Source organism: Xenopus tropicalis, chromosome 8 (genome assembly GCF_000004195.4).
Source record: "Xenopus tropicalis strain Nigerian chromosome 8, UCB_Xtro_10.0, whole genome shotgun sequence".
Classification (NCBI taxonomy): Eukaryota; Metazoa; Chordata; class Amphibia; order Anura; family Pipidae; genus Xenopus; species Xenopus tropicalis.
This window is the reverse complement of record NC_030684.2, coordinates 70141596-70213684: the sequence shown is the minus strand read 5'-3', so window position 1 is coordinate 70213684 and position 72089 is coordinate 70141596. Positions and strand designations below refer to the sequence as shown.

The 72089-nt window shown below is 39.3% G+C and overlaps 2 protein-coding genes across 6 annotated transcripts; one reads left to right on the top strand and one right to left on the bottom strand.

Annotated features, from left to right (window-relative positions):
• Window positions 1-14262: 14262 nt before the first annotated feature.
• On the bottom strand, window positions 14263-19935 carry ap2s1 (adaptor related protein complex 2 subunit sigma 1). The gene is given in 5 exon segments (NM_001016325.2): window positions 14263-14663; window positions 14775-14834; window positions 15410-15523; window positions 19443-19592; window positions 19910-19935. Coding segments are annotated over 5 exon segments (429 nt in total). The 5' UTR covers window positions 19913-19935; the 3' UTR covers window positions 14263-14561.
• A 10051-nt stretch (window positions 19936-29986) lies between these two features.
• Window positions 29987-69891, top strand: arhgap35 (Rho GTPase activating protein 35). 5 transcript variants are annotated; one of them, XM_031891234.1, is made up of 7 exons: window positions 29987-30334; window positions 45864-49763; window positions 59705-59855; window positions 60875-60952; window positions 62844-62975; window positions 66169-66274; window positions 67583-69891. In XM_031891234.1, exons 2-7 carry the CDS (start codon window positions 46122-46124, stop codon window positions 67890-67892), a joined length of 4419 nt encoding a protein of 1472 aa, XP_031747094.1. In that variant the 5' UTR covers window positions 29987-30334; window positions 45864-46121; the 3' UTR covers window positions 67893-69891. The 5 variants fall into 5 exon arrangements, with proteins under 5 accessions (XP_031747094.1, XP_002932643.1, XP_004917008.1 ...); XM_002932597.5 differs by lacking the exon at window positions 29987-30334 and adding an exon at window positions 34472-34763 and having other exon boundaries at window positions 59705-59849; XM_004916951.4 differs by lacking the exon at window positions 29987-30334 and adding an exon at window positions 34472-34763.
• Window positions 69892-72089: the final 2198 nt, after the last annotated feature.

The window sequence follows — 72089 nt, the reverse complement described above, 5'->3', positions numbered from 1 at the left end:
CAGCTTTACCACGGTGGGTGGGGGGGGGGGAAACAAAATGCAGATGATTTTAAGGCGAGGAAAGATTTGCTGTCATAATAAAGCTTACTATTTAGTTGTTATTATAAACATGTTTGAACCTACCCTTTTGGATGTGAGACAGACTAACCAAGCTGGAAAAGAAAAAAGTGGTTAAATGTTAACGCTATATGTCTCTATATATTGCTGACAGTTCGTCTGCACTGTCATTTTACTTCTCTAAAGCATCACAGGGCTAGCAAAGGTTTTAGACAAGCAGAACAAAACTTACTCTGGTACAGGTATGGGACCTGTTATCCAGAATGTTTAGGACCTGAGGTTTTCTGGAAAATGGATCTATCTGTAATTTTACTTAAAAATAATTAAAACTTTTAAAAAACCCAATAGGATTGTTTTGCCTCCAGTAAGGATTAATTATGTCTTAAAGTGATACTGACACCTGAAAGTAAATCTTTTTTTACATCTATCATAACATAGTCTTTGCAAGAACTTTATAATTTTGCCATAAAAATATTTGCCTGATGCATTTACATTAAGGGGCTGATTTACTAAGACACAAATTCCGACCGAATTGGAAAAATTCCGATTGGAAAACGAACATTTTGCGACTTTTTCGTATTTTTTGCGATTTTTTTCGGCGCCTTTACGACTTTTTCGTTACCAATACGATTTGCGCGAAAAAACGCGAGTTTTTCGTAGCCATTCCGAAAGTTGCGATTTTTTCGTAGCGTTAAAACTTGCGCGAAAAGTTGCGATTTTTTCGTAGTGTTAAAACTTGTGCGAAACGTCGCGCCTTTTAAGTTTTAACGCTACGAAAGAAGCGCAACTTTTCGCGCAAGTTTTAACGCTACGAAAAAATCGCAACTTTCGGAATGGCTACGAAAAACTCGCGTTTTTTCTCAAAAATCGTATTGGTAACGAAAAAGTCGCGATAATTTTCCGAAAAAATCGCAAAATACCGATCATTACGAAAAAAACGCATTCGGCCCGCTCGTGGGTTAGTAAATGTGCCCCTAAGTGTCTGATCCCCTGTGTTACTCTATGAGGGGGGGCCATATTTGTCTGTTAGCATTAGAAGCTATAACTGACAGGCTGAGAAGGGACAGTCAGGTTGGCAAAACAATCAGGTTTAGGAACTTCAAGTAACAATTACTTACAAAAGCAAACCTGTCAGTGAAAAACCATCAACACGACCTATAGGGAACTTTTTATGTATATTCATATTTTGAAAAGTTTTTGTCAGGATCAGCCGGGATTCGAACACCACTTGGGGTGTTCCTGACGGCATACATTTGCCTCTATAGCCACTGGAGGCATTTTGGGCTCTGTCTGTTTCTTCTCTTGTCTCCTACTTTCTGTCTGCTCCCTTTCCTCCGCCCACCTCATTAACCTCATGTGTTTCCCATCTCCTAATCTTCACCCTTTATAAGCCTTTCCCTGACCATTGCCCCTTGCTTGGTCATTAATTGTTTCTCGTGACCCTGCCTCCGTGTTCCCTGTTCCTGTGTCTATTCTTGTTCTTGCTGGTTCCAAGCTCCGGTTCCGTGTCCTGATCCTGCCTTCTGCCTTGTTCCTGAGCCCTTCCTAGTTCTGCCTTGATTTCCCGGTTTTGACCTTGGCCTGTCCTTGACTTCGCTTGACTGCCGCTTGCCCTGACCTTTTGCCTGTTTGGATTCTGCCTCTGCCTGCCGTGTTATATATGCAGTGTGTATTTCCATTGTGTGCACTGTTACGTCATTAGTATTAAAGTTCTTCATTATCTTCATGGCCTCTGACACCAGTTCTGTGATCTATGGTTACACTCCGGGTTACCCAGTCTTTAGGCTCCCACCTTCCTGGTACTCCATGGCGTCTCCTCAGGGAGATCGTGACAGTTTTTTTGTGTCAGTATCACTTTAAGGTGGCCATACACGTACCAATTACAACGGTTTAGGAGGCACGAGGATGCTTTATCGAAAGGAGATAACATCTATAAAACCTTTTCTTTCTCCTTTAACCTGCCCGATTGATGAGACGACTGATATCCGCTGCCTTTGAGATATCGGTAGTCTTGTCGAGCCGCAGCTTTAGTTGGGATCAAGTACAAGGTAATGTTTAAGATAATTTAATTATCTTACAGAGGAAAAGAAAACAATTTTTAAAAATGTGAATTATGTGATTAAAAAAGAGTCTATTGAAGATGGCTGTTCTGTAATTGTAAGCTTTCTGGATAAAGGTACAAAACTTTTCTTCTACAATACCCTCTGTAAAATCAGCAAACTGCTTTTGCATGTAAATATGAGTGGCAGCTTATTCCTTGTAAACCATAAGTAGTTACAAAGCCCCATACAAATAAGTTAGCAGGGCTTTCTCACAGAGGAGTTACAATCATTAGGACACTGGCCACCTGGACCCCGTGGGTGGTAGGTCTTGCCAACCATTCAGGCCCCTATGGAAATGATGGATTTGAAATTTAGGGGCACCCCTAAACATGGGGCCCCTGATTGTGGGCTTGTATTCACCCAAGGGCTATCTAGAACTTACAAGGATGGACAAAAATATTTAGCACAAGAAGCACACATGGAAGTTGAAGAAGTCAAATGGATGGGGAATGTAACTGCACATTTTTGCTAGTGTAACCAAGAGTGGAAGGTGCTCATCCACACTACACATAAAATGCATGACATTTGTGAAAGCATAAGATGTTTAGCTCTAGGGCCAGCCTTCAACCTGAATAGTGACTGTTGGACAACTCTGCTACGGTAGTGGAATAACCAAGTACCATGATAATGTCCCTTCATTTAAAACTACAGCAGAATCAATATCATGCATTAACATAAGCTTAGATAATGACATTCAACCAATTGCAGCCATTCCTTATTATTAGTTATGTTCAGCTTGTGAATATTAGGTCAGTGACATTGGAGTTTCCTTGTCCTTGCTTCCTTAGTGTTTTTTGTTTGGAAGCAGTGAAAAGCATGTGATTCCCATAGGAAGTATGGGATGAGCATTCCAGTCAATTACAGGCAGGGTGCAAAGTAACACAGTGATATTTTGGATGGAGGAAAAATCATCAGGAAATTGTTACCCTTGATCTGTGTACTAGAGTACTATAACCAAGTGTATGAGAACAAAAAACTAGTGATGAATGAATCTGTCTAGTTTTGTGAAGATTCAAATTGCAGAAAATAACATGCGTGTCAAAAAAAATTATGAAAAACAATTTTTTTTCAGCGGCAAATTTTTGCACCCCTTGCGTGAAACAATTTGAGTGCGGAAATTTGTGCAAAACCATGCCAATGGTGAAAAATTTTGCTCATCACTACAAATAACTGCATTTTCTTTGAACTAAGAGTTTTATAGTAAAGCAGTTGCAAATCTTTCTGTATTATCACATAGTTTTTGTTACTAAGCTTTTTATAGTTACATGCACATACACCTTTAATGAATCATATGCATATTGTTGCTAATGGGCAATTTATATTCATTTTTCAGATACAGAGCAAGGGTGGAGCAGGGAGAGAATACGCACAAAACATAATTTATTGGTATGTTCCCATTCAATATCCAACCCCAGTTCCTAATTTATTCATTGTGATGCTGATGCAGTGGTTCCTTATGTTTTGACCAGTAAATTGGTGCCCACCAGTGCCAGGCCTGAGTAAGGAAAACTACTATCATATGTTTCTTGTAAGTGCTAATATTCTTACAAGACATCTTTTCCCCCAAACTGTCAGTTATTTGGAAAATGCTCTTATAATATGGGCCAAGAAACATGAGATCTCAGTCTACATAGAGATCAAGCAACAGAATTACTGAGCACTAAATTAACTCAGGCAGGTCATTTCCAAAACAGATAGGTTAAACATTTGCTAAATGTTGCTCGCAGGCAAAAGGACAAACTGTTCTTTCAGCAGATGAATATGTATTTCCTAGTAAGAGAACGGCAAAAATATTATGTAACACTTTAAAAGTCATATTGGGTTTTCATGGGCAGCAAAGAATAAACAGTTATATAATTATATGCTAAGAAAGCTTATTCAGGGAAACTATGATCATTCTGGCTAAACAAGCCCCAATCCAAAACCATAAACAGGACAGTGAGCAAAGAAAAAACTTATCTTGAAAGTCAAATGCAACATTAATCAAATTCAGTTGTAGTAGAACAATGTGATAAAGTAAATGGGTCTGATATTTGCTGATGTAAAAGCCCAAGCTGCTGAGTACATAGTTAATTAACATTTAATGAAATTCTCAGGTGGAATTGCCAGACAGATATGTGGATAGAAACTTTCCATACAGATCACAATGTATAATGGCAGCAGCCCAAGATCAAGAAACTGCCATCTCATAGATTAGGTACTGGAGAAATCCAGTATTTCTGTATCAAATGATTGAGGAAGTTAGTAATCTCCTTGTCTGTAGCTGTGAAGGTGGTCATATGCAGAGTCAGGCAAGTGGTCTGTTTGTTTCTTTATCAAAACAAAAACTGTAGTACCGTGTTAGCCAGTGTCAAAAAAAACAAAAACAAAACATACAAGAGTATTGTAGAAATGATACCTATATTGGCTAACAATAAAAATACATTGCAAGCTTTCGGAGCTCTAAGGCCCCTTATTCAGGTATTTTGCTCCAACCTGCTCTCATGTAAAAGCCTCGAAGAAGGAAAGTGTTTGGCTGTATCTTATAACTTAATGGTTTTTCTTTATTGCACAGGGTCTAAATACCAAACACAAGCATACCTTGGTAGGTATTGGTATGATGTCAGAAAATTGTCAGTGATATCATGAGATGATTGCTAATTGTAATCATTTTAAAAATTGGGTCATCCAAAGGGTGTATCTGGTTTAATTCAAACCACACCTTATGTATAAAGATTTTCTTTCATTTATGTTACCTTAAACCAGATATTTCCAGCCTGCATTGCTTGAGCTGTTATTGTACTACAGCTCCCAGCAGCCCCATTATGTGTTGCTGGTAGGAGGTGGACTAGTAGTACAACAGCTACAGGGCCATGCATTGAATGTGGACAAGTAACACTGGTCTGTACATATACGTATTGGCCACATACACAACAGTTTTAGATACATAAGAATAATTTCTACTTATAAACAGCACATTTTCCATTTAGGCAGTTATGGTGCTCAAAGATTTTATCTTAAATTTGTCTTGTACAACAATGGAGCTATTGTTGTATTCCTATCAGAACTGTAATAGTTAAATACATTTTTATGTGCAGTGCCAAGGATTATGCATGGTTCTCACTAAATAGAACAGGGAAGGGTGTGTTTCTCAAACATTTACCTTTTTTAGATGGTGTCTCTTATTACAGCATTGTATAATCAGTACACAGGCAGAAACAGAGTGACTCTACCAGGGGTTTATTATATGGCTATGATTGGACTGAATGATCGGCTCTAAGGATGTTAACTGAAGACCTTAAACACTGATCAATGGTCTGAGACAACTAAAATGACAAACTGCTTCCTCTGGAAGGGCACGGGTTAGTTAGCCTCTACAAGCCCAGAAAGACTAGGTTATAAGTCAAGGCCTCTAGCACTCAAGAAGGGAATTGGAGCTTATACAATGTGGCTAGTGCAGTGCAATTAGGGCCCAGACAATTAAGGGGGCACTCTGGGTTTAGGGCTCAGATCAATGAGATGAATTAAGGACCCTCTGTTGTCTTGTTCTACTATTAAAGTGATACTGACAGCCGATTAATTTTTTTTTACACCTGCTGTTATGTTTTAATTTGTAACAGCTTTAGATTCCTTATAAACTAAATCTGCAAAGTTTTTTCACTTCATAATTATGGTAGCATGAATTACAGACCCACGCAGCAGCCATGTTTGTTCCCCTCTTCTGGGTTTTAATTTAAATGCCTCCCAAGTGAATAAATATGCCCAATCACAAATCTGCAACGCCCATTGTGCTTTCAGCCGGTGTGTGACAAGCTCAGCTCCGTTGTCTGTGTGTAATGGGGAGGGGGGAGGGAGAGCCCCTAGAAGCAGGCAGGCATGGGAAAGCTATTTAAATTCTTCGTGCAAAGAGCAGAAAGGGGGGGCAGCCCTTTGAAGCAGGCAGGCAAGCAGGCAATTGAAAGATTAAGCTTGTCTGCTATCTAATTCACAATGCAGGGAGGGAGGGGAACTCTTTGAAGCAAACGGCAAGCTGAATCCTCCCAGTTTATGACGTAGTCCTTTTGACAGATTGAGATGCTGCAGTTGGGTTGCCAGACAGTCAGGTTCAGGATCTTCAGTAGGATTTATGTAGAGAAACAGGACTTTTAGTAAAAACAGTCAGCATGACCTATAGGTAGGTTTGGAAGTAGGTTCATATTTTTAAAAGAAATTTTTTGGTGTCAGTATCACTTTAATACAGATTAGACAGTGTTAACCAACCGAAGAGCTGCAAGACAGATGTGGCCCTTCAAGAAATCTCTATGACCCGGACTGTCCTGTTGATCCATAGACTTGAATGACATTATCATTATCAGAACATTAAGTATAAGAGAAATTTTGGCCACTATGTAGAAACCTAGACAATGACATGCTGTCCAGCCCTGGTTGCTCTGTATGAGGCAAGCACAAGGGGAGGCCCTGAAGTAAAGACAATATCACACACTTATGTATATTACTTCAGATATTGAGGGCAGTTGAACTTGACTTGTATTTAATTGTTATTACTGTGTATGGGCAAAATGCCCACTAAAAAAGTAAAAACATGGCAGGGTGCATTTCAGTAAGTCAAGGTGACTCTAATTGTTATGACCCAATTTAAATGCAAAAAGACAAACAAACATAACTGTTAGTAAAACTGCCAAGTTGGGCAAAGTGTTGGTGGCTAAAAAAGGACTAAATAAGGCATACAAAGAGACACTCAGTGTGGTGCAATAGTTGCAGACACAAATTGACACTAGGTTGTGCATGCAACACTCAAGACAAACCAGGAAGCAGCACAGGTTTACAAGTCGCATCTATTTGTAAATGGAGTATAAGTGGCCATAATGACACAATGAGAATTAATTTGTTCTGGATGTTTTCATCTTTTTGTCTCTGCATATAGTTAATCTAAATAAAATTAATTGGGTACCATGTGTTCTGTGTATACAAGATCCATCAACATGGATTGCACCATTTCTGTATAAAAGGTTCTCTGGTGTATGGATTATTAGAAACAGATTGTGGTGTTTTTAAGACTGTAAGTATATTATTACATGCAATGGATAATTTATGATGAAATGCTGTATGGTATAGTTTTTGTTTTGTATCAGGTAACAATGTATTGTATAGTATCTGCCCCACTGCCTTGGCATGTCATTTGAATACTGAGAAAAGGCATGTGTCAGTGCAGGCAGTACATGTTTGAGTTTAGGAAACAAGTAAATGATAGAAGAGGCTAACCATGGGTAGCTTACAAAAAGAAGCTCAGATTGGCACACAGGAACAAGAAGCAACAAGAATGTGTGCTTGTTTGGGCAATGAATCACAGAAAATATCATCAGGGCACAATTCCTATAACACTTCCAGTCCAGACATAAAACATTCTTAACGCATTTTTCTGTCTGGCCATTAGGAGTGGTTCAGTTTGACCCTCTGTCCCAGTATTTAACTGTATTTTCAGGTATGGTTAACTCTTCCTGCCTATACCCTTTTGCCACAATGAAAGCAGTGTGCATGCTCCCCATTGATGGCTAAGGTATAATATAGGAGACTCTGTATATTGGTGTATTATTACGATATTATTCCACAACTTTGTCTTTGAACATTTAATGTTTTGGAATATGTCTTTGTGACATATTCATTGCTAGGTACAGTGTCCTGTGGAAAGCAAACAAGCAGCTGGTAGAAAATGCACACACGCTCTTGCTTTGACCCCACACCTGAAAATCTACACTGAACCTCCCTCAAGACATAGGCAATGGCTGAAAGGTACTAGAAGTGATGTAATAGTCCCTAGGAGGAATCATGTTGCAGAGAACTAATAAGAGATTTCCAGAAATAGAAGTCATCTCTTTCCAGGTCCCTTGTTTTTTTACAGGAGATCAGTGTTCCAATGATATTTTTTTTCTACATTAGTTTGAAATGACTTTTTATAAAATAATCCCAGTATATATGCAAATACCCATTCTACTGTACAGCGCTGCATACATAAGTAGTGCTTTATAACTAAAGATATACATACATACATCACTATATACACTACATGCTATATCTACATCAGTATATCTTACTTTCTTATATGGGAAATCCTTGGATGTGCTTGCTTCTCTTATTAATCCCTTTCTGACATACTTTTCAGTATACTGACTGACATACTTATATTAATCAGGGCAAATGATGACAAACATGTAATGGTAGACTTCACAGATTTCAGCCAGTCCCTAAACTGAATATTTTTAAAATACTCTCCAAGACTAACATGTGCCATACTGTGTTGGAATTTTATTAAGCACTAATATTGGTGGGCTCAGCTCAGAGTAATTGGTGTCCTTTGGTTGGTACTATATATCAAGGTGCAGCATTTTCCAAGAAACACTTCCTAGTCGCTGCATGCAAGGTAGGGTTTCTAGCAAAAGGCACTTCATGAAACTTTAACACTCGGTATAAATGAAAGTAATTTGTCTTTGGTTTAATGATTGTCATACATTGATATACATTTGATTAGTACTGTAAAGAAGGGGTTACCAAAGTCATTCATCAGACCCCCCCACAAGAGGCATTGTTTTCATCTTTACTTGAGCACAGGTGGATCAGCCATTGTGACAGGTGCACTTGTGCTATTGATAGGACCATCGGCCCCCAGGCAGGGAGATCTCTGAAACATTCTTCTGCTGGGAGATCTGGGAAATAACTTTGCTCAGCTACTCAAACCCCTTAATAACATGGAAAAACTGTAGGCTACAGCCGACTGTCCAGCCAATACAAACAAAATATTTTTGGGCAAGCAACAGCCCTTGTTCTTATAGATGTGTTGATAGTCATAAATGACAACTGACCTCTAATTTGACATTCATGTATATTCTGTGTACGATGATCCATGCCCTGTACTTTACAGTTTATTTAGGGTAAATAACAGATGCTAAAATATGAATTAATAATATCCAAATACAATTCAGTACAATCAAGATTTCTGTTTTGAACAACATTATAATATTAATTGGCTATAAACGAGTATGTGACTCATTTGTTAAATCACCACCCCTCATAAACTCCCTTCCACTGTAGCATTAACTTCAAATAATATTGTAGGGACGGCAGGGTGGCTCAGTGGCTAGCCCATCTGCCTTGTAGCACTGGGGTCTTGAGTTTGACTTTGATTTGGGCACTATCTGCAAGGAGTTTGTATGTTCTCGCCATGCCTGTGTGGGTTTCCTTTGAGTACTCTGGTTTCTCCCCACTCTTCAAAAACATACAGGCAGGTTAATTGGCTTCTGATGTGATGTGCAGTGATGTGAATGATAAAAAATCTCTGTTAAGTACTGCGAAAAATGTGTTGTGCTAAAACTCTATATATATAAAGGAGATAAATACATTATAAAATTGTCCCTTTCTCCAGGCATCTAGTAATAACAAACAATCCTGATTGCACACAAAGGCCTGCAACTGTTGCTTATATTACATCAGCTGTCACTGACCCACTAAACATCACAGTTATTTCTAAGCAAAGATATCCGCATTTTCCTTAAGTAACTTCCCACAAATGACACATATGGCACATCCTGGAAAGCAATGCTCTTTACACAGAACATTCTCTTCTCTGGCAGTGTAAACCCCCCCCCCCCTTCAAGGAACTGTTCAACCCGCCCCTTCCCACTGCATCTTTCAGCTCCTAGTAAAAGCTGCGACAGTAGAGACAGCTGATGTAACATAAGCTACAGTTGCAGGAGATGCAGAATGTGAGCAGGAAATGCAGCGATGCCCCCAATAATGTGGGGGGTGTGGTTGGGCATTCATATCCTGGATCCGCCTTCTGCTTGATGTAAAACACAGATGGTGATGAATGACTTCCAAATGTCACCGCCAGCGTCACCCACTCCCTCCTCCCCACCATGCAAAGCTGGCAGCACAGAGCAGCTGGGAAGGAACTGGGTGTTATTGGCATGGATGACAAATATTAGGAGGAGAGATGTCCTAATATGTACAACATAACGGTAGAGTTTTACAGACAAGGGAGGGTATAAATAACAAGATGAACTTGTAGTGAGAAACAGTAGCAGAATTTACTTGGCCTCACAACAAAATTATTTTTGGGCTTCACTAATGCTAAGAAATAAAAAACTGCTTTTGAGTCAGTGCCCCACTGGTCCCTCCAGCTATTGCAGGGTTTGCTTCATCTATATTTACCCTGCTAAAAAAAGACACATATGCCTCATTTTATACAGGAATGGCAGAAATGGCTGCCTTGTAAGAAAAAATGAAATGACAGGTCTGCGTGTGCTTCCAGGAAGAGCAGTCTTTCATGTTCCAGTCATACCTGGCCTTTCATATCTCTGACGTGAACCCTTTCTAATATAAACCAGATAACTGTAACTTGGGCCATTTCTTACGTCATACATCACATAGCCACTTAACCAGAAATCCTTTAAATCTTATATAAATATTTTTATGCACTTACTGACAGTGAGACAAATACAAAGTTAGAGGGAAAGGTTAAAATGCATTATAAAGTTCAGCTACTGCAAATCCATCTCCACATTGGTCCAAGGGAAAGGCAAACAACATCTCCAGCAGGCCAGTTACTTACATCTCTTAGTGGTAAGTTCATTCTGCCCCCCACCCCTGGACCACAGTTAGAGGAAAGCTGCCATGACAATGTTGGCAGGCTGGAAGCCCTTATAAGGGTAAAAAACCCAGAGTAAGCTGGTGAGCCAAAACTTTGAAAATTATTCCTTGGTGCTCTAAGACACTGATCAGTAACTACACAGAACATCTTGATTTATTTATATTTACTGCAGTAAAAATTGGCATAGGGACTAGTCTGATCCCCTAGGGGGAAAAAGTGAACTGGCTGTTGCATAATGTTAAAAAATGTGTTTGGCATCTATAAACCTAGTGTCCTCCATTCATTCTACCAGTGAATGTACTGTATAGACTGGCAGTTTAGTCATTTGTTTGGGACTGTAGCAATTAAAAGTAAATGCACTGGCAGATGCACTTCTTACCCACTTAGTGGGTCACTGTGAGACACTGCTGACACAGATAGCTAGAGATCTGTGTTACACTTTCTGGCACCATGTTTCTTATAGTTGGAAACAGACCCAGACTGGCAAATGCCAGAGGGGCTGCTGTGAAATGCCATAGCCAGTCAATATTTAGTGGGCCTGTGGGAAACTATTTGGGCATCTTTCCACTTAACATTGCAGGGCCTATTTTAAATCTCAGTGCAGACATAGTTGTAATCTATCTATCTATCTATCAAACTATGGATGGAAGCCATCCTAGGCAGTCACATAAGTGGGACAATAGTCTTTTTGCCAAGTTAATGCCTTACAGTTCCTTTTTTGTTTAAAGTATAATAATAGCCCTAAGTGTTTCAATTTGGCAGAGAAAGAAATGTGGAAACATGCTTTGCAATGTCATGCAGCCTTTCACAAATCATTTACTCCTATAAGTATATATGCACATATTTACATAGGTACACACAAGCATGCTTTTCACTCATGCTTCTCTGTTCTGTACACTATAGCACCATTTTCTATCTGCATCCTCGCCCACTGACCTGAACTCAAGGCTAAGCAAATTTATTGTACATTTCAAATGGTGCAAAAGTCAATTTCAGTGTAGTTTTTCTGAATCTACACTATTGCCTTAGCAAGAAAACTTAGATAACCTCTTCCAGGAAGAGATTATCTGCTGGCTTTGCAGGATTATGCAGTCATAGCACCACCTACAGGTCACAGAGACAAATAAATGAGGCTGATCTCGTTGGCATACGTATTTTTTTGCATAGTAAAAAAGAAAAAAAACAATATTGATTATTTCGTGTTTTTAAAGTTTCTGTTATTTTAAGACACATGCTTCATAAATCCTGCTTTCTAGCTTTGCTACTACTGTCTAATTTTAGTCAATATACAGTAGAACTATCATACTGAAAGAAACATTATGGGACAAATTAATAACTTTTTAATCAAAACAATTTTGGAAGGATCCATCTATCCCCAGGGACTTAGGTGTGACATTGGTCTAGTCTAAAAAGGACAGGCATGTAACACAGGGCCAAATGCCAGGTAGTAACATGGAAATTCTTGCATTTTAGACACATTTTTTTCATGTGTTTGACACATGTTTAAGACTATTATATTTTGTCTGGTTGTACTCGGGAGCTTTCAGTGTTGCAGTTTGTGTTTTATTGCCTTTTTTAGACATAACTTGCTGCATTCTCTTGCACATGACCCACGTTCAAAACTCAAAAGAAAAAAAGGTTGTGTTTGGATCTCTCAAAAACTCACTTTGCTGCATTTAAAAAAACACATATAAATGCAATATCTGTGTTTTTTTTGCGCTCCGCATGGGTTTGCAAATGCTTAAAAAAATGCCTGTGTGTAAGAGCCCTTATGCTGTAATATGGAATACAGGGAATTTTCAAGAACTGTCACATTTCCCAGAAAAAGCAGTAATAACAAGTCTATGATCCCTTTCTACTGGAAAAAACATTTTCCCAGGAGATAAACACCCAAAGGACCCACCCCTTAAGTACATTATTATAGGGAGCCAAAATGTAAAAACAAAAGTCCAATAAAATCCTGTGTATGAAAGTTCATCCAATAATTTGTTTCTCCATCCATTTGGTACACTGACCCTGTTGTATGGAGTGTCACAATAAATTCACACTTTCAAGGTTTTTATATACGTAAGTGTATAAGAGGCTTGTTGTTCCTATAGGGTTCACTTATGTACATGTTAGTCTGGTGGTAGTGCATAAAGTAACTTCAAATAAGGCCTTATTGCTTAGGATTTGTTTCAGAGAAATGCAAGCCATCTAAAGTACATGTGGGGTTTTGCTCATGAGGATTTTTTTGGGAAAATTTACTGTGGTAATCGTGATCCCCTTGAAGTTCAGAGGCCGCCTGTCCTACTCCCTGGTGCTCCGAGGGGAGCAATTCCTGAACAAGCATATATATGTAAGGGTTAAACCACCCTTGACCCCTATCTAAATGTTAAGCATTGGAGGGGCAGCCCATAAATCTCCTGCAAGCAGAACAGACAGCTGTCAAGGGGGATTGCAAAAAAGACAGAGATGAGAAAACTGCAGAAACGATTGCGTGTTTCAAAGCAGCTTAAAATGTTAAACAGACATACATTACAAAGATTTAATTTACTGCAAAGAACATATTTATGTATTTTAAATGACTTTACATCCCCTTTAAGTCATTTGTGTCAATTTGGCATTCCATGACCTGTAAAAAAGCATTCAGTCTTTTTATGATCATCAAATTCCAGTATCCTTAGAGAAGGGAGCTGGTTTCCCTTAGCAGATACCCTATTAGTGATGAATTCATTTTGATAATGTTTATTTATTATGAAATGGAAACTACTCCGCTTCACTGAAAGAAATCTCTTTTAGTTAGTAATAGCTTCTTATCAGTATCTGCACTTTAATTTTCAAACACAAAAACTGTCCAAAGATATCAGCTTCTAACAAATTGGTTTTATTAATATTAGTGGTTGTTTATTTCAGTGGTCAATGGACAAAAAAAAATGCACAGCTGAGCCACAAAAAGTGTCATGCTGCCTTCACCAGCTGTATGCACCCCACAATAACTATTAGCAGAACTCCATTATGTGCTGCTTCTGTGAAGATTTCAATCCATACTGGCAAGTACAACTTTAAGGGGAGTATGGGATTTGCACCATGGATTGTTCTACTTTGCACAGGATCTTGGTATACACCAGGTTAACTTGTGTTTTGTTGAGATTCCACTGAGTTCTGTAAATCATTAGCACTAGGTGTGTTAGCACATTTAGGCAGCACACAACCCATATGTTACTGGGGAAGCACCATTACATTTCCCGGTGCTGCACATTCTGACTGTGCTGGTGCATGACACCAGTGGAGGGGGGGGCACATGAAATGTTACCAAATCAGGAGAATGTAAACTTAACTGCACAGAGCTGCTGTTAATTTACAGTACACACAAGGTGTTTAAGTTCCTCCTTAACAAAGTACTTTAACTATATTCTCTCCCTTCACTTGGGGCCAGTTTATCTGCAACCAGCTCACTACAGCACATCATCCCTTCTCCAATTCTCTCCCACAGCATCATTATACACAGAATATTTTATTGTTTTCACATTAAAAGTTAAAAAACTTCATTTGTTTGAGAAGAGAAAACAAAAGAGACAGGGGCAGGTAGGATATAGAGTTATGGATTAGAGGCAGTAATGGGTCACATAATAATGAATAAATTGAAACAGAATACAGAGGTAATTAGTGAGGGCAATGCAAGAAGGTTTAGCTCCTGCTTGGAATGTTATTCAAGACTGAAAGGGGAAGACATATATATATTTATATATACACAAGATGCTGGAGAGTTTAGGTGGATGGCAGCTCAGAAGTCACTCTCACTCCAGGGACTGGAGCATCAGCAGCTGCTTCAAAACTTTTGTCTGACTTGTTTCTCTAATTTCACCAGCCAAAAACATTTCATCCACCACTGTGTACACCTAAAATGAAAAAGCAAAAGTTTAATAGAAAGAAACAAAAGGCATTGGAGAGAGAAGCAACTGATAGGAAAAGGGTGAGATTTACTAATGAATGTGAAAGAGCAGTCTTACCTTGTAGAAATTGAACACCAGATCTAATTCACATACATTATGGAAGTACTCATTTAACACCTAAAGTAAAAAAAAAAAGCAAATTAGACATATATATTAGTGAATATATTTATATTTGTATCATTTATAAAGCACATTGTTTATTTACCCATTTCTAAAAAAGTGTTTTTAAATCAATAATTAAGCAATAATGGCATGAGTAACAGCACTTCATTGGTCTGCCAAAGTGAATACTTGTACAGTTATTGAAAGCATATTTAGATGTTCACACAAGACTGTGTAGACTCTGTTAGGCTTACGCTGGGTCCTCATTAAAAACTGGAGTTGTGAAAACACCCTGCCCCTCATATTAGTAATATCACTATTTGTAGAAACTGTAGACTGGGTTTGAAACTGGAAGGGTCAGGGAGATAAAGGGTGAGAGGGTTATACTGACATAACAATGAATAATTTGGGATTAGAAAAAGCTAATTAGAAAAGGCATACCTCTTTTAGAATAATCTTTTTTAATCTCAAATATTTAATTGTTCTGTCAGTATAACCCTCTCACCCTTGATCTCTCCAACCCTCCAAGTTTCTTTATTTCCATTTCATTTTGTTTTAGCTCACTGTCCATGTTTATACCATCTACTTACCTCTACAAAGTTGTGGATGGCTTCCAGATAAGCCAGGTTATTATCTGTCACGTCCACGCATATACAGAAATACAGCCCAGCATAACGGCGGTATATGATCTTAAAGTTCCTAAACTAAAAAAAAAGGTATGACAGGATGCTTTTTGGATACAGCATAGGAACAGGAAATGGAAGAATTTGCAAGAAGGTTTTGTATAGTTGTTTATGTTAACTATAGCTGAGTTAGTTTAAATGCCATTTATTAAGAGGCAGAGAATCATCCCCTATACTGGCAGCTTTTCCCTGTGTCAGTATGCTTTCCAGAGCCAAAATCCGCTCCATAAGCCTGCACACAGGCACAGGAAAAGGCTGCCAGCGTAGGGCCTGATCCTTGGACTATGTTTATTCGCAGGCCAAGAATCAGCCCCATCTGGTATTAGCCTTACTGAATACTGGGTCCAAAAGGGTGCTTTTGTAAACATAGTATGAAGCCAATCAACATCCCTTCTTTCCTCTCCACCGACGTATTGCTGCTGGGGAAACATACACAGTGCAAAGTTGCCTGTATTGTGTATGTTTGCATGTTAGCCGAGAGGAAAGAAGGGATGTTTTGTTACCAGTTGCAGCCGATATTAATCGTGGGCTACAAAATTCCCCATCTGTCACTGCCCTTGGGCAGTACACAAGATGATTAGTGGCCCGCGATAAATCTCCTCCATTGCGGGCGACTAATCTATGAATGCTTTACAGTACAGGTATAGGACCCATTATCCAGAATGCTTGGGACCAAGGGTATTCCGGATAAGGGGTCTTTCCATAATTTAGATCTCTATACCTTAAGGGCTCTGGCACACGGGGAGATTTCAGCACATTTCGGGTGCTGAAAAACTAGGCTTATACTCGAGTATATACATTAAGTCGCTGGTGGGATGGCACACGCTGCGCAGGTGATTTCGGCAAATCGCGAAGTTGCCTCACGAGGCATTTTTGGCAATTTGCTGAAATCGCCTGCGCAGCGTGTGCCATCCCACCGGCGATTTACATTTTCACCAGTGGGATGCTAGTTTGGGGAGATTAGTCGCCCGCGACAAATCTCCCTTGTCACGGGCGACTAATCTCCCCGAACTAGCATCCCATTAGCACTAATCTCCCCGTGTGCCAGAGCCCTTAGTCTGCTAAAAATCAATAAACCATTAATTAAACCCAATAGGATTGTTTTGAATCCAATAAAGATTATTTATATCTTAGTTGGGATGAATTACAAGGTACTGTTTTATTACTACAGATAAAAAGGAAATCAGTTTTAAAATTCTGAATTATTTGATTAAAATGGAGTCTATGGAGACAGGCTTTCCGTAATTCGGAGCTTTCTGGATAATGGGTTTCCGGATAAGGGATCCCATACCTGTACTAAACTTCATAAAATCGAGTATGTTTTCCTACTGGCAGCTTACTTTAATGCCAGCGTAAAGCAGTCACATGAGATAAGTTGCCCACAGTAGGGAAGATTTATAGCAGGCGACTAGGGCACAGAGTAGACAGTTTTCAGCCAAGAAGGCTGAAACCATATTGGCTTGAAACATTGCTACTCTATACCCTAAAACTGATAAATAAAGGCAAATTATCAACTGAAGTGCTGTCATCCAGATTTCCAAGAGGCACTTTTGTAGCTGGCGACCTAGAACTGGTGCCCAAATTGCACCAAAATACCCGCACAACAGGACTTATTTAAGCGGGATAAACCCTGCTGATTTTAAATAGTAGCAAACCATATAACGTTTCATTATATATGGTTTGCTACTATTAAGAATCAGCAGGGTTTATCCCACTAAAAGATATTTCATAAAATACCAGCACAACAGGACTTATTTAACTGGAGAACAGATCTGTTAATTGTCTAAAGTTCTGTTCCAACTATCAGCAACTTACTACAAACTAAAAAGAAGGAATGAAGGAAAAATAAAGGCAGTATGTAATATCAGTATATTTTCTAGTTGGATACCACTTCAAGTTAAGCAGCTCAGGATATTTCCTTTTTTGCTTTCTTTCAAATATGCTCATTAATCATCTTGAAGCCAACTCAGAAAGAAGCATTGCAGTGCTTGCAGATTTCACAAAACTGTACACTAAAACTGATCCATAACAGAAGTTTCCATTTTACAAAGATATTTATATTAACTAGGAGACTGGAAGGATAAACAACAGATGTTAAATACTATTTTATTTTATAGACTGTTGAGCATTGGGAGGAATAATAAAATATGCACTAACATGCACAAAGTGTGTTGATGAATGGTGAATGATCTGTGGGGTTTTTATATAAGGACTTTTCACTGGAAGCCATCAGGCTTGATGCAGCCTTCCAATACATTTCTTTGCCTCTCAACCTGCCTATGTGATATAATTATAACATAAATTAACTCACAAACATGCTATAGAGCAGGTAATTGTATGGATCTGTTAATCCAGGGATTTTAATGATTGTAAGGGTGCATGACATTCAACTTAATAGTGTATTGGGTGTAGAAAGGGACTTATGTAGTCTGGGAAAGGAATATGACCCTCCAAGCTCTCAGACCATATACTTCTTAAAGTAGCTGGGGCAGCAGCAGCTACAACCAATGCTTCTATCCCTGTCTCACAATCCACTCTTCTTGTTTTCTAGCAAACAAACAATCTCTCATGTGCTGGACTACTAAACACAGCAAATTCCCATATTTGAAATATATGAAAACTGCAACTTTTTGGAACTGCTGCACAAAAAAATAGCGTAAAAAATCTGAAACCGCTAAAGTTTTGAAGCAAAAAAAAGGATGCTCCAGGGAAGCAGAGGGACATCTGCCACTGACTTCTATATGATTTTATTATTTTATTATTATTTTGAGGTAAGGTTTATTACACACGAACGTAGGTTCTGAGCAAAAGATAGTCAAAACAACAGAACAGCACTGAGTTTATATAGACTTTGTCACATTGTAGCATATGTCATAAGAAACGTATGAGCATCATCAGTTTTACCAGTGTACGTGCATAGAAATATCTGTTCACAGAACAGAAAACAAGATGTTTGCCAAATAGGTGGTTCTGTCTTCAAGGCTATAGTTGACGTAACTAAGGCTAGCTTGAGAACAGAACCCATCTAAATCGGGCGGGGGGGGGCGGGGCTGTGGGTGAATTTGCACACACAGAATTTATTCTTTATCAATCTCGACAAGTTTTAGCTGCCTAATTGTCATATTTGGATTTTTAGCTTTCTTGATGCAAAGTAAATCTTAAAACATTAGCAACTTTATTTCTGTGCTAAAAAATCCGAATCAGGGGCAAAAAAATGTGACCGTTTGTAAATGGCCCCCTTAAAGGGGACACAAAGGATAAATGGGAAAACCCTAATTTTGTAGGCAATTATGAGTAATATACGGTGCTGGTTTCACTTTGTGCTAAAAATTAATCCTATCTGTAACAATGGCCCCTTTATTGGAGCTCCCTATAGATCCTATCACTTCTCTGTCCGAGTTTGAAATGGAGAGTGGGCGTGTCCTAACGGTCCCTGCCAGATGCACAGTAGGAGGGGGAGAGCCAATCACAGCCCTGCAGTCACACAAGCAAAGACAGGCTTCAGTTCCCTATCAGGTCAGCCTAGCTGCTGATTGGTTCCTATCCTACAGTGCAATGTATGGAGGGTCACCAGCTCATCCAGAGAATGCAGCCAGCAGGAAGTGGAACAGATGGGCGGGGCTAGTGGGGTTTTTGTGGAATTTCTTAATAAATCAGTCAGAAACACAAGTTTTTAAAGCACATTCCTTCTATATCTAGAGGAGTATAATTCACTGGTACATTCATAATTTTTATAGGATGTCTCCTTTAAAGTTGCAGCTAATAATAATAGAAGGCTAAGGATTCAATAAGTAGGGTTTACATTAAAGATGACTGTTTTCCAGTCTATATATATATATATTGTATAAAAGCACAAGCATGTCCTGAAAAAGATCCATTCTTGGCAGGGGAACATGGGTTTGGAAGAAAGCCCTCATGGGTTACAGGACCCAGTACTTACCTCCACAAAATTGGTGTGCTTGGCATCCCTGACAGTGACCACAGCATGGACCTCCTCAATCAGTTTCTGCTTTTCGTCATCATCAAACTGCATGTACCATTTGGCCAGGCGGGTCTTCCCGGCACGGTTCTGGATCAGAATAAAGCGGATCTGGGGCGGGGGTAAGAAAGAACGTTTTATACAAATAGAATAAGTGGGAAATACTGGGTACAGTGTCTCTGACTGAGCATAAGCTTACTAAGCTGTATAATATCATAGCCCTGTACGCCAAACAGCCTTTATAGCGGCTAAAGCCTCCATTTGCTTAATGGGCATTCGGTTGACAGGAGCCAATAATACCTACATTAGTACCTGCCGTATTATTATATACATGTATTATACACACATACAACCTTCCAATTCTTGTTAACAGTGTACAACATATATACATACATTTACATTTAAGCACATATATGCAATAGTCTTACCATGACTGTGATCACTCCCTTCTTTTCCTTCGTTTCCTGTCAGGAGCTCCGGATTTCCGGAGGAACTACAACTTCCAGCATTCACCGCGTTACAGACAGGATATTGCGTTCCGCGAGAGAAAGCATATGTCAATGAAACAGAGGTCGCCTGTGAATGCTTCCCAGAATGCAACGGAACGTTATATTGATATGATATATTCTGGGACCTGAATATCCTATTTACTGGATATTAAACCCAAACAATCGCATTTTAGGATGTGTTATATTACTATATAAAAACGCATGGGTAATGACACAATATTTAATATACCTTCGTACCACTTAGGGGGATCTGCATGCATACACTGGTGTAATGGAAAGTTGAAAGACGTCTCCCCCCACTGGTCATAATGAAAAAATGCAATTGTAAGCAACTTTCCAAAATATATTAATTTTAATGTTATTTGTAAATGTAATTGCTTTTGGAACCAGTATATGTCCCGCTGTTTTATTCTGTACACTCCTGCCTCAGAGTCTGACTTCTTCTGAAACAATGTAGCAGATATGGAATGCATTGTGTATATATGTACTGGACCCAATAACAAAGTATTTTTAGGGCTCCTAAAACTTTAAGAGAAATTTCTCAATAATTAGGCCGCTACACTCTTGGACCCCCCTTCAGTGACAAGGTCTGCTTCTACTATGCCTAAGTACCTGACTGACTTCTGTTCTTGTTTCACTAGAAAGGAATAAACAAATACTGACTTTTGCAAATAACTTTAAAACGATTTTACATTTTCAGATAATGTATATTGTGCAGTGGCTGAGAATTACAGCTTGTTTCATAATGCAAACAGTTTTTGGGTGGAGAACCCCTTTAGGCGTATGATAGCATTTAGTTTGTTATCTGTATCTTTCAGTTGGCAAGCAGCTCTATACACAAACTGCATTCAATTCAATGTTTAATCATTTAGTTTCCAAACAAGTATTTATAGCAAGTAACTCAGAGTTCTGAGTACATGTTCCACACTGCTTACAGAATAATACACAATAATTTTTGTGCAGGCACTTACAGGATGGTAGAGAACATATGCCACTCCATGCTATTTAGCAGTGACCATTGTGTGATCATATTGGATGAAATTTGTTTATTTTGGAGAAATGTTTTTAAGTTATTAGCAATTCCTGACCTCAGCAAGTCTGAGAAGTCATTAGCCAACAAGAAATCATAATTTATAATGGGTCAGATCCTACACTAATAAAATGAATATTTAGACCAAAAAGCAGTAATGAGTGGCAAGTTGTATGGGAGATCCTAAGATCAATACTACCAATTGCAGTGTTTTTACTGGCATGCCTGGTTTAAATGCAATTCAAAAAGCCTTTTGCCTACAGTAGTGATATTTGTAGTGAACACAATGGGTATTTCTGGGACTGCAGTGTATTGCTCCCACGTCTGCTGCTAATATTATTCTCATAGTACATTTCCTGCAGTGGTATGACTGGCACATCTTTCAGTAGCTGGCCCACACAAGTGATCCAGAATCAGTGGCTAGGTAGATGTTGCAGAACAACAACTCTCAGCGTAGAGTGTAGGTTGTGAGGAATTGGTAGGAGTTCAGCAATAGCTGGAGAGCCACACATAAAGTTTTGTACTCTGACATTTTAGCATCAACAATGAATATGCCTCTCCCATAGGTGAATACACTACCACAGTCCACTACCTACACTGATGCTGGTTTTTCAAACTGCTTTTATGCTACCTTGGCATTTTCAGGGAGTCACATATAGTATATACATTCTTTGGTAGGTTTCAGTGTTTCCCAGCTAACAAAAAAAAAAATAGTCATTACAAAAGAGAGCTAGTGACATTAATTCAGATAAGACAGATGAGATCAATTGCAAGAGATATTTTATAAAGGTTTATTGTTTAATGAGGTTTTTCTTCAAATGTATTTGTTATAGGGAGTCACATCTTTCTTCTTCTGAATTTGGTGTAGAAGCAGTTATGCATTTCAGATTTTTTTTTGGCTGCATGTATCATCATCTCTCAGTATCTAATTTCTCTAATTGTCTTGGATCTGTCATCATATTCCAAAGGAATAAGCATTAAATATTTGCTGCTTTATTTATGATCCAAACCAAAATATGAAAACCTGTTTTGATGACCAGTTTATTAGCCAGAGTACTGTTTCACCAGTTTATACTAATGTGATTTGTTTGTGTATTTACACAGGGGGAATGCACTTCTCTATGCAATGGAATTCATAGATTTAACTTTTTTTCCATAGAGCTGCAATGAAACAGTGCCAGAAGATGATTTGTGCTTTACAGAAAATGCTGTACATTGATTTTTTAAATGGAGTATCGTCAGATGAAGCCTAAAAGTTTATATAGTGCTTTCAATGAGAGGTTGAGACAAGAGTCAAGTAAATCCTGCACTCTCCCATGCAACATTATCTCACTTTCCCAAAGTTCCTCAATATCCAATGCAGTCATCCTAAACCTTGAGGCTGGTGGCAATGCTCCCTCTAAGCTGTGTGTTTGTGCACGCACACACAAAGTTTGACACCCGTTCCCACAAGAAATTGTCGTGCACACAAGGAATTCTGCATTAAAACACATAATTTTGTACTGTGCTAAAAAGTGCACACCAAAGAAATTTTTGGTGCACACAGCCAAGAAGAAATTAGAGGGAACATTGGCTGGGCCTCACATGCCATTCTTTAAACCCCCACGTGGAATGCTGTGGAATGATGTTTTGGAACATCTACTTGCATGCCTGGGGTTTATTTTTGCATTGCTCCATCTAAACGGTTGTACTGGCACAGTCATTAGTAAATCGAAAAATACATTATGGCATTTTTTTTAGCCCCCTGGAAAATGCAGTTTTACCTTATTTGCGCAACACTGCACCTTTCTGTGTCTTCAATTCATGGTCAGTAAATATCAAAATTGTTTCATCCCATTGACCACACTCCTCAAAAGCATTTATTTCTGCTTTTCATAGTATTTTGTCAATGGAAATAAAGGTGTTTTGAACAGTATTTCTGACAAGTGACAGCAAGGAAAGAAGCAGAGGAGTGTCCTTGTTGGTCATTAATTAAAATCATAAAGCTGACCGTAAGAAGGTAAATATGCACACATTACTATTTGAATGGTAAATTATCCCAGATACACCATGTAGGCGGGGCTGGATTACCTGCTGTCTAATGTTATGGGCCTAGTGCCGGAAATAGAGAATTTAAATGAATGGTATGGATAGAGCTCCATGCCATCTCTTGGCTGTGCATCTCCTGCATTTCTCTACTGCAGCATCTGTCCCACTCCCAGACTATTTGCATGTGTCAGAGGTGGAGGGAGGCAGGGCACTCACTTGCTGTAAAGTGGCTTCCTTGAAGTAAGATGGTAGGTGGGGGCCCCAAAAGCACTATCCTGTCTAGGGCACCATTTATTCTAATATGACTCTGCATGTAGGGCTGGTAATTTTAAACAACAATTTTAGAATACCATGACTGTTTTAAATACAAAATGACAGCATTGCATGACATTAAAGTATATGGGTATACAAACCTAGCAGTAAGACAGGGTAGCACTATAAAGAGGGTTGTGGTATAAAGACAGAGGACAGTATTTTTAGGTCTGGAATTCTGACACCATTGGCTAAGTGAATGCTACCTTCAGGCCCGGGCCTAGGGCGGCACAACTTTAGGGGCATGCCACACATACACATTGCTCACATACGCACTGGATACAGTACACATTGTGTCCTGTCATCAGTGCTCCGTAGGTGCGCTAAATCAACGCGCATGCACCACACAGAGGGGGTGGGTAATGAGGGTGGCCTCCAGGCGGCTTCATTTCAAATCCAGTGCTGCTACCTTGTCAAAATAATGCATTTTTAAACTTAACACTACTGGCTGGGAACTGAATAGATAAAAATCATTTTATAAATGTGAAAAATCATGTCACTGGCATAACAGCAAAATATTATACTTGTATAAAGACAGCAGTGCTCTGCTATCCATGTGCCACAGGCTGACATTGCAAAGCATCCTCACTGCTGCCTTAGTAAAGTGAATTCTGCCTGTGGTTGCTTTCCTGCTGGATATGCAACTGGTATTGCTGCACATCCAATCAGCTGCACATCAAGTGAAAGAGGGAATGGATAATGACCACATCTGGGTAGTTAGTTGAAAGTTCTGGCTATAGTGTGGGTGGACTGGAACTGTAAGACAAAGAGAAAGGATCATTAGGAACATTCGGCACATGGAGGGGAGATAAGGAAGTAGAGATATTAGTATGTGGCAAGAGTAGGGGAAGAAGAAGAGCATGGCACAAGGCATGAAAAGCATTCAGAAATAGACTGCAGACACCTACGCCAATTCTACAAAACAGGCAGTGCACAAACTGAAAAAAATAGCTGCATTGGGCCAATTTTTTGCATTTTGCACACTGACCTAGAATGATTCTTAAAGTGTGCAAAGTGCAACTGTAATCCGCAATGAGGCAAAGGTTTATATGGTAAGTAAAAATAAGTTATATAGGCTTCCTATACAGTAGTAACAGTAATAGGATATAAACTATAGTACTTACATTTTGTACAAAATTACTTATGATTCTAATTATTATCAATATAATGATTATCAGACTTTTTTTTTTAATTCAGGCAAGTTTATTGAGAAGATTTAACAGCAGTTTCAGCATATATACATCACATTTATGAGGCAGAGTTATACAATGTAGTAAGGTTTTAGTATATGACATGTTTTGCAGTAACAAAAGTTGCAACAGCATTTGAAAATACATTGTAACCTTTTCTTTTGTATGCATTTTCCTTTCCCTTGTCATTTCTGACCGTTTCCCTCAGGATGTTGGCACATAGTACAGTTTACAAACATATTATTTTAAAATGCTTTAAGAAAATACCGCCTGTAGCTCTCTTAAGTGGATTTTTCTAGCCATTTTTCCCATATTTTTTTGTGTTTTTTGGGAGCTCCTCTAGTTTTATATATTAGACTTTCCAATGTCCATAGGTGTTTGACTTCAGAGAGCCAATGTGAATATTTGGGGGGTGTTGAGTCTTTCCATTTCCTTGTTATTGCTTTTTTTGCTAAAAAATAACATTTTCTGGTGAATACACTAAGATGTTGTTTGAGTAGTTCTTTGAGTCCTATGCCTTGCAGACACACCTGGGGGGTTCTTGGGAGTTTCACCTCTAAGATCAGGTCCAGCTTATTCAAAACCTTGGTCCAATATTTACCCAGGACAGATGCATTAGTGTGGCGTTTTCTACATGGCATCTAGGCCATTCCAATGTTGTATTTGGGAATATTTGATGCAGCTTAGCTGGAGTGTAATATGCTCTATGTACAAAATATAGTTGTATCTCAGACTTACATTTACAACAAATAACACTAATGTAAAAAAAAGTGAAAACATCTGTCTGCTAACCCAAAGTCATCAGGCTTAAATGCACTGCAGAGCACCAGAACTCTGCCACAGGTAAAGACAGGTCCATGCCCTTATTTTAATCAAGGATGTGTACATTTACTGAAAGCCTTATTTACTACCTCAAGTGCAGACACATTAAAATGGACTCAAGGTTGTGCCTGTATTAAAACTCTTCATTAAAGGCACTGCATACAAACTAACTTGTTGCACTGAGCACTGATGAGTCTGTTCTGCCATTTTGGCTGATTGTGGGCAAGTAAGCTTATAGACTATGGGGAACCCTGGAGCTACCACCACCTGGATGTGTCTACACATCAAGTTGCACAAGTAGGCACCAGACATGCAGAGTGAATCAGACGCTAATGCTGTTTATAATGCATGTGCTGAAAGTGATATAAACACACTTTGAAAATGTTAGCTGCAAATTGAACACAGTTTTCAACAACTGTACATGCACAATATCAGTGCACACAACTTTGGAGGGCTACCATATGCCAGACTGGAACTAAGCTCTTATTATCATGAGCAGATATATGGTGACGCACTTGGTGCATTCATTCTGGGGCACTTAGAAAATGATTTGTCAGTGGATATTCCATACAGTGCCACATGCAACACTGTCACATAAAAGTCATACAATTTTAGTATAAGTAGTCTGCATAGTGGAAGTACACTGCCCTCTAGAGAGCTAACTCAAAAAGTTACAGTGTATATTAGGAATGCAGGTGTGCCTGCCTTTTTGTCACCTTCTCCCTGCACTGTATTTGAGTGTGTTTAACCCATAAATAATTGGTTATTTCATATGTATTTGTAAACATCAGCATAAACCAACCAAGAAAGGGAACACATAACTACAATTCTTGTGCACATTGCACATTTTCTTATGGATGCTGTATATAGTATATGACCTTTTCTTCCAAAGGAACAATTTTTTCAGAGCTCTTCATCAATGGGGGTTTCCATGCAAAACATGTTCCGTTGTGGGGAAAGGTGGGCACCATATAGAGAGAGCAACCCAGGGTCCAAACCAGGCTCTGACTAGAAATCTGTGCATTCTGGCAAATGCCAGAGGGGGGCTGCTGTAAGATGCCATAGACAGTCCCTATTTATTGGCTCATTGGGGCTGTGTGGGCCTCTGTGTACTTAAAATGCCAGGGCCTATTCTGAATCCCAGTCCAGACCTGGTTCAAGCTACTACTAATCCATCTCTGGCATTAGTATTAATTACTGACACAAGGACCTTTTTCACAGCTGACATTGTGTTTTTCTTACTATATGTGGCGTTAAAAGGACAGACATTTCACCTGTAGAATAGATTTTTAAAACCTACTGGATTTTTTTCAACAGGTTTAAATCTCCAAGTGTTTGTATTTTAAATAAAATTCATCAATGAAATACAATTAATAAAAATAACTGTGATTTACTGAATACATATATATACAAATTAATTAAAAGAGCTGGATGGGCTATATACACCAGGTTGTGGGAAACCTAATAGCTCAGACACACCAGGTTCAAACAAGACAGGACATACTTTGTCTTAAAATAAGGGACAATTTCAGACTGCCAAGTCCCTTTCTTGGGAACAATTAATAACTAGGTACGCTCAATAGACAAATTCAAATGGGTTTTCTTTTAGGCAAGGTTGGATTGTTATGGCTGCCAATCACTGAGAATGGCTGATCTCATTAATAATAAAGGCAGTATGTAGTATATTTGTGACCAGCAGTGCAGTATTGTTGTCTCTTACCCATATGTAAAATGTTCGCAATGTATATTACTTTATTACATAGCATCATTGAATTCAACTTTGTTCCACTGCCATGGTCCATATACAGGTTACATTCCGGAGCTCAAAGACCTATGCACATAGTTTAAACGTTCAGGGAACTGTGCAACAATAAAAAAACATGGCACTTTCTGCCCATGTTTTACACTTTGCACCTTGCCCTGCACATTCTGAGCCTTGATGGACACATGATGTTCCAAAAGCTAGCAAGAATATTTTTAATTAATCATTGCAGATCTTGTTTTTTCAACATTATTCTAATTTTCTATACAATATACCTTGTTTTCTGAACTAAATTAAACCCTAAATTTATATTTAGGGTTGATCCAGATCAAAACTGCCTGCTTGGTTTTCTAAATTAGGAAATACTCATTGATTGACAAGGAGAGCAGCCAACTGCCGGTCGCCATTTCAAAGTTGTGCTCGCTGATGTCACAAGCCCCACCCCTAGTGTCACTTGTTCCGCCCCCTGACATCACTGCCCCCTTTCCTGCTGCTTTAAGGTGGCAGCCCTACACATACCTGACCAGAAAGGCAGAGTTGTGCTTTAATCTAATTATTCTAATTACTATTATAGGGCCCCCAAGATTAGATTGTTACTCTGTACACCCTTGTTTGTTAAATTATTGTAATATCTCTGTTTGTTAAATTTTAATGTAAAGTACTGCGTAATTTGCTGGTGCTATAAATAAATGATGATAATGCAAACCAACATTTGTATAATTCACATTAACCGTGAGTGTTATTTTTTGGGTTACTGCAGTTAGAGGACACTTATTTATGGTGACAGATTCTTTTTGTAGGCTATCTTTGATAATAGCATAGTATTGTACCATGTTACCCATAGATCAAAACTACATAGCTTTAATCGCTGACATAGAAGATTAGAAAATACAAATATATGTGTCTAATAAGGCTCCAGCTGCAGGCATGGTATAATACATTAATGATCGTTAAATTTATACAAACTAGCAGCCACAGGGTAAAAACAAGGTTCTAAATCTGACATATATGATACTCTTTGGAGATATATATGGGTAAAAGCTATTCACATATAGAAATGACCCATGCAAACAGGGCCTGAAAATGCACATTGCTTCAATTATTACTATAATCACTGAAATTCTTTTATAAGACATTTGTCTTTTTGTTGTGTCTAAACCAGTACTGTCCAGCTGTTTTAATTGCCTTGGAACAGTTATACCCAGGGGTGATTCAACACTTTCTGAGACCTTCAGAATGCCACCTTCTCTTACCCCTCCCATTTACTTTTTTTAGTGTTGGAGCAGGTTGATGAGGGGCCATATCGCGCTACTGTAGAAAGCTCAATTGCACTCTCTGAAATAGAATCCCATTTTTTTGCCGTCCCTGGAAACCAAATTAACAATGCCACCTGAGGCAAGGTGGCAGGTGTGGCACTGGTTATGCCAACACTACATATTCAGCAGCAGGATTCTATTTCAGTGATTATGTAACAATATTCCTTTTAGCTTTTGGGAGCAATAACAATTCTTTAGAAGACACTTCTCCAGTATGCCTTTCCCCTTCAAACGCAATCACAAGTGTCATATAATTTTGCTGTGAGTAATATTATCAAAAAAAAAACTTAGCCTTATATACAGAAAGAAATACCATAGAATGTGGAACATTTCTGCCCTACTTCTTTAGTTAGGCTTTAGTTCTCCTTTAAAACATAGATTCATAGATTAGATAGATAGATTCTAATAGAATCCAAGATGGGGAGCTCCTGTGCCTGTTATTAAAACCTCCCGATGCCGCAGCAATGTAAATAATAGAAACCATGGGGATTATTAAGTGCAGTGCTACTGTTTACTTGCAAACATTTTGCATTTCTTATTTATACATTCAAAAATGTTGTATCCGGTTAAACCATTGTCTGTTATGGGCAAACACAGAAAAATGGGCAATGACAGAGTGGGCCTAAATATGGATTTTCAGGCATAGCCACATGAGGCAATTTCCTTAAAATAACTTTTACCTCCTTTTAGCTCTAGGCTAGAATAAAGTTTGGTGTCCTTTTACATAACAGGATTTTACCATGTTTAACCCAAGTAGTTAGGGAACAGCAGTACAATGCGAATATAAGCAGGCCCCAGAAAGTGCATGTATTTGTTTTGTTTTTATTCAATACATTTATAACATTTGTAATATCATTAAATATTGCAATATGCAAATAACACAAACATGGGACAATAAACAATGGATTATGTGGGCACAAATGTTTCATGATTCTTACTTTGTTTTAAAATAAATAACAACATTGTTTATTGTTTTAAGGAAAATAATACCTGTATATCCTTTTCCCCTTCATGACAATGTAACTATAATGGCGAGGTCACAGCAATTATTTGGCCCAGAGGTATTCTATGGACATTTAATTCCACCATCTCTTACACCCCTTAGCACAAAAAGTGGCTTGCATTAATTAACAAGAAAAACACATAATACATGATAACAGCAACTAACCAGAATAACAGCAATTATAAATACTTTATATACTGGCCCTTGGTATTTGCTGATATTTAAAACGCTGTGGATCTAAACTTAATTCCAGGGGAAATATACCCCGGTGCTCCCATTATCTTAGAAATCTTATCTGAGCCTGAGTTATAGGTTAGCAGTTCTGACTAATGAGCCCAGAAGTACAGCTCTTCTGTGACTCAAAGGTTTTTTACCCCCTAACTGGCATATGATCAGAACTGGCACATGTACAACTGGAATCTTACTGTCCGGCAAGAACAGAGCTTCAGCTATGTACTTAGCTCAGCGATAGGGAAAGCGTAAGACAGGCATGCATGAGGGTATGGGGGTGTGGTTACCCCATGTTCATAAAAAGGTACTGTAACTACAGCAAATATTGACAGAGTGCTTTCCTTTCGTTGTCTTTCAATAGTAAGACTAGTTGCAACATAAGCCGTTCTTAAAATAATGGGCAAAAAAGAGGAAGAATGAAAATGAAACCAGTAAGGAGACAAAGCACTGCTAGTGCATATGTGAAAAGAACCTCTTATCAGAACTACAGAGATATTTGATATTCTGAGTTATTTAGACACATATGGGAGTTAAACTACATGACAGATTATCCAAGTTATTCATATTGCCTTAGGGAACCAGAAAATCCTCATTCACCCTCCTATGATATGATCTGTGACGTTGATCTGGATGAACAAGTTTTAACAAAGGTAAGTGTTTTCAAAACATGTTTGTATATGCCGTGAGAGAGGTAGTAAAGGGGAATATATACTGTGTTCATAGGTAGGATTTATCTTGTGAAATAATAATACATTTAGGTATAAATGTAGTATTAATCACAGGGAAATGCCTTCTTTTGCATTTCCCACAATTATGCCGAATGCCAGCAAGTAATATAATTTACTTGCAGCAATCCAAATATAAGCAAAGGGGATGGCATTTTCTAGAGATTTGTTGACAAATCTCCCTGTGTGCCATAGCCCTTAGCTTCTTTAGCAGTGCTATAGTTGGTACACTCCTTTTAATCCCCTCTTTCTTAGTAACACAGTAATTTAGGTTGAAAAAAACAACATGTCCATTAGGTTAGACTTTTGATCAAAATGAAACCCGCGTAACTGCTAGCTGATTGAAGAAAGCGAAGACATAACATTTTATTAAGATATTGGGGAAACCTTGTGAAGGGCCTTGACTGTCATGATCACTAATTTCCAGTTTAATGTGTACCTCCCTAAACCACTATATTAAAATAATGGCAACAGGTTATTTGTTATAAGTAGCAGATTCTATATTTAAAACAGTGGGTCTAACTAGAAGTTACAGGATCCCCTCATCATAATCATTGTCAGGCCCCTAAACTTTAGGTATAAGACATTTTACTTAACATATATTGAAACAGTCAGTGCCCTACTAGTCCTCCTATATCTCCTCCCCCTTCCAACAGTCTTCTCTATACTTACTCCCCTAGTCTAGTTTTGGTGCCTCCAATTGCTGCCAGTAAAAAAAAAGGGTTCTACCTGACAAGTAAAGATGACTTGCAACATCTGCTAGACAGCTGGAACTTTCCATAAATCCAACTATATTCTTCTCCAAAAAAGTAAAAATCTCAAATAAGTTATTAAACTCTTTTATCTTCAAAAAGAATGAATGAGTTAATAAACAAGACAAACTTTAACATTATGTCCCAGAAAACATGCAATAACACTATGACCCAGAATACAAACCTCCCTGGAGGCCTTCACCCCGGCTGCAATGATGATGTTAAAACAGAAAAGGTAAACACAGAAACAGATAACCTGCATGGAACCAGAGAAGCTCATATCTTGTCTTTTTTTTAAACAAATACTGGTTCAAATGTAACTAACTACATTTAATTTTTATATAAGGAGATATTGCTTTAGGACAGAATCATAAAGAAATACTTTTCCATGGAGATTAATGGGATACCATCACTTTAAGTGAAGCACTTTAAATGTTATCCTTCCTTAAATATTAAAATAATTGTAAAATATTCAAATATTAATATACCACCAAAATGCCTCAAATTATGAATTTTGCCATTTGAAAGGGTTGTCTTTGTCTAGGCAGTACACTAGCTGTCTGTAAACACAGCAGGTAGATGTCTATCTTCATGCTCATCACAGGTCACACTGCAACCTTCAGGCCCTTGGCAAACAAGTTATTTTGTCCACCACTGTCTTCAGACAGAGAATTGTGATGGACAAAACACCACCCTTCGGCAGATTGTCAGCCTGCGTATAAGCGCAGACTATCTGCCAAGTGGGCCCTTTTTACCTTTTGTATAGGTTATAAGTTGTTTTGAATGTTAATTTGTATGTTCAATGTATATGCCCATTTATTGTACAGCACTGAAGTATATGTTGGCAACAATACAACACTTACAATATTATTATGTTCTTATGCTAATATAAATCATAACCAAACAAGTAGATTCCCTGGCAAGAGGACAACATATGAAGGGCTGCGGGCAGAAATCACTACGCTGCTCATTTGTAGAGGGAAAGACCACCCAGACCAATGGTGTGGGAACGTAGATGAGGCAAAGCAAGTTGGTAACCGAGGGGCACATATCAAATAAGGGTCACGTATTTTTCATCTGTACTCTGAAAGTTTGCAGGGCCCCAGCTTGGACCGCAGCAGAAAGTTCCGGGGCCCCAAAAGGGCGTCAGTGAAGACCATAAAGGGCTGGTCCCTGCTGTACCGTAAGAGTCAGATTCTGCATCTAGCGGTCTCACACTGGTTCCTGCCTAACTTGTACGTTACAACATCCCTTTCACAGGGGTCGCCTAAGACCATCTGAAAACACATATTTCAGATGGTCTAAGGAATAATTTTATGGTTGTGGGTCACCACAACATGAGGAACTGTATTAAAGAGTTGCGGCATTAGGAAGGTTGAGAACCACTGCTATATGACATAATCTTAATACAATTTTACAATTAGTATATGGCAGATAACAAAGCAGGTTGTGTTTATATAAAGTAATGAGGTAACAAAAGGTGACCATGCTTTTTGTAGATGCTGAAGTGTGTTAAGGGTACACCTGTGCACAATATCAAATAGGGCAATCCAACTGGAGACCTGCAGGGTGTACCTGCCTCTCAGGTTGTTCAGAAGCTCTATAGACTTTTCTATATGATGTAATGATCTTAATACAATTTTACTCCCTGAAAAAGCTAGGCAACACTGTACTAAAAAGGCAAGAATTGCTTACACTTATCTGGGCTCTGTTGTTCTTATCTGAACCGATGAGCTGATCATCCCAAGTAGTGTTAGGCCATACAAACGTGGCCACCAGATTGCATTAATCCAATTGCAAGAGGAATAATCAGATTTAAAATCAAAAGATAAAGAAGAAGCAACCTCTCCTGCCATAGGCCTCACAAGAAGCAACTTTGGGAATATGACATTTTCATATTTTTTTGCCATAGCAGTCACTCTGCCCCAGTGTAGCATTGAAACATGTTACATTAATCAGACCTCCACCAATGTGTTCCAAACTTCTGTCAGTTTCATTTTTTAAAAGCAAGGAATTGTCAATTTGAGACTTGGTTAGAGTGGAGCTGACTCCTACAATATTATATTAATTTACACTGTGTAGATTAAAAAGCGTGACAGCCTTTTTATTGCTACCCAAATGTTTATCTTTCTAAAAAAGATTGGCAATGTACAATAAACTCCATTAACCAGTTAACTGAGCACAGGAGGATTTTAAGCCAGTAAAAACACTAGTGCTAGTAACAAAGAAGCTCACTAGTTTCAGATGCCCCCATTAAAGGGCCATGTGTTCCTTAAGATATGGAACATGTTAGTATAACATACAGGGCTGATGAAACTTGCCCACATGATTGTTTGGAACTGCTATATGTGGGTGCTATAGTACTTGTCAGAATAAAGAAAGTGTTGATGACCAGTTATGGCTTACCCTTTTGTCATTCTTTAACGGTCACAAAAAAAAACAGTCTCTGGATGTTGGCGATTTTAAATATCTAGGACAGTAAATGTGTTTGGCCAGAATCTCGCCCTAATTTAGCTTCAAGTAATAATCGCTGAGAGGAAACAAGGCACAGGCTCAGCTTTTCTCTGCCTGCAGCATGCACTCACATCCTCTCAGCTGTTCCTATGCACTAGCAGGCATAGTGTTGGCTTTCCTGCAAACACATTGAATGGACTTTGGTGCAAAAAAGGCATAGTTTAGTGTTTCCTTTTCATTATCTGCTCAGTGTGTCTGCACACAGGCCAACGCTATGCCTGTTACTGTACAAGAACAGCTGAGCAGATGGGGGTAAAATGCAGACAAAGAAAAGCTGAGCCTGGCTTTGTGCCCTCAGCCTTATAAAGCTTCTCACCCTAACTGGGCTTCAGACTGGTTCCCCAGCTTAGGCCCCTGGGGGACACCAGCCCTCAGTTTGAGAACCACTGCCTCATGTATCGGTATTATTTGATATACAACAGCGCAATTGTCCAGACAGCTAGTAGGAATGCCACAACTACCTCTTGTTCTGTGCGGTAACTCGGATGTCAAAGGATGGCGTGCAAAGATAATTGCTAATTTGCAGAAAACTAGTTGCCCAAAGCAACCAGTGCGCTATCATCCTTCATCCTAAGAAAGTACATATAGGATGCATGATTCTTTACTAAGAAAGCAAGTTAGTGCCTGTCAGCGAATAACCACCCATCGCCTTCTTCGGCTTTTGTTTGACTTTTCTCTGCTGCCAATTCTAATAAAGTTTGACGGAATGACGTCAAGGACAAAACTCGTCATCTCTACTTCCGGCTACCTCTTTCCCATTGTCACAAGAGCAATAGGGAGTAGTAAGATGGTAGACTTCCGGGGGCGCTCCCCGCGCGTTCCCGCTAGCCTTTCTCCTTTGCTAGTGTCCGCGCCCGCGCGCCCGCCGGAAGGAAGGAGCCGCCATTACAGGAGACACCCGTGTCACCCGGATACACCCGGAAACAGCGACTGGGGCCTCAATAATATCGCTGTCAACTGCATACACCCGGAAACATCGACCAGCTGCTATAGTCTCCGAGTTATCCGACTACCTCTTCAAACCGCGCTTGCGGCCTCATCTAGAGCCAGTCACCTGAATACACCCGCAGAAACGGACAGATAGCCTGGTATGAACGTAAAGGAGAGGTGTCACTCATATAACCCTGTACTTGGCAGCTACATGAGCAGTATGTATGTGTATATGTAGGCGCACGTCTGGCGTTATATAAACATGCAGTGTCTGCTGCAGTGCATACAATGTGATCCCACCTTATGTCTCTCTCAGTATCAATGAGAGGATTGTCTCGCCCGCGGCCCTCCAGCTGTAGGACTACAACTTCCAGTGTTCCAGCCAACGCCTTGAGGATACTGTAGAGCTGTGCTGGAATCTTTAGAGCCATGCAGCTGGAGGGCCATCCCTTTGCTATGGTTATGTACATCCTATCCATGGATTGTACCAGTAATGCAGGAGGTACCACGGTTTCTCATTATATTAGATTAATGACAGCAGTTCTTACAATTATTACAATTTGTTGAATTTATACATGCTCTTAGGGTTTTTGTTCTTTATTTGATCTGCTGAATGCTTATAGGTTTATTTTCTGCAGGACTATAACTCACTGTATGAAAATATCACTGCTGGGACCCATATAGGTTTTCACAGATGTTTTTGAATTGATATGTCTGGGCTGTCAAATTTCCTGCACTAAGGGGTGTTACACTACCCAGAACCTCCCTGGCTTCTGCATGAAGCTAATCAGCTTTCATTAGTGTTTTTTACTAACTCTGTATATAATATAAAACACTAAGGAATACAGCACAGTTGGCCTTACAGCTAAGGAATGTGGAGAGGTCTGACAGGTATAACTGAAATGTCAGAGACTTCAGAGTAATACAACACAAATTCTGCAGCCTCAGTTCTTTTGTATTGACAAAACTTTTGACTAAAATGGCAAGAGGAAATGTAGTCTCCTGACCACTGTAGACAAGAATTTTGCATGGAAAAAAAATGTTGTCATTATTTTGACCCTTCCACTTCTCTGTGCACACTTTTTTTTTTTTTTTTTTAAATGATGTTCCAGCCTACAAGAAATTAGAGAGAACAGAGATAAGAGGGCATACATACAATTCCATATGGAAGGCATGTGACATATACATTAAGCTGCATGGTTGTTTGTCATTAAGCATAAAGTCTGATGGGACTGTTAGAGCAGTATAAGCAAACTGGATTTATATTGGGTTGCTGGAATCTCAATTTCTCACACCTCACTTAACACACCTGTGTATGTTTTCTAGTTAATTCAATTCTAATGGCTCTTGCACACAGGCATTTTTTGTGCATTTGACACCTGCATATTTCAAATGCAGGATTGAGCGCACCTAAACACACCCGCTAATTGGTTCCATTATATTCTGCCCTGTTGTACTCATGAACGCCTAGAGTCGCATGTAATTTCATTTGCATTTTTTTAGATGCAACAAGCTGCATTTTCTTGCACTTGATGTAGGTTCCAAGAGAATAGAATAAAGGTTGCGTTTGGAACTGGTAAAAACGCACTTATGCAATTGAAAAGAAGCATATAAACGCAATAGATGTGTTTTTACCTATTCAGCGTGTATTTTTACATGCTGCATAAAAAACAGGCCATGTGTGCAGCCTTAAGTTAGCAATACACAGACTTCCTCACCCATGGCCCAATTGGCATGTATGGGCACCTTTATATATGGAATCTCATTTGAGTAATATGCATGTAGGTTTTGATCTTATAAAAAAATATGACAAAGGAATATTTTTGAATTCGGGTATCTAACTGTAATATATATTAGAGTGCTGTAAATAAATTAGTTCCAGTTTTTAGGATCACTGCATTCTACTAAAAATATTTTTTAAAGGTAATTGTATGAGACTAGGCCTGTTATTTTGTTCAAAATGAAGCCATGTTGATAGGTAAAGTGACTTCAAAAATGATACAAACAGTAATTCTATGTACCAAAGCAGCTATGGCTGATAACTTAGAGGTAGGGACTGACAGCATGGTATAGCAACCTTCAGATATGACTAAACCTATAAGTGGGATGATTTTACCTACTGCATGTCAGTATATAATGCCCCAAAGTTAATAAGTAGAATGGTTATTACTACATTGATTTGTTTTCAGTGCTAACCAATTCTATGTAAGATGAATAAGTGTTATAAAGTGACAGTCTGGGGCAATATATAATATAGGGTAATCATGCTTTGATTTACTGTCTGTGCAAGAGATCTATTATCAGATAATATATATTCCTTAATGGGGAAAAAATCAAAATAAAGCTGGCCATACACGTGGCGATCTGACGATGTGAACATCGTCAGATCCACCACACACCATTCAGGGCTGAATTGGCAGGTAAGGAGGTAGAAACAATAGGATTTCTACCTCCTTCTGCCGATTCAGCGCTGAAGGGAGATTTTGGTCAGGCGCCTTCTATGGCGCCCGATCAAAATTTTCAAACTGGTCTGATTGGTGAGTCGGCCGATATCAGCAGCTTCCTGCGATATCGGTCAACTCGCCGACATACCCTACACGCACCGAATATTGTACGAAACGAGGTTTCGTACGATATTATCGGTGCGTGTATGGCCACCTTAACTAATGATTTTCAAGTATTTTTTGTATCTAAAACTTCAAAAGGTCCTTTAGTTTTGGTGTCCAGAACTTATCTTTTGTGTTCATCTTTTTACATCAGGTTTGATAGCTCATTTTACTTTATTGGCATTTAGGAATACCAAGCTTTATGTTGTCTACTCACTCTGGATGGTTATTATTTAGAAAATATCACATTATGGTGTTGTTCTAGATGTGCTTTTTATGTATGATATATTCTGTAGGGAAGAGAAATAATATGTTATGTTTTTTTCCCCCCTGTTTGATGTCAGATTGTATACTTGACATACTAAGCCATTGTAGCCAGACCCAGCCCTGTCTTCTTGATGGATCACTCTTTATCCTAATCCATTAGTCATAGGCTCTGTTTTCTATTCTTATCCAGTACTGCAATATTACAGTTAGTGTATTTTGCTGTAACTGCAGCCAGGCTCCATAGGACTGTGTGATTCTGCTGTAGTTACTTTGTCATTATTACTAACAACCTCAAATCTATATGATTATTTTTTGCCGTAAAGTGACAAAAAATATTCGTAGTCTATGGGTGACATTTTTTACTCTGTATGGCAGCTCCTACAATATAAAATAAAAGCAAATATATTGGTAAGTCTGTTCAGAATGACGTATGTTAATATGAAAAATTAACCTTTATTAGATATTGGAATTAAAGCCAAATTAAATAGTGCAGTTCCTCTTAAATACCTTAAAACTTTTAATCTGTGTAGTATTTTACTGTATGCTTGGTGCCCATTGTGATTTGTATCTCTCCTAGTTTGTGCCTTAGAATTGTCACATTTTTATGAGCAGTCATGAGTGATAGCACCTCATTCTTATTCTTTTCTCTGGTATGTAGGTGATCATGGTGGTGTTTCCCTCGTGTATATGCAACTGTTGGTTAACTGTCACTGATAAAGGATTATGTGGGCAAAGCGAATGAAGTGACTTAATACAAATAAAATAAGAGCAAACTAAATACATCAATTGAGTTACTCATACCGTTACATTTTTTTAATTCTGTAATGTTGTGTACAGTGGATATTAAAAGTCTACACACCCCTGGTAAAATGTCAGTTTCCTGTGCTGTACAAAAATGAGAAAAAGATAAATAATTTCAGAACTTTTTCCACCTTTAATGGGACCTATAAATTGTACCACTCAATTGAAAAACAAACTGAAATCTTTTAGGTGGAGGGAAAAAAACCAAAAATAATGTGGTTGCATAAGTGTGCACACCCTCTTCTAACTGGGGATGTAGCTGTGTTCAGAATTAAGCAATCACATTCAAAATCATGTTAAATAGGAGTCGGCATACACTTGCCATCATTTAAAGTGCCTCTGATTAACCCCAAATAAAGTTCAGCTGCTCTAGTTGGTCTTTCCTGACATTTTTTTAGTCGCATCCCACAGCAAAAGCCATGGTCCCCAGAGAGCTGCCAAAGCATCACAGGGATCTCATTGTTAAAAGATATCAGTAAGGAGAAGGGTACAAAAGAATTTCCAAGGCATTAGATATACCATGGAACACAGTGAAGACAAATATGAAAATATAAGAAAATATGGCACAACATTGACATTACCAAGAACTGGACGTCCCTCCAAAATTGATGAAAAGATGAGAAGATAACTGGTCAGGGAGGCTACCAAGAGGCCTACAGCAACATTAAAGGAGCTGCAGGAATATCTGGCAAGTACTGGCTGTGTGGTACATGTGACAACAATCTCCCATATTCTTCATATGTCTGGGCTATGGGGTAGAGTGGCAAGACGAAAGCCTTTTCTTACGAAGAAAAACATCCAAGCCAGGCTATATTTTGCAAAAACACATCTGAAGTCTCCCAAAAGCACATGGGAAAAGGTATTATGGTCTGATGAAACCAAGGTTGAACTTTTTGGCCATAATTCCAAAAAATATGTTTGGCGCAAAAACAATACTGCACTTCACCAAAAGAACACCATACCCACAGTGAAGCATGGTGGTGGCAGCATCATGCTTTGGGGCTGTTTTTCTTCAGCTGGAACTGGGGCCTTAGTTAAGAGAGAGGGAATTATGAACAGTTCCAAATACCAGTCAATATTGGCACAAAACCTTCAGGCTTCTGCTAGAAAGCTGAACATGAGGAGGAACTTCATCTTTCAGCATGACAACGACTCAAAGCATACATCCAAATCAACAAAGGAATGGCTTCACCGGAAGAAGATTAAAGTTTTGGAATGGCCCAGACAGAGCCCAGACCTGAATCCGATTGAAAATCTGGGGGTGATCTAAATAGGGCTGTGCCCAGGAGAAGCCCTCGCAATCTGACAGATTTTGGAGTGTTTCTGCAAAGAAGAGTGGGCAAATCTTGCAAAGACAAAAAGTGCCATGCTGATAGACTCATACCCAAAAAGGCTGAGTGCTGTAATAAAATCAAAAGGTGCTTCAACAAAGTATTAGTTTAAGAGTGTGCACACATATGCAACCACATTATTTTAGTTTTTTTTGTTCCTTTCCCTCCACCTAAAAGATTTCAGTTTGTTTTTCAATTGAGTGGTAGAGTTTATAGGTCACATTAAAGGTGGAAAAAGTTCTGAAATTATTTATCTTTGTCTCATTTTTGTACAGAACAGGAACCTGACATTTTATCAGGGGTGTGTAGACTTTTTATATCCACTGTAGGTATATAGATAAAATACACTCTTCATAGTGCTCTGTAAATAATAACATTGCATTATAAAATCTGCAGAAATAAATGAAAATACAGTGTCACGGAATAGGCTCAGGATTGTATCAAGTGAGAATCACTAATTTTTCCAAACTGGGGGACTCTTTGATGTTCGGCACTTACTGCGTAGGGAATGCCTTCTCAACCGCTTTTCACTTGTTGGGATGTTCTGCAATTTCCAGTAGTTTAAAAGGCAGTACTGATGTGGCCCAGCATGTTTTCCCACTTTGGATCTCCCTCAGGGGGATAGTCTTATGAGCTTGGACAGGTGCAAAAGTCTCTTAAATGAATGGGGTGGAGCAAAGGAATTGAATTTACAAGAAAAAGCATCTCCACAGGACTCTAGCACAGAAAAAACAACCAAAAGCAGCTAAGTGTATTTTTAAATAAAAGTATTGTGCTTAGATATTATTCAGCACTTTTGCATGTGCCTACTAAGTTTATCTGTGAATGGATTTTGTGGCTTAATAGTTCCTTGTGTTATTTGCCCTTTAAAGGCTCTCTTCCCTTTTCCATCCAGCAGCCTTTAACTCCCAGTATACATAATGTCTAGTTGGTAGAGCTGCATGTACTTCTCTGTGGCTAGACAAGTGCATGGCTCAGTACATTGGTCCAGTAGTCCATAATCCTTATGGTAATGGGAGATCCCCTGCATAGCAATGCCTATCAATTGTCCCTGCCCCCTTCTGGTTCAATTGCATGCTGCTGTCACTACTCATGTCGAACAGATTTTATCTCAAAGAAGCTCAGGTGTACATTTTCAGTTGGAAATCTGCTCCTATGTGCAGTGATCTCTGGGTGCAGCTGAAGTGCTAGAATGCAATATTGGTCATCTGTGTAGGATCCACCATGTCTACCATTAGCCTCGCCCAGCAGAGTATATAATATATGCATGTTTCACTTGTGGTGAGATGACCGATGTATTGCTTAAAGTTAAGTCATTGTCCATTCACACACAGTATGGCCGTTTTTATCAGGAGCCAATTAACATTCCTGTATATTTATTTGAGTATGCAAGAAAAACCTGAGTACTCAGCACCACACACCAGACAGACTTGAAATAAATCTAGAGTTGATTGCTAATTAGCCCTGTAGCATGTGTATTCTAAATTACTTTTTTTTTATTTCCAAGGTAATGGCACACTGTTCTGTACTGGATGCATTAATTTTAAATAGACAAAAATATGGCAGATGGCAATAAGTCAGGAACCTTTGTGGTAGTGAATGCATGGGTCAGGCAAAACCAACCAATGTTAGAGATGGGCGTGGCAGCCACAGATATCTATATTATCATGACACCGTGTGCCAGGTTAGGGTCGGCTGAAGATTTTTTTGACCCACGCTTCACTACTGCACAGGTCTAATTGGTTAGTTGCCTGAAAAAAACATATGCAATCTTTTTCATGCAACTTTGGCCTGACAGACAGTATTATGAGCCTATCAGGCATTTGCAGTGTTCCTATAGGGGAAAACCTTACATTCTCACATTCTGTATAGAAAATTAGAATTTTTAAAGCAGTGAAGTGACAACCCTGGGGGCTTTTTTGTACATTTGACTTCAGTTTGTGATGCAGGTTTGACATAAACTAGTTTATTCCATTTTATCCTGCATGATGCACCTGGATGTTCATATTCATAAATTTCAGGCAGATTCTGCCCCATGTGGCCGCTAACCTAAATCTTCTTTGTCCTGAGTGGCTACTTGGAAATGAATCCATTATAAAAAACCTTGTCTATATTAATTATTATGCATCAATACAGCATGTAGATTTCATGCAAAGGCGTGACATTACCATCTTTACTGACAGTGAACCAACAATGACTGTTTGACTACTTGTTTTGTAAAGGGACACGCTACTGCAATTTGTGGTATGGTTTGTGTCACCTATTTTAGACTGTTACCTTTAGTTATCTGCAAGTTGTTCGTAGGCAGGTGGCTTTAGTGGGGACGTGACAATATCTGTATTGCATAATTGTGTGACGAAAGAGCTAATAATAGCATTAATAAGAAAAAAATGCCTAAATCCCCTAAAGAAGCAGGGCTACCAGCTTATCCTTTGAAAACTGTACACATAAAGTAGTCATTCTTTGTGGCAAATCAGCAACTAATTTAGAGACAAAAAATCTACTGTATTCAATAGCATGTATCTAAATACTAAAGGAATCCGCCTCAGCTAGCCAGTTTAAGTTAAAAATGTTGTGGTTGTTGTCTTGTCCTCAGATTCATATACCCACATAATTACAATCCTCCCACTAACTCACACAGATAATAATAAACAATCTTCCTTCATGATTTCCCTTTCTCCACTTGCTCCAGTGTCAGGGCTGACTGCTCCTTTCCCCTTGTAGTGATATTCCTGGCTGCTCCATTGCTAACCCCCTTCCCACTCAGTGATATGCCTGTCTGCTCCTTCTTAGTCCCCTGCTTGGTAACATGCCTGCCAGAATGTGGGAACAGGGGGAAAGATACTGAGGAGAGCGGGAGGGGAAAGTAGCAAAGAAAAGCATAATGAATGAGGGCAGAGAGGGAAACATAGAAAAGCAGAAGTGAACCGAGGGAGGAAGGCAACAAAATGCTATTTCCTACAACCATGTCAAACTGGTTGAATGCTAATCTGTTGCTTATTAGCCGATGGCTAATAAACACAACTTTAAACACACAGTGTTCTGGTTTATACAATTTGACATGATGGAGCTGCCAGTTCTATGTGATTGGTAGAGGTAGGGGTGTGGTTGTCACTAACCCTTTTCCATTTTGAACTATTCAGCAAATTTTTGTGGACAAAAAAAGGATTATTTGTAAATACTATACATATTAATAGTTTGTATTCAGGTAATCTATTCTGCACTAGAAACACTTATTTCTAAACACTTTATATGTGTAATGTGGGCCCTAGAGCCTTGCATCACTGCATTTACTGCAACAATAGGACCTTGTTTATATTATTAACATATATTTATCATTTATCAGAAAACCCATTATGCAAAAAGATTGTTATCACAGGAAGGCCATCTTCCATTGAGTCCATTATAAGCATATACAGTACAACCCCGAATTTAAGTCCCCAGATTTAACTTTCATGCCTTTACACCGTTCTGTTGTGGTCCCACCAAATTTAATGTATCCCTATGGGTTCTATTCCCAGGTTTTATATATGAACTTCCTGCATTTTACACTGTTTTGATCATGCCTCTCCCTAGCAAATCGCTTAGATTTAAGGTGAAAAGCTTAAATCTTACTTTAGGAATTGCAATTTCCCCCAAATCTGGCGATCACAGGCTCCATCTTAGAAAGGTCAGTGTCACCAATATTGCCTCATATTTCATACTGCACATGCGCACCTATCTGGGAGCGTACAAAATCTTGCATGAGTGGCACAAGTAAGAGTTGTAACAGCGCAGTAGAAACACCAGTCCTCTATTAAAACTGCTTTACAAGGTGCAGATTCTGGTTAAAATGGTACAGATTTTTGTTTTAGATGGTACAATACAGTGCTGTACAGTATTCTTTTCTGCATCTTTTTATTAATTTACAGTGGTGTTCAAACTTTTAGTAAACACATGCATTAAATGCAAAATGTTCTACAGTACTGTATGTGTTTAAAGTTGTTTCAGTACTTAAAGGAACAGTAACACCAAAAAATGAAAGTGTATAAAAGTAACTAAAATATAATGTGCTGCTGCCCTGCACTGGTAAAAGTTGTGTGTTTACTTCAGAAAGTCTACTATAATTTATATAAATAAGCTGCTATGTAGCCATGGGGGCAGCCATTCAAAGGAGAAAAGGCACAGGCACATAGCAGATAACAGATAAGTTCTGTAGAATACAATAGTTTTTATCTGTTATCTGCTATGTAACCTGTGCCTTTTCTCCTTTTTTCCAGCTTGAATGGCTGCCCCCATGGCTACACAGCAGCTTATTATATAAATTATATTAGTGTTACTGTAGCAAACACACCAGTTTTACCAGTGCAGGGCAACAGTGCATTATATATTTATTACTTTAAAGCTCTTTCATTTTTTAGTGTTACTGTTCCTTTAATTGCTAAAACCTGTTAAATAACTCAGTAAAGGAACTGTGAAAAATGATTCCTGTACTTATTATCTTTAAATAGTTGGCATTTATGTGTCCTTAACCCATTTCCCTGATTTTACATCTTTTTTCCATGGTCCCCTCTAAAACATAAAATTGGGGGTTCTACTGTAATTCAAAAAAAATTTGAGAAGATTTTCTTTTCTCTGTAATAATAAAACATTATCTTGTATTCTTGATGGTAATTACGCTGCATGAATCCTTATTGGTGGCAAATCAATCCTTTATTTAATGTTTACTATAGGGGTTTTAAAGTCTGCGGTGCTGCAGTTGCCAGTTGTTTTGTGGCCTTGTACCTAATAAGGAGTAGTGCCACCATTCCGCTTCTGTCTTTCTGTGAATGTTTACATGCTAGTACAGTGTTTGTTTTGAAGAGGATAAACATAAATTGCTTAGAGAAGACTCTATATTTCATATCTTCCCAAAACAGGTCAATATTCAGATCTGTTATTAAGAGGCCATGGAAGGCTCTTGAATTAATCTTGGTGTAGCTAAAACCACTCTCAAATTGGAGCAGTGTGAATAGTGGCATTATCATAACCAAGAACTAATACTGTGAAATAACAGGGTTGCAACATCCATACCTGTCAACTACCCGTAAGTTACCTGGTTTTAGACCCTCATTATTGTATGTGAAGTGGACAATCCGTGACTGTAGCTTATGCATATGCACAGCAAGTATTAAGTGACTGTAGACCAGGGGTCCCCGACCTTTTTTTACTCGTGAGCCGTATTCAACTATAAGATGATTTGGGGAGCAACAATGGCATGAAAAAAGTTCCTAGGGGTGCCCAATAAGGACTGTGATTGGTTATTTGGTAGCCTCACTGTGGACTGGCAGCCTACAGGAAGCTCTGCTTGGCAGTACCCCTGTTTTTATGCACCAAAACTTCTTTTGCTGTAGTATGACAGGAGTTGGGGTACAATTTTTTTGATAACATTCCTGTGATTGATCCCTACAGTGCCATTGCTGGGTCACGTTCTGTTATAAGCAGTTATTTTGGGGGAAGAGGCAAATACCTGACTCAATAGTTGTTTTTCTGGACATGTCAAGTTTTGTTTACGCATGTGCCCAGGCATCTCTTGTCATTGGCTGTGCTTAGTCACTTTAGGGCTTTTACACATAGCCTGTACTTTTCAATGAGGTTGTAGTTATTATGCCACAGGAAAGTACTGAACACAGGTGGAATGCATCAAACAGAATGAGTACAAACGCATTGAAAAAAACTGTGTTTCCTCATGTAGTTCCATGCAGTGGAGCGCATGAAAGATCCACCACAAGCAAGGGGCCTCTTAAAAAAAACACTTGTGTTAAGAGGCCTGAGAAACTCGTTAGTAATATAGGAGCAATTCAAAAATAGTTTCTTTAGATTGTATATTGTGCAGAAAGGAGCACAACCCTAAGAATGTAGTTAACTGCCTGGGTGCTGGTCAAAATGAAGTAAATACAGAGACAGAGTACCGCACACACTGAGACTTAATATACAGAAAAAAATTTCATTACAAAAAATTCAGCATTTTGAGCACAAACTGCTCTTCCTCAGGGGAAAAACCCTATGGAGTGCATATATATAATGACTGAGAAAGTAGATCCCTACAAAACATAATGAATGTTTAAACACCATAGTATTCTACATGCATATTGTAGATATTTTAAGTATCTATAATTCCATATTTGGTACTACAGTACATTAATAATGCTTTTTTTAAATTTCTATTTATGCTATATCTGTGCCATAAACTATTCTGCTGTTTTAACAAAAAACTCAATTTTTCTTTACACAGATTGCGGTTTCCAATATCTCACCATGACTCCTGTGTCTGCGTCATATTCTGAAAACAATGATTTTGGAGCAGTGAAGAGTTGTCCCTGGTAATCTAGTGAGCCTTCCAGAAAAAAGAATCCTGTGCATGGGGCTACAGAGGTTGTTGCTCTTGTTGACATCCTGGTGCATCTTGCCTTTAAAGAAAATCTGTGCATGGGGTGGCAGTGTGAGGCCTCACCTCAGCAGTTGTTGATGTGGGGAGGATGAGTAATGCACCATGATGATGGCACGGAAACCAGATGTGCGTGTGCCCACCTACAGTGTCAGCGTTGTGGGCCTTTCTGGCACAGAGAAAGAGAAAGGCCAATGTGGCGTTGGAAAATCATGCCTTTGTAATCGATTTGTAAGACCCAGCGCAGATGATTTTCATCTGGACCACACATCCGTCCTGAGCACTAGTGACTTTGGTGGTCGTGTTGTAAACAATGACCATTTTCTGTACTGGGGAGAGAGTGGACGGATGCCAGAAGACTGTGTAGACTTTAAAGTGCATGTGGTGGAGCAGACAGAATTTATTGATGATCAGACATTCCAGCCTCACCGTAGTACTGCCCTACAGCCTTACATCAAGCGTGCTGCCTCCTGTAAGCTGGCCTCTGCTGAAAAACTTATGTACTTCTGCACAGATCAGTTGGGCTTGGAACAGGACTTTGAGCAGAAGCAGATGCCTGAGGGTAAATTGTTGATTGATGGTTTCCTGCTGTGTATAGATGTTAGTCGTGGAATGAACCGGAACTTTGATGATCAGCTAAAATTTGTGTCCAATCTTTACACCCAGCTGGCCAAGACAAAGAAACCCATTGTTCTGGTTCTTACAAAATGTGATGAAGGAGTAGAACGTTATATCCGCGATGCTCATAGTTTTGCCCTTAACAAGAAGAACCTGCAAGTTGTAGAGACTTCTGCCCGGTCTAATGTGAATGTGGATCTGGCCTTCACTACACTAGTACAGCTTATTGACAAAAGCCGTGGAAAGTCTAAAATTATTCCTTATTTTGAGGCACTAAAGCAGCAGAGCCAACTGATTGCTGCCGCAAAGGACAAATATGAATGGCTTGTGAGCCGAGTAGTAAAGTCTCATAATGAGACATGGATCAATCAAAGCAGGCGCATGCAGAGCAACATTGAATACCAAGATTATGTGCATTTGGAAGGAACAGACAAAGCTAAGAAACTATTCCATCAGCACGTGCTACGGCTTAAACAGGAACACATAGAACGACGCAGAAGAAATTACCTCTTAGCTCTCCCACGAGCCTTAGAAAGCCTTGTGCCAGATCTGGATGAAATAGATCACTTAAGCTGGGTTAAGGTTTCTAATTTGCTGGAATCAAAGGCAGAGTTCCTAAAATTTTTTATTGTCCTGGAAGAGACACCTTGGGACTTCACAATCCACATTGACAGCATTGATGAACGCATACCTTATGATTTGCTGGAAACAGTGCCTGCGGAAGAGGTCTATGCTGCCCACTTGGTCAAGTTAAGGAATGCCAGGAAAAAGGAAGAAATGAAGAGATCTTTCAAGGAGAACTTGATCGCTTCTCCTTTCATTACACCAGGTAAGCCTTGGGAAGAGGCTCGGAGTTTTATCATGAGTGAAGAATTTTACCAGTGGCTGGAAGAGCCTGTATATATGGAAATCTACAGCCGACACCAAAAAGAGATCATTGATAAAGCTAAAGAGGAATTTCAGGAGTTGTTGCTTGAGTATTCAGAGCTGTTTTATGAGCTAGAGTTAGATGCCAAACCCAGTAAAGAGAAAATGGGCGTCATCCAGGATGTACTTGGTGAGGAACAACGTTTCAAAGCATTACAGAAGCTGCAGGCGGAGCGAGATGCCCTGATTCTTAAACACATTCACTTTGTCTATCATCCAACCAAGGACACTTGTCCTAGCAACCCTTACTGTGTTGATACAAGGATTGAGCATATACTCAGTTCCAGGTGCACATATCCCTATGACAGACTACACAAAGATCCAAATGTAGATAGGATCAACCTTGTGATCCTTGGAAAGGATGGTTTGGCACGAGAGTTAGCAAATGAGATCCGAGCCCTCTGTACAAATGATGATAAATACGTAATTGATGGAAAGATGTATGAGTTATCCCTAAGGCCTATAGAAGGCAATGTGCGGCTTCCTGTTAATTCATTCCAGACATCCACTTTCCTCCCTCATGGCTGTCTTTGCCTGTACAACTCCAAGGAGTCTCTGTCCTATGTTGTGGAGAGCATTGAGAAAAGCAGAGAATCAAGCCTAGGTCGAAAGGAAAATCACTTGATCCATTTGCCTCTTACGTTGATTCTTGTCAACAGGAGAGGAGACACAAGTAGTGAAACTGCACATAGCCTCATTCAACAGGGCAAACAGGTTGCCAGTAAGCTTCAGTGTTTCTTTCTTGATGCAGCTTCCACTGGAATGGGATATGGTCGCAATATCAATGAGAAGCAAATAAGCCTAATCCTCAGAGGGCTACTGGAGTCAAAAAGAAACTTAAACCTTGTCAGCTCCACTCCAAGCATTAAAGATTTGACAGATTGTGAGCTGCGTATTGTAATGTGCCTCATGTGTGCAGACATATTTAACATAGAAGATGTGCTGAATGCACTAAAACCTCACACTTACCGTCCATCACAATGTGGGCTTGGTGGATCAGTTCTACTTGACCTACCAATTGGCAGTCAAAAACGTCGCTTGGAGCTGCTGTTGTTGTCGTATCATGCCTCCTTTAATGTTCGCAAGACTCGTTTAGTGCACGGCTATATGATTTTTTACGCAGCTAAGCGCCGTGCTTCCCTAGCTATGCTGCGTGCCTTTTTGTGTGAAGTGCAGGACATTGTCCCTGTGCAGCTTGTTGCCTTGACTGAGGGACCTCTAACATTTTTGGATTATGTGGCACGAGAACAGTTACAAGAAGGGGAGGAAATAGCTCAGGACATTGAAGGTAAATTCCTTATTCTACCACAAGGGCAGATACAGCCAAAGTTGGATGTGTTTTACCCCTACTTCAAAGATGTATTGGAGAAAAAAGTAATTATTGAGGCCTCTCACATGTATGATAATACAGCAGAGGCCTGCAGCACCACAGAGGAAGTGTTTAGCTCACCCCGTGCAGGCTCACCCCTTTGTAATTCCCACTTGCCAGACTCTGAAGAAGACCCTGAACCTTCACCTCAACACATTTTATTTCAAAATGAACCTAACATAGCAGCTCCCATAAAATTTACCAGAGAACTGGAGGAGACTGTGATGAACACTTTAGAGAGCAAACTTAACAACAAGGTACCTCCTCCCCTTAAACCAAAGCCCCCTATTCCATATGAAATTACCAAGCCTGAGCTATCATATTTGGATACAGGGGCCCGGGATGGGCACCGTAAGTCCTTGACTTCCATAAACTGGCCCCCTTTGGAGGCCTTTGACCCTTCTGACTATGCTGAACCTATGGATTCAGTAGTGAAGCCAAGAAACCAAGAGGAGAACATTTACTCTGTACCCCATGATAGCACCCAAGGAAAGATCATCACTATACGTAATACCAACAAACCACAATCTAATGGGAGTGGCAATGGCTCAGACAGTGATATGGACACAAACTCATTGGAACGAGCAAGAAAAGCATCCATTGTCACTAAACCTGTCCTTTACCGTACCAAATGTGCTAAACTTGGGAAATTCTCTAGCTACAGGAGTAGTTTAAGTGTTGGCAGTGATGATGAACCTGGACCAATTCGAAGAAAGGAAGAGGAGACTGGAACACAGGGTACAAAGGGGGACAGTACTACGAATTCTTATGAAGCTGATGGAGAGGACCCACGCAAGAGGAATATTTTGCGCAGTCTGCGAAGGACCACTAAGGTAACTAAATGTTTCATTGGATTATTGAGTGTGGCTGCCATGCACTGCATTTGGTTGTGACCCTTCCATATCTGAATACTAAAAAAAATTACATTTTGGTTTTTTTCACATTTAGGTACAGATTTTTGAATGCTTGAGCCTCTGCGGGCTCAATCAATCATAAAGGGATGAGTTTGCAAAATCACACTGGGTTTGAAGCAGAAAAAGCTCAGCAATTTCCCCAAATGGACTACTGTAACAAAGAAAGGTTTCGGCAGCTTTTAGGTGCAAAAGCCCGTTTGGGGAAATTGACAAGCTTTTTCTACTCGAAACATTACCAACGTAATGTTTGTGCAAAAAGTTACAAACTCGTGCAGTGTTTCCTTTATGATTGCTCATGCCTGAAGGCTTGAACCATCTTAAATCTAGTCCTTATTATTCACTTCAGTCCCCATGGGTACATGCCAGCGGAAACATTTATCCCTGGATTTCGTTACCATGACCTCAGCTGTAAAAGCCACGTAAGCATACATTAAACTCCCACTCTTTCCCTCTTTTTCAAGGGTTTCGTCACTTCCACATTTCTTTCATGCCTTCTTCCATTTCTATAAAGTTTTTAAAAATGTCTTGATATTTTTCATTTAAAAAAATAAATAAATTCTTATCATTTGCCCTTCTTTCTTTTTTCTGTATTTCACTCAAGCCAATGAGCCAATGCCCCTTTAGCTTGTTGGTCTTGGGCCATATTTTCCTTTCTCTTATTCCACAGTGTCCATGTTCCTCTCCTCTGCCTCGCCTTTATATCGAACAGCAGCATCTTTTATTAATTTTGGAGTGGGCTGTCAATTTCTCAGAAAGAATGTACATTTTTATCTCCTTTGCTCATTTTTTGAGTTAAATAATAGCAGTGATTCTCCTACTGGCTAAACAGCTGCAGTCAGTATTATCCACATAACCATTAGAAAAACAACCACTTGTATTATTTAACCAAACCACTATTTTCTTTTATTTAGAAATTAAAAGCCAAATCTTATGGAGGCAGCAGGGCCAATGTGCTGTGCTCTCCCTTTTTACCTGCCGTTTTTCAGAGAAACGACGGGTAAATGATAGAGATCGTAAATATAGAAGTAGTGTTGGGCTCTTCTGTCCTAAACAAGCTTGTCCAACATATCATTGCCTAACTAAGCGCTTAACTGCACAGGAGATTTTGATCAGGTTTTGTGGGTAAGATTTTAGCTGACCCACAAAATCTTGGCATTCAACATCATAAGATTTTGTATGATCCTACAAAATTAGATTCCACAACTTTAATGTAAGTCACATCAGATAAATTTGGATCTTTCCTTTTGTTTATGTCAACATATTTCAATGAGAAGGAAAAACTATTAGATTTTATCTTGTCGAATACACATGCAGCATGCACTGCTCCCTTCCCAACAAACCTGATGTAGTTAACACATCAGATTTTTCTCTAAGTATCATTATATTTTGACTCATGCAACTACATCTGTCTTGTAGGATGCATTCTGTTGATCCAACACCTTCCTACACAAGCTCCTGTGTAGTTTAGCTCTAAGAGTATTATTATAGAAGTGGTCCTCTCTTTGCTGCTATAGCAGCCTCTGCTTATAAAATGCAGTTTATCACTCCAGAAGATGTGTTTTGGCAATGCATATGTTAGGTTTGCGCGCCTCTGATTACCCATAAAAACACAAGGGTCCCTACAAATAGTTTCTGTGCTGACATTACAGTTTGCAAGACAGCACAGAGTGTTCCAACTGAGAACCTCATTTAAATAGAGAGTTAACTTCTGTCTCCGTAATTTGCTTTAGTTGTTAGATGGTTGTTTTATTTTGCTTACACGGGGAATAATATAATACAAATATACAAGTATAATTGTTTTTTGCCATGCAACTTATTCCTTTCTATTATTATGACTGGGGTTCTAGATAGTTTCTTAACAGAGCAAAAAGTACAATTGTGATAACCAGATCAATAATCCTCAGTATCTTAAAGAAGTAAACCTTTTTCTTTTTCTATCTTTAAAATTGCTCTAGACAACCCCTAGAACAGTGTTTTTCAACCTTTTTTGGGCAAAGGCACACTTGTTTCATGAAAAAAATCACGAGGCACACCACCATTAGAAAATGTTAAAAAATTTAACTCTGTGCCCAGCAGCAGTGCCCCCCTAGTACACTGGTGCCAAGAGCAGTGCCCCCCTAGTACATTGGTGCCCAGCAGCAGTGCCCCCCTAGTACATTGGTGCCAAGAGCAGTGCCCCCCTAGTACATTGGTGCCCAGCAGCAGTGCCCTCCTAGTACATTGGTGCCAAGAGCAGTGCCCCCCTAGTACACTGGTGCCCAGCAGCAGTGCCCCCCTAGTACATTGGTGCCAAGAGCAGTGCCCCCCAGTACATTGGTGCCAAGAGCCAGCCCCCCTAGTACATTGGTGCCCAGCAGCAGTGCCCCCATAAGTCAGTGTGCCCCGTGGCCCCCCCTAATACATTGGTGCCCAGCAGCATTTTACTCTTCGGCGGCTTCAGCAGCATCTTCCCCTCACGCACGCCGCCTCTGCACTTCAACCTACACGCGACCGCACACAGGCCCTTTTATAACGTTGCGCCCCGTGCGTACTGACGTCACCCGTACACACGGGGCGCAACCAATGACAGGGCCCGGATTTTTTTTTTTAAAGTAAAAATTGCGGCCCTGCCTACGGCACACCAGGCAACACTAGTGTGCCGCGGAACAGTGGTTGAAAAACGCTGCCCTAGAATAACATACCTATAAAAGTCCCTGCATTCAGTCTGATCTGGTTTTTGATTTATAAGTTGAAATCTCCAGCCCCTTTCCTCTTCTTCCTGTTACAGGTATGAGATCTGTTATCCAGAATGCTCGGGACCTGGGATTTTCAGATAAGGGTTTTTTACGTAATTTAGATCTCCATACCATAAACATTTTATCTTAGTTGGTATCAAGGTTTTGTTTTATTATTACAGAGAAAATGGAAATCCACTTTATAAATGAGAATTATTTACTTATAATGGAGTCTGTGAAAGATGGCCTTTACGTAATTTGGAACTTTCTGGATAATGGGTTTCCGGATAACAGATCCCATATTTGCACAGTGTGAAGCCCTGTCCCCTCTTTCTGTTCAGCTCTCCTGATCTCTCTGACTACGGGGTAGTCCAAGAGGAGAGCCTTCTGTGCATGCATGACACAGAAGCAGCTTTCTGGGAATGCGCCCAGTGAGTCAGGCAGTCATAAATGGGCAATGAAAAAAGGCTGCTGTTGCTGCACACTTGCTCCTGCTTCTCTGTGCATTCCCAGAAGCTTCTTCTCTCTAAGGCATGCACAAGAAGGCTCTCGTCTTCGACTGCCCAGTCGAAGAGATGGGGCGAGCTGAACAGGAAGAAAGGGCGGGACTTCACACTGTACCAGAAAGAAGATGAAAGGAGCTGGAGATTTCAATTTATAAATGAGAAACCATTTCAGACTGAATGTAGGGACTAAGGCATGTTATTCTGGGGGCTGATTAGAGTAATTTTAAAAATAAAAAAAAAAAGGTTTACTTCTTTAATGATTCTAGGTTTTCTGTTTTCTGCACTTAAGCACTTTGAGAGCTGAAGCCCATTATACACCTCTGGACAGTACAAGCCTATTGATTCTAATGGAAATGTTTCTTTCTTAGGACAAAACCAATAAAATACCCAGGAATTTGTTTAAATAAATGACATAAACAAAAAAAAAAAACCTGTAGAGGTCAAGGTTGTAGTTGATCATTTTCTGCCATAAACCGCAACAGAAACATTTTTCCTATGGCAAAGCTATGGAATAAGACATTGTTATAGTCTTGTGCATTGTTTTTGTTATGCACATTTATGGTCCTGAGGTTCTCCATGTTTGCATTTGTTCAGATATTTGTTTTGTGCGCTCTAAATAATAAAAAAAAAAATCCATGTCATCATCAGTCCTATTTTGGATAATAATGTAATTGGCCCTAGCAGCTCCATTAAACTTCAGTTTGGAGAGGTACAAAATAATGTCAAACTTGTTTAGTAACAAATACAGTCATGGCTGAAATTGTTGGCACCCCAGAAATTTTTCCAGAAAATCTCACAGAAAAGTATTGCATTAACACAAGCAAATTGGACATAATGTCACACAAAACTCCAAAAATGGGCTGGACAAAATTATTGGCACCCTTAACTTAATATTTGGTTGCACACCCTTTGGAAAAAATAACTGAAATCAGTCGCTTCCTATAGCCATCAATAAGCTTCTTACACTTCTGGGAATTTTGGACCACTCTTCCTTTGCAAACTGCTCCAGGTCTCTCTTATTGGAAGGGCGCCTTTTCCCAACAGCAATTTTAAGATCTCTCCACAGATGTTCAATTTAGATCTTAGATTTAGATCTGGCCTCATTGCTAGCCACTTCAGAACTCTCCTTCTTTGTTGCCATCCATTTCTGGATGCTTTTTGATGTATGTTTGGGGTCATTGTCCTGCTGGAAGAGCCAAACCCAGCTTTCTGACACTGGCCTCTACAGTGTGACCCAAAATCCTTTTTTTAATCCTCAGATTTCATGATGCCTTGCACACATTCAAGGCACCCAGTGCCAGAGGCAGCAAGACAACCACAAAACATCATTGAACCTCCACCATATTTCACTGTAGGTACTGTGTTCTTTTCTTTGTAGCCTCATTCCGTTTTTGGTAAACAGTAGAATTATGTGCTTTACCAAAAAGCTCTATCTTGGTCTCATCTGTCCACAAGATGTTTTCCCAGAAGGATTGTGGCTTACTCAAGTACATTTTGGCAAACTGTAGTCTTGCTTTTTTATGTCTGTGTCAGCAGTGGGGTCCTCCTGGGTCTCCTGCCATAGCGTTTCATTTCATTTAAATGTCAATGGATAGTTGGCGCTGACACTGATGCTCCCTGAGCCTGCAGGACAGATTGAATTTCTTTGGAACTTGTTTGGGGCTGCTTATCCACCATCCCAACTATCCTGCGTTGCAACCTTTCATCAATTTTTCTCTTCCGTCCACGCCCAGGAAGATTAGCTACAGTGCCATGGGTTGCAAACTTCTTGATAATGTTGCGCACTGTGGACAAAGGCAAATCTTGATCTCTGGAGATGGACTTGTAACCTTGAGATTGTTGATATTTTTCCACAATTTTGGTTCTCAAGACCTCAGACAGTTCTCTTCTCCTCTTTCTGTTGTCTATGCTTAGTGTGGCACACACAGACACACAATGCAAAGACTAAGTGAACTTCTCTCCTTTTTATCTGCTTTCAGGTGTGATTTTTATATAGCCCACACCTGTTACTTGCCCCAGGTGAGTTTAAAGGAGCATCACATGTTTGAAACAATCTTATATATCCACAATTTTGAAAGGGTGCCAATTATTTTGTCCAGTCCATTTTTGGAGTTTTGTGCGACATTATGTCCAATTTGCTTTTTTCCTCCTTTTTTTGTTCTGTTCCAATACACACAAAGGGAATAAACATGTGTATAGCAAAACATGTATTGCTGCAATACTTTTCTGTGAGAAATACTTGATTTTCTGGAAAAATTTCTGGGGCGCCAACAATTTCAGCCATGACTGTACTATATTTTAAATTAGCTTGTATATAGTAGCAACTGTCACATTATAGCCCTCAGCACACAGGCCTATAACAGATTAGCATTCATAGCCTGCTGGAATGAAGATTCTCCAGCCATTGTGCTATTTTTGGCAAAAAGTGGTTGATTGAAGGACAGTATCACAACATGAAGAATGCCACCCACGTTGCACTACACCTGTAGCAAGCTGACTATTTTTTTCTGTCCATATGGTACAGCTGGAGAGATGGGGCAATATATGGTTGAGGGTGAAGGTTTTTTTTTTTTTCTTCTTTTTTTTCGGTTGATGCTGTTTGCTTTTTTTTCTTAAAGGAACAGTAGCACCAAACAATGAAAGTGTATAAAAATAATTCAAATATTATGTTCTGTTGCCCTGCACTGATAAATGTTTGTGTGTTAGCATCAGAAACACTTATAATAGTTATAGTATAGGTATTCAGATTGGAAGGGGCTAAATGGCACAGATTAAAGCGGGCTTGTCACCCAGACATAAAAAGCTGAATAATAAAAGTCCTTTTCAAGTGACATATGAAACCCAAATTCCCTTTTTTTTTAAATAACACATCCATACCCATTATAAAGGCTTTTGAAAATCCCAGCTGTCAATCATATATTGCCTGCCCTGCCTCTATGCCTTAGGCATAGAGGCGGGGCAGACAATACCTTTAGCTTTCCATTCAGCACTTCCTAGATGTCACTGCACTTCACACTTTTCCCCTCCCTCCCCATCACCTAATTATGTAGCCAGTGCATGGGTATGGGCATTTGGCATTTGGGGTTAAGCAAAGCTTGCCTTACTGACAGTGTCCACAAAATGGCAGCTGCCTGCTTGCTGTGATTGAAGAAAACTTAATTTATACTATCTGTATAGTGTAAATGAACTTTATTTTGCTCAACTAACATGATAGAAAAGAATTTGGAGTTTTTTGTTAGGGTGACAGGTCCCCTTTAAATAGCAGATGACCTCTTAATTTTTCAGGATTCATTGAGGTTTGGCATGGTACCAAGAGACTGGTGAATTGCTAATGTGGTTCTGTTGTTAAAAAAGGGATCCCATTCTCAGCCTGAAAACCATAGGCCTGTTAATCTGTCATCATCTGTGTCATTCAGCTGCTACTAAAGCAAAGTCCTGTCTTGCAAAAAAAAGGGCATTGACTCAAGGGATGAAAACATAATTTTGGTCTCACCTTGAGAATGCAAGTTTTGGGCTTCAAAAAAGATATTAATGAGCTGGATAAAGTGCAAAGACATCCAACTAAACTGGTAAAGGGGATGAAAGATTATAAGTATGAGGTTAGACTGTCATGGTTGGGGTTGCTTAAGAGATGCTTAAGAGGTGACATGATTACTCTTTACAAGTACATTAGAGGGGATTATAGGCAGATAGGGGATGTTCTTTTTTCCCATAAAAATAATCAGCGCACCAGAGGCCATCCCTTTAGATTAAAGGAACACAACTTTTATTTGAAGCAGCGTAGGTGTTTTTTTTTTTACAGTAAGGGCAGTGAGGTTGTGGAATGCACTTCCAAGTAGTGGCAGATTCTGTTAATGCCTTTAGAAGGGGCCAGGATGATTTCTTGAACATGCATAATACCCAAGGCTATTGTGATACTAAAATCTGCAGTTAGTATTGATTTTGGTATTATATGGTTAATGTATCTGAGTGTATAGATAGGTCAGTATGGGTCTGTTTGTCTGCTTTGGGGTTTTCTTGGAAGGGTTGAACTTGATGGACTTGAGCCACATTCAAATGGAAAAAGTTTTGGAAAGCAACACAAGCATGAAAAAAGTTCCTGGAGGTGCCAATGAGAGCTATAATTGGCTATTTGGTAGCCCCTATGTGGACTGGCAGCGTACAGAAGGCTCTGTTTGGCAATTGCACTGGGTTTTTTTCCTCCTAACCAGAAATTCAAAAATAAGCACCTACTTTGAGGCCATTGGGATCAACATCCACTAGGTTGGGGAGCAACATGTTGCTTACGAGCCACTGGTTGGGGATCACTGATGTAAAGGATAAACTCTGTAAAAGACCATTGTATTCTACAGAGCTTATCTATTATCTGCTGTGTACCCTGTGCCATTTAGCCCTATTTCGCTTGAATGGCTGCTCCCATGGCTACACAAAAGCTTATTTATATAAACTATAGTAGTGTTTCTGAAGCAAACACACCAGTTTACCAGCGCAGTGCAACAGTACACAATATTTAAATTTTTTTTAAACACTTTAATTTTTTGGTGTTACTGTTTGTTTAAAAAAAGCTATAAAAATAAATTCCCCTTCCCAAAATGAAACCTACTAAGAGCTAACTTTCAAAACAAATTGAACACACATGGACCAGTAGCATGGGTACCTTAGTTATTGGAAGTTACTCCTTCATAGTATATATAACTGGAGAGCCAAACTTCCAGGAATATACATAGTGTACAGTGGCTTGCAAAAGTATTCGGCCCCCTTGAACTTTTCCACATTTTGTCACATTACAGCCACAAACATGAATTAATTTTATTGGAATTCCATGTGAAAGACCAATACAAAGTGGTGTACACGTGAGAAGTGGAACGAAAATCATACATGATTCCAAACATTTTTTACAAATAAATAACTGCAAAGTGGGATGTGCGTAATTATTCAGCCCCCTTTGGTCTGAGTGCAGTCAGTTGCCCATAGACATTGCCTGATGAGTGCTAATGACTAAATAGAGTGCACCTCTGTAATCTAATGTCAGTACAAATACAGCTGCTCTGTGACGGCCTCAGAGGTTGTCTAAGAGAATATTGGGAGCAACAACACCATGAAGTCCAAAGAACACACCAGACAGGTCAGGGATAAAGTTATTGAGAAATTTAAAGCAGGCTTAGGCTACAAAAAGATTTCCAAAGCCTTGAACATCCCACGGAGCACTGTTCAAGCGATCATTCAGAAATGGAAGGAGTATGGCAACTGTAAACCTACCAAGACAAGGCCATCCACCTAAACTCACAGGCCGAACAAGGAGAGCGCTGATCAGAAATGCAGCCAAGAGGCCCATGGTGACTCTGGACGAGCTGCAGAGATCTACAGCTCAGGTGGGGGAATCTGTCCATAGGACAACTATTAGTCGTGCACTGCACAAAGTTGGCCTTTATGGAAGAGTGGCAAGAAGAAAGCCATTGTTAACAGAAAACCATAAGAAGTCCCGTTTGCAGTTTGCCACAAGCCATGTGGGGGACACAGCAAACATGTGGGGGAAGGTGCTCTGGTCAGATGAGACCAAAATGGAACTTTTTGTCCAAAATGCAAAACGCTATGTGTGGCGGAAAACTAACACTGCACATCACTCTGAACACACCATCCCCACTGTCACATATGGTGGTGGCAGCATCATGCTCTGGGGGTGCTTCTCTTCAGCAGGGACAGGGAAGCTGGTCAGAGTTGATGGGAAGATGGATGGAGCCAAATACAGGGCAATCTTGGAAGAAAACCTCTTGGAGTCTGCAAAATACTTGAGACTGGGGCGGAGGTTCACCTTCCAGCAGGACAACGACCCTAAACATAAAGCCAGGGCAACAATGGAATGGTTTAAAACAAAACATATCCATGTGTTAGAATGGCCCAGTCTAAGTCCAGATCTAAATCCAATTGAGAATCTGTGGCAAGATCTGAAAACTGCTGTTCACAAACGCTGTCCATCTAATCTGACTGAGCTGGAGCTGTTTTGCAAAGAAGAATGGGCAAGGATTTCAGTCTCTAGATGTGCAAAGCTGGTAGAGACATACCCTAAAAGCCTGGCAGCTGTAATTGCAGCAAAAGGTGGTTCTACAAAGTATTGACTCAGGGGGCTGAATAATTACGCACACCCCACTTTGCAGTTATTTATTTGTAAAAAAATGTTTGGAATCATGTATGATTTTCGTTCCACTTCTCACGTGTACACCACTTAGTATTGGTCTTTCTCGTGGAATTCCAATAAAATTTGTGGCTGTAATGTGACAAAATGTGGAAAAGTTCAAGGGGGCCGAATACTTTTGCAAGCCACTGTAACTTGAGGAAGCAAGTTGCTCTTACATCATATGTTTGCAAAATGACTTAAATAACTTCATGTAATTGGTGTGATATCTATGACTGTATTCTAGTTTGAAGGGCATAGGTCTACATTTTTTAATTTAGTGAAAATTAGCAGGTGCATAATATGTGAAGTGCGGACAAAGAGGGGGATACTTTGAATATCTTATTTAAGTAAATGATTATCATTGGCTGCTCCCACTTCAAGGCTATACTTTTGTTATTTTAAGCTTTTAAGGCTGGGGCTTTAGTTTTTTTGTTTCCTCTGAGAATTTTATATTTTTCTTCCCAGAAAGTGAAACCCAAACCTCGTCCATCTTTAACCAAGGCGACCTGGGAGAGTAATTACTTTGGTTTCCCTCTGAGTAGTGTGGTGACTTCTGAACGACCAATTCCAGTATTCATTGAGAAGTGTGTAGAGTACATCGAAGCCACGGGTGAGGGTGTGTGTATATATATATCTATAAATTTTCTTAAATGTTTAATCTGTTATCTTCTGCACTTCTGCAATATTGTGTTTAAGAGCTGTTCCTTTTCTCTGCAGGGTTGTGTAACAATCCTTCCAGCATGTAATCTGGGTAAAGATTACAAATGTAGTTCTTCCTTATGCTATCATATAGCAAGCTTTTTTAAGGGAAACATGAAGAGAAGGGAGAAGGGGACACAGACTGATATTTCACATTTTCATATTTCCATATCATCCCAAAAGGCGTTTTAATCTATAGAGCCTCAAAATCTGCGCCTCCATATGTTTGTCTTTTTTTTTTTTTTTTTTTAAATATATCAGCTTTACTCTTCACATAAATGTTTCCTTTTAATTCCATCCATGCCAATTTATTTCTCATGCCTTAAATGGTAACTAAACTTGAAAACAAAAATATCGATCTCCTACAGAAGATTATTTTGTAACTATTCCAAATGTTAGTTAGGAAGGTGGCAAAGTTTGTTTTGACTAATGTGATTCTGAGGGCTGGCATTCAAAACACCAAATGTGCTACAAACCTTAAAGGAGAACGTTAGTTACTTAGGCTTTTAATTGCCAATAGATTAGTCACAATAGTGCAAGCTAGAACATTATAAATATTATGCAGAATGCTTTACCATACCTGAGTAAACAGCCCTAGAAGCTTCCTCTGTTTAAGACAGCAGCTGCCATTTTAGCTTGTTCTGACATCACTTCTCTGCCTGCATCTCTGTGCTCTAGGCTCAGTTTACTGCAGAGAGGAGAAGGGGGGAGGAGGAGAAGGGAAGGGGGAAAAGGAGAGAGGAGCAAACTGAGCAGGATTGTGCTGTGCCATGAAGGATTTTGCTGAGAGCAGACGTTAGATCATCATGAATACAAAATAGAAGGAAAGAAATGTGGTGTTTCTTTTCACTGAGAACTCAGAGCAGCAGTTGTGTAAGTTCTTATGGCTGTAGATACATAAACCTTTCTTATAACATTAACTCTCTTGATTCCTAGGAATGACCACAGAAGGCATATACCGTGTTAGCGGGAACAAATCTGAGATGGAGTCTCTTCAAAGGCAATTTGACCAAGGTGTGTATAATATCCTAAACTGGAGAATCTATGTTTGCTTAACTCTTCTGTAACTCTTTACATATAGAATTAATGTGGGCTCTGTGTCTTGGAAAAAACAATGACACTAATAATAATAAAAAGTACAGATTAAATACACTATGAAGTATGAAATTTCCTTTCTCTCCAGCACAAGTTATTAGTCACCCAAAAACAAGGCCCAAATCATCTCATAAAAACCAGGAGCAGAGCGGTTTCACTAGTATTTTTGTGTTTTCCTAATTTTGACTACATAAGAAGAGGAATTGCATTCTTGTGGATTGGCTGGATACTTATAATTTCTGCAGTGTGCCAGCACTATATAAAGATAAACTAGTTAATCTTGCATGTAAGTGGTGCTAAAGGTTTCTGCCGCTGTTTTGAAACACAAGTGTTTTCATAAAGGGAGCACTGCTATTTAGTGCTGATATTGCACCCTATGGCCTATGATTAAGTGCCTCAATAGGGCACGAAACGCGTTAGGCGTTCATTGTTTTTAAAAACATGAAGAAATAAATTTTGGATTTTAGCAGTCTTCACGTGTCCGGAGTGCTTTACGTTCCATATGCTAACTTTGCTGATATTGCACCCTGTTGTCATGCTGAAGAATGGCTGAATGTAACCATTCTTCATGTAACCATGTCAATCTAGTAGTGTCATTATGCCATAGATTGCCAAAGACTAAGAGGTCACAAGGCTGGGATTAGCATAGCTTTCTTTTTCCTTATGGCGGTTTTAGTGTATTTAACTTATTTATTAAAATGGAGTGTTAGGCAGGTTTTTTAACCAGGGGCCAGTTCTGCAGAATAGCAACAGGAGGGACTACCTTGACATTATTACTAATAGTTTTTAAGCCTGTCTACAATATCCAAATACAGGTATGGGATCCGTTATCCAGAAACCCATTATCCCCAAAAAAATTACAGGAAGGCCATCTTTTAATCAATTATTCAAATTTGTAAAATGTATTTTTCTTTGTAATAATAAAACTGTAGCTTGTATTTGAGCACAACTATTATATAATGAATCCTTATTGGAAGCAGAATAATCCTATTGGATTTATTTAATGTTTAAATTATTTTTTAGTAGACTTAAGGTATGGAGATCCAAACTCCGGAAAGATCCCTGGTCTGGTAAACCCCGTGTCCCAAGCATTCTGGATAACAGGACCCATACCTGTATACTAATCTCTCACTTGCTGCTCCTGAAAGCAATCATTTTTAAGTTAAGTGAGCAGCACATTGGTTAGCACTGCTGCATTACAGTGGTGGGATCCTAGGATGGATTCCAACCAGGGCAATATCTGTGAGTTTATATGTTCTTCCTCTATTTGCTTTGGTTTATTTTGACTACTCTGGTTTCCTCCCACACTCCAAAAACATGTTGGCAGTGTAATTTGCTTCTGCTAAAATTAAATATAGTGTATGCATGTGATAAGGATTAATATTATAAGCTCCTTTGGGGCACAAACTGATGTAATTGAGAGATAATCTCTAAAGCGCAAAAGAATATGTCAGCCCTATATAAATAATAATAATTGTGAGTATAACCTAAAGTCACCCCAAGGTAGACAAAAGTAATTGACTGTGAACTGAGAACATTAACTGAGACTTTTGGTAAGTCACTTAATTTTTCTGGGAATCATGAGCTGTAACATAAACTTCTAATAAAACCAGCATCAGAACAGGTGTCACCCAAATTAATGGAAAATATATAAAGGTTTTTTCCCAGAGTGCTTACTATATGTTACCAAATAGTGTCTTTCCAAAAAGCTTCCCAACTGAGGTAGAAACTCAGATATAATTATGTCTAGCAACTTTTGTGATAGTTGTGCAAAACTACTGTTATGTGACTTTTATGTTTTTGTTTTTAGATCATAACCTGGACCTGGCAGAAAAGGATTTTACAGTGAACACTGTGGCTGGAGCCTTGAAAAGTTTCTTCTCTGAATTACCGGACCCTCTGGTGCCATACAATATGCAGGCTGAGCTGGTGGAGGCATATAGTAAGGAGATATGTTCAAAGATACATTGTACACTATAGGTTTAATCTGCTTAGGGTCTCGATTAGGTAGTGTATAATGCAGCCCTGCTTTATAAGTTGCCTAAGATTTATTGCTTACCTGCTGTGTTCTAGGGGGCATAATTTTACAAAAATTTTCTATTCGTATTTAATTATCTTGCTTAATCCTGAGTAATTTCCACTGCACTGATTTTTATACTAATCTCAGATCTGATTTCTATTAAACATCTTGAATGAGTTCAAGTATATCAAGTTTGATCAAGGATAGTATACAAAAAGGTGCTATATTTTCCATGCAGTCTCCAGGCATTTGAGGAATTTTAGTTTAACTATTTGAATCCAAAAGATTGAATACCCAAATCCAAAAATTATAACATCCTGTTATTATTGATTTTCATGGTATCACAGCAAATCTGCCTTTTTAAGAGAATGGCACTTCTGGGCTTATTCAGCTGGGGCTTAAACAGGGGGGATTAACCACTGCTTCTTCACATTGCATTTGAAAGGGGGACACATGATACGCTGCAAGGGCCTTTTCAGCTGAAAAAGGTGGAAAGGCCGATAAAAACTGAAAAGCGTCATTTTCATATAATTGAACAGGAGGCAAAAGTGGTGGTGCGGGAAACAAAAGAATTTGTATGTGCCCTAGCTTGGCATTTCATTATTTTGTCACCCAGGGTAGGGGTTTATCTACTGCCTTGTTAGGTTGCATTTCCTTTGTACAGGACAGGGAGAAGACTTACTTATCTATACATTTCCTTTTAACTAGAGCAATCGTTCATGTTTTTATCAAATTGGCATGCTGTTGAAATTAGCTAAATCTTTTACCCCTTATTGTAAAGTATATCTAAAGGTGGCCATACACGCACCGATATTATCGTACGAAACCTCGTTTCGTACGATAATCGGTGCGTGTATGGCATGTCAGCGAGCCGACCGATATCGCAGGAAGCTGCTGATATCGGTCGACTCGCCGATCGGCCAGGTTAGAAAATTTTGATCGGGCGCCATAGAAGGCGCCTGACCAAAATTCTCCCTTCAGAGCTGAATCGGCAGAAGGAGGTAGAAATCCTATTGTTTCTACCTCCTTACCTGCCGATTCAGCCCTGAATGGTGTGTGGCGGATCTGACGATGTTTCGTGCGACCGACGGTCGTACGAAACATCGTGAGATCGCCACGTGTATGGCCAGCTTTAGGCACAGAACTGTAGACCAAATGTTTATATATACTTCAGGGAGCTCTATACAGGTAATTATTGCCCATTTAATTTATATGCTTGTCTCCTTACTTTGGGTTCAGCCATTTTTGGCAGTACTGAGTGATTTTTCTTTCTATATCCACAAGCTGTAGGTGTATATTTATTTACTGTTACAGCTGACGGATATGGTTAGTTAGATATTTTGTTAGAGGGCTTGACAATATTTTTCTTAATTTCTGTACAGGAGCTCATGCTGGGCAGATAAACAAACTGTTTTGTCTTTTATCACTAGCCAGTTTAGTCACCACTTTGTTTTTAAATGATGCCTGCCTTCTTTTTAAGCCATTTTTTATTTAGTTATTTGAACCAGCATCAGCATTATATAAAAGAACAATCTCAATTAGCAAACTGTTTAAAGGCTGTTAATTTTATCATTTAAATGTTAAAGGAACAGTAACTCCAGTAAATGAAAGAGCTTTAAAGTAATAAAAATATAATGCACTGTTGCCCTGCACTGGTAAAACTGGTGTGTTTGCTACAGTAACACTACTATAATTTATATAATAAGCTGCTGTGTAGCCACGGGGGCAGCCATTCAAGCTGGAAAAAAGGAGAAAAGGCACAGGTTACATAGCAGATAACAGATAAGTTCTGTAGAATACAATAGTGTTTTATCTGTTATCTGCTAAGTGCCTGTGCCTTTTCTCCTTTGAATGGCTGCCTCCATGGCTACATAGCAGCTTATTTATATAAATTATAGTAGACTTTCTGAAGTAAACACACAACTTTTACCAGTGCAGGGCAGCAGCACATTATATTTTAGTTACTTTTATACACTTTCATTTTTTGGTGTTACTGTTCCTTTAATCTAAATACAAATTCTTGATCAGTTGAAGGGGTGGTTTACTTTAAGTTAACTTTTAGTATGTTCTAGAGTGGCCAATTCTAAGCAACTTTCCAATTGGTCTTCTTTTTTATGGCTTTTGAATTAGTTGCATTCCTCTTCTTCCTTTTGGCTACATTTTTAATGTTATTATTACATATTACTTATTTTTGTGTTCAGGTTCTCTCCTATATATAAAGACTATATTTCAGTCTCTCATTATCACCACTTCCTGGTTGCTGGGGTAATTTGGACCCTACCAACCAGATATTTGCTGAAATTCCAAACTAGAGAGCTGCTAAACAAAAAGGGAAGTAATTAAAAAAACTACAAAAAAATAAAGGCCGATTGCAGTTTGTCTCGGAATATGAGTCTTTACATCATACTAAAAGTTAACTCTAAGGTGAACATTTTAAAGAGAACATATACTCTCTTTTTGACATGAGCTCATTCCTCCGTTTATAAACTTGTTCTAGGTTTCAGATTCTTAATGTTCATCTGAACTCTCAAGCCTTTTTTAGCTTCCAACCCCCAACTATGGGGTCAAGCCCCCCTTAGTCACTAACAGTTACTATATTTCCATGGCTATCAAAGATAGGATATGCGCAGTGACCCTCAAAAATGTACCCTCTTTGACCATCCAGCTGTCAACCACTCCCACTAACTTGACCCCCCCCCCCTTCCCCCCAAATGATCAGCTTCACAGTGAACTGTAGTCCATTTCTTTGAAGATGACTTTTACAATTTAAGTTGGTTTACTGTTTGGGCCAATATTTTGTATAGGATTTATTATTCAGGCACATCCAAAGATTATGGATGTGTTACACTTTATGATACTTTAAGGCAGAAGTGGGTGACTGACAGTCCCTAAATGATAAATAGCTGAAACTTCCTGTTCCATGAGTAACTTTTTATTCAGAAAATGTCTACTCTTAAAATGCTGGCATCTATAGATAGATGTATAAGTATAAGCTGAGGAATGTTCATCATTTTCAGTTTAGAACATCCACACGCACACACAAAAAGTATTCTTTGCACTCTGGTCTGTATTCTCGTGTCATTAATTAACATCTACGCTTGCCTTCTTTTTGCAGAAATAAATGATCTAGAACATAAGCTCCAAGCTATGAAGGATCTTCTAAAAAAATTTCCAAAGGAAAATCATGAAATCTTCAAATATGTTATATCTCATTTAAACCGGTGGGTTTCCTTCATTGTGATGTGTTTATGTAAATTTCATAATTGTGCTTTTATCAATTCTTCAGATTAGGAATCTTTGCTGAGGAGCCAGCATTAAAGAGGAAAAAAAATGAATTGTATTTGTTTTATATACAAAATACTCACACATCTCTGTTCTAACTCTCAGGGATGGAAAGCTGTCAGTGACTTCCACACTTCCTCTTCTAGTCAGTCTTTTAGAGTTGGCCTGCAGTGCTGTATGAACCATAAGAAAACCATGTGACAAGAAGTGCAAGTTTATTTAAAAGGGAATCTGGCAGGCAAAACAATTTTACACTATATAAATTATATAATAATAATTTGTTATATGTAATTGTTGGGGGGGGGGGGGGGGGGGGCTTATTTCCATGCATATGCATTGGATACACCATTATAGGCAGTGAGTAGAAAGGGGGAATGAGATGAATGTAATGATATGTAGAAAGTGCACAATGGAAAGTGTAAGTAATTGTCTGCCCTGCCTCTGTGCCCGAGGCAGTATGCCCCATCCCTTCACACTTTGGTGTGACTATTTTATTAAAGGAGAAGGAAAGGCTAATAAAGAGTTAATCTCAAGCTGCAGACATACCTTCAGTTGTCGCAATAGTACCCTTAAGTCTCCCCATATTTCACCTGTTCAGATGATCAGAAGCCAAACAGGAAGAAAAAACGCTGAGCTCTGTAAAGATTTAGCACCCCCCAGTGACTTTAATCGCTTACCTTTTGTGTGCTATGGGACTAAACAACCTGTGTGCTGTTAGCCAGGCACAGAAAGCAGCACAGACTGCAGCATTTATCTAAGCTAATTGCTAATTAGCAGTATGAGAATTTTGTGAGTCCTTCTTTAAATATGTTATCTCTGCGTGAAGAGGGGCCATTTCTAAATCAATCTCTAGAGCTAGGGGTGTGCGGTTTGGTCATCCTGTTGTTTTACCACATTTTAAATTATTTATTTGCACTTTAATATTATTTTTAATAATATATTGTAAAATATATTTTAAGGGACTGACACAAGCTAACTCTGAGTGCTGGCAATTTCTTTCTTATATATTGTTTGTAGCAGCTGGTCAGCACCAAAGTATAGGTTAGTCTGAGCAGCTGGTCACATTATAACATGGGTTATACCAAGCCATCACAACTTCTCTTTTTTCTGTTTTCATTTTTAATATCTTTAAAAATGATAGAATATTTCAAGCATGTAAAACCTCGCCCACTTTACATTTCTCAACTTAATTACATATTCTTTCTATGAATTTTTACTAATTTTTTTTTTTTTTTTTTTTAATTCAGGGTTAGCCAGCATCATCATATAAATCTGATGACCAGTGAAAATTTATCTATCTGCTTCTGGCCTACACTGATGCGCCCTGATTTTACCACTATGGACGCTCTGACTGCAACTCGCACATACCAGACAATCATTGAGCTTTTCATCCAACAGTGCCCCTTTTTCTTCTACCAGCGCCTTCCTGTGGACCTGCCTATCCCTAGTTCCCCATCTACTCCACCTCTCACCCAGCCATCTCCTCCTCAGTCCCCTCCTCTGACGCCTGTATCCCCCTCGCAGACCCTGCTTCCTACGGAGCACAACATCCTGTGATAACCCCTCCCCTTCAGCAGTATCTAGTCACCCGGAGGCAAAGTCCACCCCTTCCCTGCTGCTTGCTGACCTTATCTAAAGGGTCAGAAGTATTACATGTGGGACCATTGCAGCCATGATGAGACTGGGACCCTGTAATGGAGACAGCAGGCATCACTGCACCTGTGCAAGTGCAAGGTGGATCTCTGGTACATTTTGGAGACAGGCTTCTCTGGTACACTGTTTAAAAAAAAAAAAAAAAAAAAAAAAAAAAGCAGGGTTCCCCGGTACACAAATTTTAAAAGGAGGGGGTCCCTGGTACACTGACTGCAAGAGAGCGGGATTTGGGACACCCACAGTGGAGAGGGTTAGCCAATGTACAGAAGAGCCCTAATCTTGAGTGGATCTGAGGCAGAGCCCTAATCTGCTCTTCAGATCTCCACTAGGGTTACAAATAAAGTGGCACTCAGTCTGGATTACATGAGGATAACATGATGAGTTGCACTCAAGAGGATCTGCACATAATGTCGATTACGAGAAGATCAACACTGTGATTTACAGTCCAAGATTGCCTGGATTAGATCTAGTTGGTTTATACAGACAGGAGTCTCTCTGTGTTGTCCATTGTGTGTGTGGAAGTTACTATTAGGTGTTAAGAGGGCAGCAATGCTGTTTTCTGTCCCCATCCTTCCCCCCCTACCACCCCCCCAAAAGAAAAAGAAAAAAAAAAATACAACACTTAACACACAGGACCCCAATACCACACTACATATCTTAGCACTTACAGACATATGTGATGGATGCAGGAAATTGGGGTTAACAAAGGATGCATGAATTCAAAATTGTATGCTTTGTACATTACTACATGAACAACACTAATACGTCATACAGGCTGGAGGGCACATGCATGATACATGTGCTAGGGAGGTTTATCTCTTGTTGCTCCAACTGTTTTTATGATAGGCATCTCGGGGTTTCGAATGCACTGCCAAATGGATTTGAGCAAAACTCTTGAGGTGCCTCATTGCTTCGGCTCATTTTGAGCCATTCCCATATGTTGACATTTTAAATTCGGAGCGAGGCTGGATCCTCAAATGCATGAAGGATAAGACACTACTGCCTCACCAATAACCTAAACTGACACTAAGATTGCCCTCTAGTAACACAGCCTAGCCACCACCGAGATTAACCTTCCTCCTCATCTCACCCTCTACTCACTAAGACAGCCCTTTCCTACCCAGCTTGTCAGTGATAATCCATTTTAGTCTTTAGTTTACTCATGACAGGCCTAGTAAGTATGTAGCCCATTTTTTGTCATCCATGTGTTTATCTGGTTAAATTATCTTTTCTAAATTAGGACTTTAAATAATTTCCTACTTACCAATATTACGGTTAATCACAGCTACTCCCTTTATTAAAACAAACTCCCTCTTGCAACAGCCTGGGGCTTAGACATTGTACCGATTAGTATGTAGCATAATCTTACTAGCTGGGCACTTTGTACTTTACATCTGAGAAATCCATTTGTAGCAGCTATGATGATCTGATAATTTAGGCAGAAATGTTAAGTACACAGAAGAAGATAAATAGGTTGATATTCAAGGGCCAATCTCATTGTGTGGAGCTCCGTGTTATGTGATGGGGCCAGAGAGGAGCATGTGTATGTTGCAGGAGAGAGTGCACAAGGTAACACAATGCCAGTCTGAGCAGATACTCGATATAATGTGTAGTGGGCTGAGTTACACACGCATGCCTCCTGGCAGGCTTTGTTGTGACTTTGGGGTGACCAGTTGTCTAATGAATTTGCACTGGTTATTTCCTGGTCTGTTTTTTTTTTTTTTTTGCTGTCCATTGGTTGTGTTAGAGGGGTTGGGTCACTTTGTGCATGATAATGTGATCCTTCCGCTGACGCCCTGAATCATGTATTTGCTGCGAGTCTGCTCATTGTATTTGGAACAAACTCCGAGGGCCTTAATGTGACTTGTATTATAGCTAATAAATCTTGTTACAAACTCCCAGATCCTCTTGTCTTCTAAATGTATGCCTTGATTGCAATGTGTGTATACTTCCTTTTCCTAGAAAAGGTTGGAGAGAAACAAAACTTTACAATCTTAGATACAGTGGTGTGCACTAACACAGCATAGCACACTAAAGCTCAAGTGCATGTATAAGCACATATAAATTGAAATGCAGCCACAGCGTCACCTCTTTAATTAAATTGTATTTAATATGTTCAGTGTATAATTATTTTTGTCTTCATCATTTTTACCCTAGTTTTTAGTAGTAGGGCTAAACGCCATGGGAGATTTTGTGTGTCAGATTTTATCTGATCTTGTCATCAGACCATCAGATTTTATGTAGTTGAATGCAGATGCAGCATGCAGTGTTCCTTTCCCACAGGTGTATCATGTTGGATGGCAAACCTTCCATGTAGTTTACATGTCAGATATTTCTATCAGTCCCATTATATTTTAACCTATGCAACTACGTTTAACTTGTAGGATGCATTCTGTCGATCCGACAAAAGCACCTTTGGAGTTTAGCCCTTAGTAGATCAGCAAGCTACCTTTAGCTTATGTTGGCTTTCCGGTTCCTTCCTTATCTCTGTGGTAGTTCATTCCCTTACTTGAAGCCAGTAGGAGAACATGACCTGATGGAAATATAATATTAAATGGCACAAGCACTTTTATGTGACAAAACTTCTAGAAAATTACAAGTTACATAGGGTTAAAAAAAGACCCAGTGTCCATCAAGTTCAACACTTCCATATGAACCATGTGGAGGGTCCATAGAATCACATGTGTAATGATGTGTTGCTGATGTGAATGTGCAATTTATGAGATACGCAGGGATACAAATGGTATGATTGTCTTTTAAAATGACTAACTTCACCACAGTTTTTATGTTTAGTTTCTTATTTACATTATATGAAGCTTATATCTAAAAGATATTATGTATATCTTATGTTAAGGCATCATTCACTGCTTCATTGGAACTTACAGTCTAAGGCCCCTCTCCATGGGTTGGTTTAATCAGAAGACCCCAATTAAACGTGTATAAGCTTTTGGGGGGCGGCATGCAAACTTATTACCAAGGACAGAATCAAAATCAGTACTGCCCACTAAGTCACTGTGCTGCCCACTGTCACTGTAAAGTTTTGGGTCACCTGTTGACCCAAACCAATACCCGCACCTACAACCCCATGCCAACAGAGAATCTGCCTGGTGTGACTTTAGGGTAATGTCCCACAGGGAGATTAGTCACCTGCAATAAATCTCTCCAAAAGTCTTTCCACCGGCAATAAAGGGAATCGCCAGAGGAAAGTCCTATGAACCACTTTGGTTTTCCGAAGTCCCTCAAAGTTGAAGGAAACTTCATGAGACTTTTGGAAAACCGAAGCAATGCCTTCCCACTGACAATTACCTTTATTGCGGTGGAAAGGCTTTTCAGGGAGATAAGTCACCCACGGTAGCAGAGATTTATCACAGGCAACTAATCTTCCTGTGGGACATTACCTATAGCTGGAGGCCTCAAAAAAGAACTTTCTAATCAGGTTAATCAGAAGCTTCGAACATATAATGCTGATAGGACACACATTAGCATTCTTTATCCGGCAGAGCCCAAATCTGGCCATGCCAATGTCATTCACTTTACTTGAAAGCGGCTGTCACTGCTGGTTGCTAGCAGTAATAGATCTGAAAAGGTGACAGATGGTTTCAATTTAAGACAATAATTGACAGGCAGGTTCAGGTGCTTTTCTGCTTGCTGAAAAACATTGGCAGAGAAGATGGTCCATTTGTCATCAGCGGGGGGGGGGTCTGTGAAATCTATCCCAATAAAAGCCACTATAAGCAATACAGTTATTAAGAAAGAAAAAAAATACAATTTGTGCCAGCTTATACTCTGACTAAGGCTGAACAAACATTTATTAATAAAGGGCTGGATTTAATTTCTTTTTATAAATCAGGCTGCTTTATTGGATTTCTTTTCCATTTGTGACGCGTCTGAAGTTTGTGAGGCCTTTAGACCATTTATTTAGCAGGTTGTGTTACTCAACTTGCCTCATGGCTTGAGCGTTTCTGGTCCATGGTGACAATGTGGTGTTAGGGTTGGCATGCATGCTCCATGTGTGGGCCATATGTGCCTGACATTGGGATAAGCATGCTAAAACTAAGGTGCCCATGTATGGTTGCTTGAGCAATCGCTTTGCATAATAAA

Coding starts and splice junctions, on each gene's coding strand:
- arhgap35 (XM_031891234.1), top strand. CDS start 46,122: ATGATGATGGCACGGAAACCAGATGTGCGTGTGCCCACCTACAGTGTC. Junction 59,856..60,874: donor CATCGAAGCCACGGGTGAGG/GTGTGTGTATAT, acceptor CTTGATTCCTAG/GAATGACCACAGAAGGCATA. Junction 60,953..62,843: donor TCAAAGGCAATTTGACCAAG/GTGTGTATAATA, acceptor TTTTGTTTTTAG/ATCATAACCTGGACCTGGCA.